The sequence below is a fragment of the Schistocerca cancellata genome, chromosome 5 (genome assembly GCF_023864275.1).
Source record: "Schistocerca cancellata isolate TAMUIC-IGC-003103 chromosome 5, iqSchCanc2.1, whole genome shotgun sequence".
NCBI classification, from domain to species: Eukaryota; Metazoa; Arthropoda; class Insecta; order Orthoptera; family Acrididae; genus Schistocerca; species Schistocerca cancellata.
Window position 1 is genome coordinate 593413998 of NC_064630.1, and position 72089 is coordinate 593486086.

At 41.8% G+C, this 72089-nt stretch overlaps 1 protein-coding gene across 1 annotated transcript; it reads right to left on the minus strand.

The window, feature by feature from the left end:
* Positions 1–10770: 10770 nt before the first annotated feature.
* On the minus strand, positions 10771–19479 carry LOC126188710 (cytochrome P450 6k1-like). The gene is made up of 6 exons (XM_049930318.1): positions 19358–19479; positions 17706–17941; positions 16575–17069; positions 15325–15498; positions 13600–13809; positions 10771–11195 (listed from the first exon to the last, which is right to left on the minus strand). The coding sequence occupies exons 1-6, from the start codon at positions 19477–19479 to the stop codon at positions 11083–11085; spliced, it is 1350 nt and encodes a 449-aa protein (XP_049786275.1). The 3' UTR covers positions 10771–11082.
* Between the last annotated feature and the right edge of the window lie 52610 nt (positions 19480–72089).

The window sequence follows — 72089 nt, forward strand, 5'->3', positions numbered from 1 at the left end:
GCCGAAATCACTTCTATAGCAACCCACCCAACAGCGAACGGAAAATTATGCAAAACTATCTGCCGTACATATTCTGATTTAACGGAAATATTTCTTTAGTTCTCGAGGCCTCACTATAAAAAATCTTGAAAAGGAATTTGAAAAATGTCGCAGTGGAATATTTTGCTTATCGCTTAAAGTAAGTCCGAAACAATAACCCCTGAATTAATATATGTTTCCAAATCTCACAGTTTTTGTTTCTATTTCGTAGCTACTTTGAGAAACCAATCAAGAATTATTGTAATTTCTACCAAATCGAGCTGTATAAAACGGTTTTATTATTGTATTATTTGTGTTCTTAACGAAGTAATGTGTCATGAGAATCTAATAAAATATTTACAGTGAGTTTGCATCGGTGGACTTAGGCAATCGTTGGGCGCCTTGAAACATACAAATATTAGGCAACAAAACGGGGCGTAGAATATCGTCTATGTACCGTTCTGCTGTAAGGGTGCCGCAGATGACATCCAAAAGGATCCTGCCATGAAACGAAATGGCACCACAGACGATTCCTCCTGGTTGTTGGGTAGTATCGCGGGGTGACAGTCAGGTTGGTACCCCACGTCTGTCCAGGGCATCTCCAGACACTTCTTCACTGGTTATCTCGGCTCATTTCGAAGAGGGACATTCCTACTCCAGTCAATGAGATTCCAGGCTCCGATGACTAGCGAAAACGTGTCCGCAGACAGCCCGGACACCAGTGGGATGCCAGCCAGACTGTCCCACGCCGTACGGCCCGACAACGAGGAATTATGGTCTGGGGGTGTCATTTCATTTCATAGCAGGACCCCTTTCTTTATTATCCGCGGCACCCTTACAGCTCAGAGATACGCCGACGATATTCTACATCCCGTTTTTTTGCCTTTCATTGCAAGCCAGCATGGACCTACAATTCATCAAGGCATTGCCCGCACATACAGGGCGAGAATTTCTTCACCTTGTCTTTGTGGTTGCCAAACTCTACCTGAGCCACAAGGTCCCCGCATCTCTCCATCTCTCGGCGGTTGAGAATGTTTGGAAATGGCTCTGATCACTATGGGACTTAACATCTATGGTCATCAGTCCCCTAGAACTTAGAACTACTTAAACCTAACTAACCTAAGGACAGCACACAACACCCAGCCATCACGAGGCAGAGAAAATCCCTGACCCCGCCGGGAATCGAACCCGGGAACCCGGGCGTGGGAAGCGAGAACGCTACCGCACGACCACGAGATGCGGGCGAGAATGTTTGGAGCATTATGGGCAACCTGCTTGGGATTATGACGATCTAACGCAGCAGTTGAACGAAATCGGCACGGTATCCCTCAGGAGACCACCCAAAAGCTCTATCAATAAATGCTAAGTAGAATAACTGCTTACATAACGGCCAGAAATGGACCAACTCTTTATTGACTAGCTCAATTTGTGAAGCTCTTTCTCCTTCATAAAACATCCACTTTTTCTGATATTGTACTTACTTATTTGCCTTTACATTTAAGTCACATCTACCGATTTCTGTCTCATTCGGACAATTCATTCGTGGTGCATCGATTTTTTATATTTTTTTTAAATAAAATGTAGTACTAGCTGACCTGCTGGCGCTTCCATTCAAGGAAATTACGTCGGAGAATCGACTGATTATGCACTTTCTGCAATTAAATCTCTGTGATAGGCAAGTAGTAGCAAGAGATATGTTCCTAAGATCTATTGAAGACAATTTTCTTGCTTATTGTAGGATGAGTTTCTTGCGGGATATGCCACTGGAATTTACTGTGCACCTCTGAAGTGCTCGAGTCTTACCACGAAAGGCATATGAATGATCGCCTAGTCAAGACTAAGAGAGAAGCTTTGGTAACGCTAAGGAAAAAATATCCAAATAATAACATCAAAAGGCCACATATTACAATGTCGTGTCTTATTGCTCCATTTCCTCTCTGCTTAAAATAAATGACACTATCTGAACAACACAGTGTCCTTCTGACCTGAGCTACTCAGTCTTCGAAGTGCAGGTGTGGGATTTCAGTGAAGTGCTCAAAGCAAGATGGAACAAAGCAATGTGCACAACTGACTACAGCCACTTTCTCACATTCAACCCACTTCTGAATTTAAGCAATTCATTATCAAATGCAACGCGAATTACATTTTCTAACGAAGATATTGCTATGTCAGCATCATAACTTGCCACTTGCCAAGCATGTTATATCATCGGCTTGTACGTCGGTGCAGAGAGCTGATTGTATGGAAGAGAGGGAAATTTGATGATGAATTGACGATCGTTTCCTTAGTTTTCATATTCAAAACTCCCTCTCATGCAGAGCTTATATTGCCTAAAGAAGTAAACATCAAGAATTTGGCAATATTTTGTTGTCTTCTGTACGTTTTTGATCTTGTTATATTGATATATTGTTTCTTCGTGTTACCAAAGTTCCTCTTTTAGACCTTGGAAAGGTGACTATTCAAATGCCTCTCTTGCTAAGATGAGTAGTTGTGTGCATCCGAATGGCTCGTTCTGCTGTTTCTGGGAAGAGTAATTATTATTCTAATCTCATTTTCGTGCGGTTCTGAACGTTCGAGATCACTCACTTTCCATGCTAGTAAGTCTCAGCATGAGGCTCTTCGCGAAGTCCATGGTTCGTTGGCATAAGGCAAAATAGGTAACATAAATTCATAGTAAACTTTCATTGTCAGGTGCATGGTCTTGAAAGTGGTATTACAGTTCTTAAGGCCCTTTCTTTTCTCTTCCGCTTCTCGGTTTCGTTGTTTATCGAGGAATTGTCTGCATCTGCTTTAGATAAAAAATCTAATAGATCCAAGTGATGAACTAAGGTAAGCTACATTATTACGACTCTCCAGCTTACGTAAGGAACCGTTAGTGATTAAGTGATATAACCATTTCGCAAAGAACTAATTTAATCTTTAGAATTTTCGACGATATTTAATAAACGGCTATTAGAATGCGGCTCACTGCGCTAGATGTTTAGTATATTACATATATAAGCAGCTCTTTAATGTGTGCTGTTTTCTGCTACAGTAAGCACTGATGTCAGACAGTACGACAGATTACTATGTACTGAGAGACTATCGTAAGCTACTGGCGTTCGACTTTGAAGAGCCGAAGCAAAGGAATTACTGGCCAAGCGAGAGGGGTGCCTAACGGAGAACGAGAGAAATCTCCCAACGTTCACATCCTACTCCGCTCTCTCCCCCCTCCCAAACAATACACTTCTTATTGCACATCGAATGCATTTGAGTGTGTAAATCGAAACATTGTGTTAGAGAAACTGAGGTTTTGTGGAATTAACGATAAAGCTAACAAATGGCTCACATCATACATAAGAAAAATATTGAAAGTTGCTGTGTAATTAACAACTGAAGGCGGGGCTTTTTTATGACTATAGCAAAACACGATAAATGCAGTTCCACAAGGTTCAACATTAGGTAAATGGTCTGCAAAATAACACTCGTACAAATCAAGAAAATTAGCTCGTTAATTTCGATTGAGTTCAGGAAGAGAGAACGCTCAAGCGCAAATTGATGGTGTAAGGTATGTCAATCACAATCGTCATCGTGATCATCATCATCATCATGATGTCATTACTTTCATGGAATGGGCCTTCTGGCCTCTTCTGGACATTTCCATACTGTATCTTCCAGAGTGGATGTATAAGGCAGAGCTAATTTTATTACGAAGCGTGAGTTTCATCCTTTCTCACTAGATACCTGAAAACTTTATTTAAATATTCATTACTTCTGCTCTTACGGAATAGATACCTAGTTCTTTTCGAATATCTTCATTTTTTATCTGGTTTCTTACAGAGCTTACGTCATTAAAAACTGAAAAATACAACATTTATATGAGACACCATTAAATTTTGGTGTTATAAAAGGAAGATTTTTCTGAAAATATTTGTATGGAGCGTAGCCTTGTGCGGAAGTGAACATGGACGATGAACAGAACGGACAAGAAAAGAATAGGAGCTACTGAAATGTGGTGTTAGAGAAGAATGCTGAAGAGTAGACCCCATTTCTGCTGTTTGGATCTTTGATTCATCGCTGAGTTTTAACGCCCTGGTCTCACTTCCACACAACGGAACTTGGACAACAGCTATTGTTTTGTACAACTGTCTTCGTGTTTCTTTCTTTTTTAGTTGGTTGGTTGATTTGCGAGGAGGGTATTAAACGGCAAAGTCATCGGTCTCATTCGATTAGGGAAGGATGGGGATGGAAGTCGGCAGTGTCCTTTCAAAGGGACCATCCCGGCATTCGCCTCAAGCGATTTAGGGAAACCATGGAAAACCAAAATCAGGATGGCTGAACGCGGTTTTGAAGCGTCGTCCTCCCGATGCGAGTCCAGTGTGTTAACCACTGCGCCACCTCTATTTTATAGTCCCTTCTCTCGTACCTGTGTAATGCGTCACACATTTTCGAGTAATGGAAATTTGTCTCACATTTATCGGCCGTTCCTATGTGTGATATTACGACGCAGGTATTTACATTGAAGCGCCAAAGAAACTGGTATACGCATGCGCATTCAAATACAGAGATCTATAAATAGCAGAATAAGCCACTGTGGTCGACAACGCCTATCTAAGACTACAAGTTTTTGGCACAATTGTTAGAACAGTTACTGCTGCTACAATGACAGATTATCAAGATTTAAGTGAGTTTGAACGTAGTGTTATAGTTGGCGAACGAGCAATGGGACATAGCAACTCCAAGGTAGCGATGAAGTAGGGATTTTCCCGTAAGACCATTTCACGAGCGTACCGTTAATATCAGGAATCGGACAAAACATCAAATCTCCGACATCACTGTGTGAAGGAAAATATCCTGCAATTACGGGACCAAGGACGACTGAAGAGAATCGTTCAATGTGACAGAGGTGCAACCCTTCTGTAAATTGCTGCAGATTTCAATGCTGGGCCATGGGAAGTGTCAGTGTGCGACCCAGTCAACTAAACATTATCGATATGAGCTTTCAAAGCCGAAATCCCACTCGTGCACCCTAGATTATTTATTTATCGTATGGCTTTACCAGTGCATGTATTGACATCGTAAATTTACATAACATATAAATACAAATATACATATACACACATACATAATAATATAAACAGAACAAACACCAGTCATTATTAAATCTGAGCAAAGTTGAAATATAATCACAGCTACAATTCGTCAAATTCGTCAATTCGTCACATTTGTCCAAATGTGACAGCCATTTAATGGCCGCAGGGCTGGTCTCCACGAAGCCTCTCCAGTCACCACAGAATCTCCGCAGTGGCCAATCTTGCACTCGACGTTGTAATTTTTGTTCATGAGTTTCACAGTCGCACATTGGGTTATCACTGACGCCCCATTTGTACAGCATGGATTTAGTTCTCGCGTGTCCAGTTCTCACACGGTTAAGCTGGTACCAGATTTTACGAGGAAGATGCATTCCTGGGAGTTGTTGGCTGGGGTTCTCTATATTGTGACGGTTAATGTCACTATTGTTCCACTTGGTTTTCCAGGATTTGTGGCAGTCATAGGTATTTCCTTGGGCAAGAGTTCTGTCTTCTCATATTGGCGCTCTTGATTTAAGGCGATATCGATAGCGGTGATCTAGTACTTGGTGTATCGTTAGTACTCTTGCCTTATCTGCATGATTTATTTTTTGCCATTCCTGAATTGTTGCCTGCTGTCTACGGATTTCAGGCGGAGTGATGTTTGAGAGGACATGAAGCCATTCTAGAGGTGTTGACTTTAGTGTCCCTGTTATTGTCCTCATGGCTTCGTTGATCTGGGCGTCAATCTTCTTTATATAGGCACTCCTACTCCACACAGGGGCACAGTACTCTGCCACGGAATAGACGTGTGATATTGCTGCAACACGTAGTGTATTTGCACCCGCTCCCCATGTGGTACCTGCTAATCTCTCGATGATGTTACTTCGGGTTTTCAATTTCTGGCTAGTTAGTTCCAGGTGTTTCTTGAAGGTAAGTGATCTGTCAAGAGTTATGCCGAAATACTTGAGAAATTTATTATGTTTAATTCGTTTTCCGCAGAAAGTAATATTTAGTTCTCTGTCTGCTAGTCTGTTATTTAAATGGAAGGCGCAAGTCTCTGTTTTATTTGGGTTTGGGCACAGTCTCCATTTTTTGTAGTACTGGTTTAGTACTTCTAGGTCAGCAGTTAGAGTTCTTTCACCATCTTCTAGCCATTTACTTTGAGTAGCTATAGCCAAGTCATCAGCGTAGCAAAACTTACTCAGTGTCTATCATGTCACTGATGTAAACATTAAAAAGCGGTGGAGCCAATACAGATCCTTCGGGGAGTTCGTTTTTTTTATTCTTTTTGACTTGCTGCTTTGTGGCCCCAAGTTTACTTTGAAATATCGGACTTTCACAATTTTTTCCAACAGGTTTGTCAATTTCAAGCACGGAATCATGTTGGCAAATTTCAGGATAAGACCACCTGTCCATACCGTATCATAAGCTGCACTGAGGTCGACAAAGACTACTGATGTTTTCAATCCTTTTTGAAATCCAGATTCTATGTATGATGTGAGGGCTAATACTTGTTCGCAGCAACTTCGATTAGTTCTGAATCCGGCTTGTTCGTGAGGCAGGTGTTTGTCTATCGTTGGGTATATCCTACTGTAGATCAGTCTCTCCAGTAACTTATAGCAAATGCTCAATAATGCTATTGGGCGGTAGTTTGCAGGGTTTTCACCAGATTTCCCTGGTTTAAGGATGGCCAGAGTAAGAGACATTCTAAATTCCTTCGGGTTATCTCCAGTTTTTAGTATGTTATTGAAGTAGTCTTTAAGCCAGGTTCTTGCTACTGGTCCCAGATTTTTTATAAATTCAGGAAATATACTATCAGCTCCAGCTGCTTTCCGTAGTTTGAGGGTTTTTATACCTTCACCTCCCTGATAGTAAAAGGTTTTGAAAACTGTCTGTTTTCTTGTAGGGTACTCTTTACTTCTTTGACTCCTTAACGGATGTTCTATTCTCTTGACTCAACACTACATTTTCAGCTCTCTCTTTTATATGTGAGGCAATCTGGTTTGGTGACATTGGTGGTTTCGGCGATGGTGTATGAGTAGCTGCCCCCAGACGTCTTAACAATGACCAACTTTTCCGGCTAGAATGCGTGAAGTTCATATTTGCAGTGGTTTCTTCCCATCTTTTCTTCCTTTGCTCATTGAGCGACTCTAGAAATTGGCTTCCTAGTTGTGGGTTACTTGTTTCCTGGCATTCTCTGTACAGTTCTTCAGTTTCAGAGTTCCAGCATGGCATGTACTGCTTTCTATATCCCCTTGGTATGTGTCTCTTCGCCGTCGCTGTTATAAGGCCAGCAAATCTTGCATAATTATCTTTGCTGGAATAAACCGTATGTTGGTATCAATTTCCCTTTTATATGTTGTCCAATTTGCTTTCCTAAAGTTCCATCTTGGCTTCTTGACTGATTCCATCAGTGGGAGTTCTATGCCCACATTTACTAAGGTTGGACGATGTTGGGTATTGGGAAAAGCGGGCAGTACGTTTCTCATGTGGACTATAGGAATTCCCTCATTGTTGATGGTCACAATACTTAGTTCAGGATTAGTATCTGTCTGCCAACGTGTTGAGTGGAAGGATTTTTGGTCTTTAGCGTCATAGCTGAGGTATAAATTTTGTTCTTCGATCCACTGCTGTAAAGCTTCACCATTCTGGTCATTAGTATTGTATCCCCAGTTGGTGTGGCGGCTATTGAAGTCCCCAAGGAAGATTGTTGGTTTGTCTTAAACTTGCAGTGGAGGATTTGGCCACTTTATGTATGGTGGTTTATATACTGACACCAAGTCTAGCTTGGGAAGTTCTACTGTTATCGTTTCAATATTGCAGATATTGGACTTCTTTACCACTTCATAGTTATTGATGCCATACATATGTATATAATTGACTCATACATTTCTGAGAGAACTGTTTCCACCAGTGTATGTCCTTGAATTTTGGCCCTGGTTAAGATATGTTTCCTCAGCTACCTGTGTTTCTTGCAGTGTAATTACATCAACTTGGTGTTCCTTAGTCATTCTACCTAGGTGCTCACATTTACTGCGACTGATGCCTTCTGTGTTTAACTGCATAACATGGACTGATGGTCCAATATTAATTGTCTTGGCGCTCAGACGGTTTCTTCGCTGAGAATGCACTTGCTGCTGTTGACCGTGAGGTACTCTCCGTCCAGTTCGGTCAACGTATGTGTAAACTTTCTGCCGTGCTGCTGACGCAGCCCATTGCCCGGAAGACACCATCTTGGAGGTTGTTTACACACGTCTCCCCACCCTAGATGACAGCGCGACGCAAAGCTTTACGCCTCACCTGGTTGGACGGTTGGACGGTTGATGGCTGGAAATATGTTGCCTGGTCGGACGAGTCTCGTTTTAAATTATATCGAGCTAATGGTTGTGTACGGGTTTGAAGAGAACATAATCCATGGACGCTGCATGTCAGCAGGGGACTGTTCAAGGTGGTGGAGGCTCTGTAATGTGTGGGGTGTGTGCAGTTGGAGTGATGTGGGACCCCTGATACGTCTAGATACGACTCTGACAGGTGACATATAAATAAGCATCCTGTCTGATCACCTGCATACATTCATGTCCGTTCTGCATTCCGAAGGACTTGGGCCATTTGAGCAGAACAATGCGATGCCCCACACGTCCAGAATTGCTATAGAGTGGCTCCAGGAACACTCGTGTGAGTATAAACATTTCCGTTGGCCACCAAATTCCCCGGACATGAAAATTATTGAGCATATCTGGGATGCCTTGCAGCATGCTGTTCAGAAGAGATCTCCACCCCCTCGTACCCTTACGGATTTATCGACAGCCTTGCAGGATTCATGGTGTCAACTCCTTCCAGCACTACTTCAGACATTAGTCGAGTCCACGCCACGTTGTGTTGAGAACTTATGCATGCTCGCGGGGTCCCTACACGGTATTAGGCAGGTGTAACAGTTTCCTTGGCTCTTAATTGTAAAATGTGTGTATTACAGTCATCATCGTATGCTAATACCGTATGGCCGATACTGAATTTTGATTGAATTCATTTCCTCAAAGATTTGGTTTTTGTAATTATATTTTTTAAAGAAGAAGAAGTGAAGAAGAATTACATGATCTGCTGGATGGAATGAACAGTCTAATGAGTACAGAGTATGGACTGAGTGTAAATCAAAGAAATACGAAGTAGTAGAAATAAGAACAGTTAGAAACTTAACATCAGAATTGATGGTCACGAGGTAGATTAAATTATGGAATTCTGCTACTTAGGAAGTAAAATAACCAATGACGGATGGAGCAAGGAGGACATCAAAAGCAGACTAGCGATGGCAAAAAGGGCATTCCTGGCCAAGAGAAGTCTACTAGTATGAAAAATTGATAAGGAGAAGGGACAGGGTAATAGGACATCTGTTAAGACATGAGGGAATGACTTCCATAGTACCAGAGAGAAGTGTAGAGGGCAAAAACCATATAGGAAGACAGAGATTAGAATACATCCAGCAAATAAATGAGGATGAAGGTTGCAAGTGCTACTGAGATGAAGAGGTTAGCACAGGAGAGGAATTTGTGGCGGGCCGCATCAGACTAGACAAAAAGGAAAAAAAGAAATCCAGAAGAAAGAAAGAGTTACAGTATCCACTAATTAACCTATCTTTGGCACAGAAAGGGGTAAAATACGCTGTTGTAAAACTTTTCGATAAATTGCCAGATGAAATAAAATGTCTGACAGACAACAGCCATAGTTTCAAAAATAAACTGAAATAATTGTGCCATTTAAGGGAATGAAGTAGGTAGTAAAAAATTTAAGCTTAATAAAAAAACCTTGATTCATGTGTGCATTTCTTATGCACTTGACACGTTCCACATCATAACACTTACTGTGAGATTGATAAATGGGACACGTAACTAACTAAGTAACTCTTTGAGCTATGTGCTGCACAGCTTTAACACCTAATGAAACCCTTATAATGTTCAATCCATTAATAATGCTTCCCAGTGTGTACCAGTCATGTCATGTAAACATTGGATATTGCAGTTATGTAACGCATAGTTGAATTATTTTTTATGTAACGCATTGTTGAATTATTTTTTATGACCCTTGGATGGCCAGAGTCGTGACTGAAAACATGTGTCTTTAATAAAAATGAAGAAGTACATCTGTGTGTTACACGATGCAGTTTTTAGCCTTTGTCAAAGCTATCCCACACCACACACATAATTTTAATTTAGTGTATAGGACAGTCATGAGAAAAATCATTGCAAGAAACTAATTCTCTTTTCACATCTACTCATTAAGCTCTTCTTCAAAGTCAAATGTGTTACTTTAATTGTAACAGACCAGTGAACTTCGTAACGTATATATTTTGCAGTGCGTAACAGAATATGAGAGTGTGGTTTTAATTATTGAACGAATAAAATTAAGAGAAGGTACACCATTAGCTTCACCTATTTGGTAACTATCAAATGATGCTACTCTTCCTGGAAACCTTACTCCTATTTCTCTCAAGGTACAATAAGCGAAAAATAAAATGATTTTTCAGTTATTTGTAACATCGGTAAGATAAGAATGGTGAATACTAGAGATCACTTTTCCGCCAGGAATCAGGAATCGAGGTGTATGCCAAAATATAAAGAATGATAAGGTAATGAATTAATGATGTTTATTGATGATAATTATCAATACTGTCTACTGACTCTGTAGTTCTCATTAACATTTTGTTCTATACTATATGAAATATATATTCACAATAAATAAATCACAGATAAGATGTAGTGTGGATGACACGCCACACTTAGTGTAGCAACTGTATTCACAGTGTCAAAGCTCAAGGTACACTCTATGATTACTACATAGTAGTAAGATTTAGTTGTTACACAGTAACTTTAGTACACAGTAACTTTAGTTATAAATACTTTAGTCTTATCGCAATAAGCAGAGAGATCAGTCTTCTTATATCATTATCTAAAAATAAATAATTTCCTCTTGCGAAGGCAGTCGCAGGTGTCCTGTAATTTGTAGCAGAGGACTACATCTCCTACTCGTCGTCAATCTTCTTGAGACCGATCGCGTTTCCAGCGGGGAACAGCCGGTACTGAGACACCAGCTCCACGATCAGGATTCTGATGGCCAGAAGACCCAGCCTGTAGCCTGAAATGAAAGCCACACTCTCATATTCTGTTACGCACTGCAAAATGTGTAAATTACAGTGTTTACTATTCTGTTTCAATTAAAGTAATAAATTTTAACTTTGAAAAAGTGCTTAACAAGTAGATGTGATGTGGTTTTGCAATTGGGCGCCTCGTTTCTTTGGTGTAGGTTTCCTAGAATGAGTCATTTGATATTTTGTGTTGTGTTATTACAAGATAGTCACGTTCGGTTTAACACTTCTAGGTTTTATTGATTTGTAATGCACTAGCTGACATCATTTCGTTATCGCTTTTGTGTTCTGACCTAGCAATGTTGCAGCTTAGCCAGAGCCGGCACAGATGCGGCAGCTTGTGCTAATTTATCGGAAGCAATCTGGCATTCCATGCGATATGAAAAGAAATGAACCTGACTGACACAGGCAGTCTATAATATATGTGAATCTTTTAGAACTGCGTCATCGTAGTATTGTATTGTTATCTAGTATCTTAGATTTAATATCATATTCATATTTTGCCGTCTTACAAATCTACCCTCGTGAATACCACAATATTGAGGTATTACATTTGACACATTCGTCTCCTTGTGGTATATGACTGGTGTGGTATCGATAGCTACGATGCTTGAGTAAAGGGGATTTAAATTCATACAGCAGTACCGACGTGTTTTACCTTTTCCTGATCCAACCCACGCACCGCCTTCCAGGCGGGATGCAAAAACTGGTAGATGAGACATGTAAACGAAATAATTACGTGAAACTGAGTTGCCGGTTTGCTCTTATCTATTGCAATTACTGGGGTCCTAGAAACTGATCAAGGCCGACTCAAAGACGTTCTGTCATATATTTGTGTGTATGTATTTATGTATGTATGTATGTATGGGCAGGGTGCAGAAGGGAATTTATGAATTTGGGGGCAGTCTTGTGCAGAGTGGCGAGACTGTCATGTGGAACATTTCTGAGAGAGTTTGAGCAGAATACCCTCACAGAAAAGTCGGAAACCGAATGTAACAGAGACCGAACACTGGTGGAACTCTGAATAATCGTCACTGGCTTCGTCTATCAAGTCTGCAATCAACGACTTCTTGCTAAAGTTACCGGTGGTTACACCATTTTCGTCAGAATGTTAAAAACATTTGCTAGAAAAAGGTAAGATCTATCATTTTCGTAATACTGCATGAATAGATTACTTCACTCCTCTGGGATCAACTATACATTTCCTAGAACAGCACAAATAGATTTTGCTCCCATCAAATATGTTTTCAGTGAACCTTGAACCTACATGACGGCTTTCATCAGCACACTTTTATAACAGATGTATAGAAACACTGACTTACATGTATTTTGTAAATCTTAAGGTTTTTTTCACGTACATGTCGATAAAGAAATGATTTTTGACCGCCCTGCAGTACATTAATTTTGTTTCCCTAGAACAGGCCATGTTTGAAATTATTGTAGGATTAATCTCTACGCAGCTGAGCAGATTCGAAACTGTGTGAAAACCTTCATCTCACCCTGTGTAGCGCTAAATATGCTGTATATGTATGTAGCGCTGTATATGTCATAGTCTGATGATTCGTGTTCTACTTTGATACTGGAAAAACATTTATTATAAAACGTACTCCACAGCTCGTACATATTTCAAGAAATTCATGTTAACCATAAGCCGCTTAGAGTGTACAATACTTCATTGACGTTTAATTTCTATAGGAAATACCATTTCCCGTCGACTGGAAATGGTTGCTCCCGAGGTTAAAATAGGCCACATTTTACGTACTGCTAATAATACTATAGACTACGGAGGGGGTTGCCACCGTTGCTCGATGCGGTTGTCATGTGGTTCAAATACTGCTGGTACATAGGACTGCGTGGTAACATCCCGAAGAAAATATTAAAACTGACAGCAGTTTGTCGTGATATTAAGACTGTGATCTGTCCGTGAAAAGAGGACGGCTGACACGAAAACGAGCTCCTCGTCAAATCCTGACGTCCTCTGCCTTGGCGCGTCATGCAGATATTAGCACAGCGATCTCCCAACCGTTTTGCAGGCCTTCCAGACCGTGGCGCTGCTACTATTCGGTCACGTAGCTCCTCAGTCGGCATTACAGGGTAGAGTGCACCGGTCCTCCCACCAAAGAAAAATCCTCAGTTATGTACACTGAACACTCAGTTACACGGACGCGGACAACTGCTGATACTATTCGGGAGACTCTGTCGTGTATTACAGGTACAGTGGCGAGTTATCCTCAGAGCAAATAAGTAACGCTAAAGTAGTGTTTCGACGTGTTCCACGAAACTCTCGAAAATGAATCATAGCTCGTAACATCAGGGTACGAATTAAACTCTCAAGTCAGAAACTTGCAAAAACAAACTGTCTTAGGTACAGCACGAGTGTGATACTGTACTTACCGACGCACTTTCGCGGTCCCCCGCCGAAGACGAGCTGTGGCGCCTCCACGCCTGTGTCTGGCTGGAAGCCGTGGGGCCCGCAGTCCCTGGCGAGCGACCAGACGGGCACCAGGACGCGGTCCCCCGGCTGCAGCCGCTCGCCTCCCAGCGAACACGCCTGCCGGCACTCGCGGCTCAGCACTGGCTCCGAGGGGTGCAGCCGCAGCGTCTCTGCAGCGGAAATAAGCCACGTCAGCCGCTGGCAACCAGGCAAACTACCAGTACATATGAGAAACAAGAGTGAGCACACTACTTGCTCAAGAGTTGTTTTTTAAGTACGTCACTTCCAAAGGGAAATAAGGTGAACACAGACTACGAATGTAAATTGGAGGCATTTTTACCATAGCAGACACCGCTCTCAGTAACTTGCCGCGGAGGTTTTGAGAACAGGTTGTAAATCCCGGTTTTATTAGGATACGTATGACTGGTAGCGAATGTTGCTTTCACAGAGGAAATATGACGCCAACAAATAAATTGAAAACATCCCTGCCTTCGGCAGCCTACAGCTATAGTAAAACATTAGATGATGTATCTAGTCGTGATGTTATTCTGTTCTAGTTTAATTAGGAAATCGAATATGGTAAATAAGTATCCTACTAGAACGAATACACCTAGAGACTGTAAAAATATTTGTTTTCAAACAACAGAGAAGTGCAAAAATGTATAAATAATGTTATGTCCTACTCTTAATCTAGCTTTGAGATTGCGCGAATTTCTGTGACTTTCATCAAATTCGCGCCGTCGTTTATTAGATGGACACACTAAGTTAGCTGATACCCATTAGCTCTGTGAAACTGAAGAGTTCCACCCTGACTGGCATTGAAAGTAAAGACCTCAGAGAACAAGTAAACGCTGCGTAACACTCATACTGTGATATAATTAAATTTTATGTATGACAGTTCACTCTCGGCTTTGTCTGCCATAATGCTAGAAGCTGAAGAAATGAATTGAAATTTGTGTCTCAGGCAGGTCTTGAACCCTTCACTCCATGTTATTAGGCAGGTGTGCTACCCACTACACTACCACAGCAATACAGGTAACACCCCTGTACAAACTACAAACATGAAGTTTGTGTTATGGAGGTCCTTGTACTAGGGTAGCCCGTGCAGGTGTGTATCTACATTGCTGCAGTGGCATAATAGCTGTGCAAGCAAGCAGGCTTGCGTTCAAGTTCCACCTGTGACACAACTTTTATTTCATCTATTCAGCTTCTAACATTTATTGTGATTGATTCCCTATCTGCCAAGCCTAGGTCGTATGTCAGCGATTACACACAACACGAATCGTGATTTCTGTTTCTTCGTAAGTCAGGAAGAGAAACTCTTCTCAAGTATTCGTTCTTAAGAAAACACTTCAATGTACCCCAGACAGTACAGAGAAGCAAGAAATCGTCAGCCTGCTTACAGAAAAACGACTAAACTCGCTCCTAGTGGCGAAATCGACACTTTCCAATTCTAACACTGAGACACTTCATTGGTGCTCTTGATAGTCGACAAGTGCAGAAGAATCCCTTACACGCCCTTAGCTGGTTTTGCAGTAAGGAATAAGTAAGTACATCAATCTGAATCTCTTTGTAAATACTGAAAGACGAAACCCTCCCTGCCCAGGTTAGCGTCTGTTAAAATAGTATATTGTTTCCGAAGAAATTACATGTTATAATGCAGGCTGCAAAGGCGTTGTGCTCACCATTAACAACGGCTTCCAGCAGAGGCAGCGCAGCTGGGTCTTGAGCAGAGGCGATGTCAGAGCGCAGTCGCTGCTGCAGCTGTGGCTGCGCGGCCAGCTCCAGGAGGCAGTGCTGCAGCACGTGGCTGGTCTCTCCAGCGCCGGCTGACAGGATGGCGGCGGTCTGACTCGAAACTGCAACGATGAAAACGATTGACTGTTGACAAATGCCGCTGAATCCGAAGGAAACACTGCATAGTCACTTCATTACGACCACCTAGTCGCACATACATTACCGGAAGTTTGCAGCACTCACAGCAGTTGTGCAGGATTGTAAAAGGTATCTAAAGCTCTTCTGTCAGCTACTGAACGAGCCATGGTGAAGAATTGAACCAGCGAATATTTTGAAAACTTAGTGGTTCTATTTCAGCCATTTCCCTACATTTATAATCGCGTGATATGCAGTTTCTAGTAAGATTACAGCTCTACTAGGGAAAACACTATAAACGTCCAACTGAAAGTATGGATGTCGAAATTATGAAATCAATCAAAAGTAAATTATAAACTTTTAATGATAATAGGAAATGCCACAAATAGTTTTCTAATGCCACAGCAGTGATGCTAACCCCATACTACCACTTCACCCACGAGTTGTACCAGCAAAGTGGAAGAGCCTTTGTTCACTGACATTTCTCATTGGAGCCTCTTGATGTCTAGCCATCCTGTCACGCAGGAGCCGCGATCCATTGCTTATCGCTGTTTGTCGCCAGTCACTGGTACGTTTCCCACAGGCTGCCGTGCAAATTAGTTTATCTCATCAATGTATCATCCTTAAGCCATCTGCCTATTTTGGACGTCTGTTCGCATCTTGGTTCACTGAAGTGTTTTAATAGGTGCAGAATGGTACTGCCCAGTTTATTTGGAAAGTGAACTGTGTTGCTATTGTATGTTGACTTGTCTTTACGCATAGTGGAAAAATCACCTCGACAACAATGGTAGTGTTATTAACCCATTCGCCAGTAACGCAATTTCACGATAGAGCTACACAAAGGATTTACACTTTACCAGAAAAGTAATGGAAGCCCATTTCACAATACGATCAATCCTTTCTTTCACTTGAAAGAAACCCTGCAGAGTCTTATCTGTCTTTTTGAACACTTACATTGCCAGGGCACATTATTTGACATGTGTGACGTGGTGGTGGTCATAATAATGTGATACGGTAGTGTCCATATATCTGATAAAATCACGAAGTGGGTTCCTGTAGTTACCTTCATGTAGGACAGCATTATCGTCTGCGCCCTCCAGCTTCATCTTCTTCGTAAGCAGGTGTACAAAGTCGTGAGAAGACACAGGGTTGCTGTTACGGTGGTCGACACTGACGGCAGCCACCGATCTGAAGAAGTTGGCAATCTTTTCGGGGAGCTGTCCCAGCCCCAGAGCGTCGAATGCGGCTCGACCCAGGTATTCGAACACGAAGCGGCGGCCGAACGACGACTTAGCGTCGTGCGCGCGCTGCACGGCCTCCAGGAAGGGCGAGCAGCCCTCCGCGTCCTCGAGGGTCCGCGTCTGCAGCCCGAGCAGCGCCGAGGCGACGCAGTCGGTGCAGTAGGCCAGCAGCTGCCGCGGCGACACAGCGGCTGCAGACCCGCCAGCCAGAGAGGCCAGGCGGCGGGCGTGCGCGCGCAGCTGCGGCTCGGCGGCGCGCAGGGCCGACGGCGTAAACGACGGCGTCAGGCAGCCGCGGGCCCGCTTCCACTGCTCTCCTGCAACACCGGCAAGGACCCGCCTCAGCATCGCCACAGCACTCATTGACAACCAGGGCAGTGATTTGTATGTGAAGCGGTGGACAGTTGCACTCCTTTTCATGTAAGGATACAAATAATGGGTTGATGACCCATCGGGGACGTTGCAGATAAGGGCAGAAGCTACAATAAGGGAAGGGTGGGGAAGGTATTCGGCTGTCTGCTTGAATCAACACATGTGAGTGGTGTAGGGAAAACTTGGAGAAACTAAACGAGTCTTGTGAGATTAGAATTCGAACCTCAGTGCACCTGACTGCAAGTTCATTTTCTGAAGAACAATGTTCCTCACTCACTGAGAAAAGTGAAAGAGGCGCATTGTTAATGTACGGCAACTTATTATCATATTTTGCACTTTGAGTATATGTCATCAGATAGCGACATTTGGGTGCTCTCCTCATGGATATGCACTACACTCAGAAGTTTGACAACATGATCCACAGGACAAGGAATGTGTAAATGGGAAATATGTTAACCACAAGTTACGAAAAAATATGGTAACATGACGTTGCAGTTTAGTTTTAGTTATTCTCGCATCTGGAAGGAGTTGTGCAGCTGTGTATTAGAAAGACTGGCTAAGTAGCGTCATGTGGGGCTTACCTTCCTGAGCAAACAGCCCAATGTCATGGGCCTGGGTGCGCGCCCTAGCGGGGAAGCTGGGGAAGTGCGCGGACAGCAGCTGCCAGGCGAGCTGTGGGTCCCTCAGCAGCAGCAGCCGCTGCCGGCCCAGCCGCACCCACGAGGCGGACTCCTGCGGCCGCGACACGTAGTGGCCGTGCAGCACCTCGTGTAGGGGGCGCGTCTCCACCACCAGGGACAGCAGCCACTGCAGCACTCTGCAACACAACGGAGAACACGCCTGTTGAACCAAGCCTTCCACTGCTGCTTGTCTTTGGTGCTGGTGAAACTTCCAGGCTGTTATCGACCATGATACCGTTTTTTTCATGACGTTTCGTCCAAGGCTGCGTTGGGTATCGTGAGAGATACGCCTGTCTTCGCTGGGTATTGTCTAGCGAGAAGCTCCTCTGAAGATGTCTATGGCAGCTCTGGATGAAATGTCAGGAACAAAAAGTTTCATGGATCCCAGCGATACAACTGGCAAGATTCACAAGCAGCAATTGCTTTTCATTCCCAAACAAAAGAATGTCGCTTTATTGCGCTGATTTCATGTAAATCTATAATTTGCAATTTATTGAACGGCTTACATTAAGTAAACCTAGTTTCTGTATGTATGGTACACAATGTTTGTTAATCCAAAATACACAGAACAACAAATACTGATAAAAAGTTAATTACATCAAGTGTAACTTTTTTTTAAAATTGTCAAACAAACTGGTTCAAAAGAATTTGGACTATTGTGCCAGAGTGTACTAGTTATTCAGAAAAATATTTTGTAAAAAGAGACTTTAATTTAATTCATCTTTAGAAAGTCTCAATGAAGTGTGTTCATTGATCATTTCCTGAGAGCACACCTTAAGTCTACTTGCAATGCCTGCACCTAAATTTATCTGCTTAAGTATGGAAATGTAGGTTTTCACAGGAGTCAGTGCCATAAAATCATCTAGGATTTGTCGTCAATTTGTTGTGTTCTCACATCGTTCCGAAAGGCACATTCTCTACTTAGGTAAGATGTTTGGATCATGTAGTCCTCCTCAAGCCTCACTAATTGACTGGAAATTGACGTGTCAAGAAAAGAAAGACTACTTTACTACACGTGCTTAATACAATCATCAGATCATTTTATAATGGGAACCAATACCTAGTGTAAACTAAAGGAAATTAAACTCATGTTTAGATTATAATAGCAAATACCTTACCAGAACGGTTGCCCAGAACAAAGATGTAAACAGTAAATATGTAGCATCGACATGGAAACACAACAGCTGACAAACAAAATAAACTGTAACCTAGCGGACATATTTCCTACAGAAAATAGCTTCAGCAGAGTAGCTGTGTCCTTGCTGCATACCGTCTGCAGTTATTGTTATTATGTGTAACAGACAGTCAAATGCGTACCCCAAAACGCATTGACACAGTACTGTTATTACAGTACTATGTTGCCATTACCTCATACGTGATGATGTTTATATTTCATAGTTTACTAATCATTTCAGTTACGGTATGCGCTGTAAGATTGATCACTGGCCATTTCACGCTACCTTGATTAAGACACTGGTTCGTTTTCAACAGTCCAGGTAGAGTGATACTTAAGGAAGAAAATTCAATCCTTAGCTATCTGCATTGTATCGTACCTGTACCGCAGAGAAATGCAGGCGGCGATGACAGCGACGAAGGCAGCAGCCGGCAGTGCCCAGACGGAGAGGCTGGGAACGCAGCCGGCGCTCAGCAGTAGCAGTCTGCTCGAAACACTCATGACTTCCAGATAGCACAGCACGGCGAGTGGGAGTGTTGTGGTGCCGGCACGGACCGGCCTCTGCCTTAAGTATGAGCGCGCTTCCCCCACCACCAGCCTCTCGCCTAGCGCCGTCTCACTCGCCGCGACGCTCTCTGTCTGAGGCGGGCGTGACGAAGCTGAAACGCTCCGTCATCCCGCAGCTGGCTCTCTTATCACGATGCAGCACATTCTTTCTGGTGTTAGCGCCGTCTTCCTCACTGTCACTCTGCTGTCGAGACACCGTTCTGAACCTGCGATAACACTGCGACCGTAATGTCTGAACGATTCGTAAGTGATAACTGCTCCCTCAATGGAATACGACATTGTCACGCTTTCTATTTCCGAAAAATACTTGTTGGTTTACAACTCCTTCGATCGCATTTAGTGGATATGACAGTTTCGTCTGAGGAAAGTCATTATCAGTAACTGTATCTCACTATGAAATCTGTCGAATTTGGTAAACTGAAATATCTACATATATACCTACATACGTACTACGGAAATAAGCACACAGAGCAAGGCAGAGAGTACTACGAAACATTCCCTTCCTGTTTCACACACAGAGGAAGCGAAAGGAAGACGATTGTCTATTTGCTTTGGTATGAATCCTGGTTTCTCTCATCTTCGTGGTCCTCATACGATATACGCGTTGGCTGCAGTAGAATCGTTCTGCAGTCTGCCGAAAATGCTGGTTCTCTGATCTCTTTCAATAGTTATGAAATGCATTCTGAAACTGTGAATACGATTGTACAACGGCTATACCATTTACTAGTAACCTATGGAATATGTAAAGTTTTTATTTTTTTTAAATTACCGCTACCAGTCACAAACTTTGTCAACTATCGTATTACTTGTTTATTTAGCGACATGTTTCGACGGTTAAACCTCATCTTCAGGCTAAATGGCATTTCAAAAACAACTTCACAGTAAGGTCATACTGATATTACATAGTCTTTTCGTAAATGCTGTGAGCATCCTGTGGAAGAAGAGAAAACTTAGTAAGAGGCGATGTCACTTTGGAAGTTGGACTGATGTTTGCACGAAAATGTTGTGTAACGCTCACTCACTTTGTTCTTCTGGCGTTGCAGTCTCATTGTGATGCGTTGCGGTGTTCTCATTTCCGTGGCTCTCTTGGTCACTGTTCACAAATTATCATTAATATAGCAGTAACTTGGAAACACGATCACAAACAGTTCTGTAGTGCAGTGGAAAAGATGGCGGTCGAAATACAGCTGGTTTCGATTTTACTGTTGATTTGTCGATCTATGTGGGGTCAGATGTTTGCACGTCGTCTGCACGTCTTGTTATCGTGTTACAGATGTAGGTTGACGAAATACATTACAAGTTGGGCACCTTTTACACTATTATTGAAGGTATCATGATATAAACTATGTAATTTTACGTGTTTCTAAGCTATTGCTGAGGCTAGAGTCAAAGGACTGTCATGTTAAGTATCTTTTATTCTAGGAGTCCTGTAGTGAAATGGAAATGAACAACAAAGTGAAGAACAAAGTGAGAGACCGTTACACAACACCTCGTGATGACTGGGTGTTGTGTGATGTCCTTAGATTAGTTAGGTTTAAGTAGTTCTAAGTTCTAGGGGACTGATGACAAATGGTTCAAAATGGCTCTGAGCACTATGGGACTCAACATCTTAGGTCATAAGTCCCCTAGAACTTAGAACTACTTAAACCTAACTAACCTAAGGACATCACACACACCCATGCCCGAGGCAGGATTCGAACCTGCGACCGTAGCAGTCCCGCGGTTCCGGACTGCAGCGCCAGAACCGCTAGACCACCGCGGCCGGCAGGGGACTGATGACCATAGGTGTTAAGTCCCATAGTGCTCAGAGCCATTTGAACAATTTGTTACACAACATTTTCGTGTAAACATCAGTCCAAAGTGACATCGCCTCTTACTAAGTTTTCTCTTCTTCCACAGGATGACCACAGCATTTACGAAAAGACCATGTAATATTAGTATAACCTTATTGTAAAGTTGTTTTTGTAATGCCATTTAGCCTGACGATGAGGTTTAACCCTCGAAACATGTCGCTAAATAAATAAGTAAACACTAGTTGACAAAGTTTGTGACTGGTTGCGGTGATTTAAAAAATACCTTTACATATTTCTTGAGACAGTCACGGTCGAAAAATAGTCAAAATGGCTTCAAAAACCTATGTAAGTTTGTGCCAGACTGGGACTCACACCTGGATTTCCCTCTTTACGCGGGAGGTCGCCTTAACCACTTCGGCTGTCCGTGCTCGACTGGCGGCCGGACCCAAACTTGCATCTGTCTCAGTGTCTACGTCCTATAATGCCCTCATATAAATCCTATGATAACTGCACAGGGAGAGAGAGTTTTGCTCGTCAGACTGTTTTATCTTGGGATTAAATACAGTAGAACGTGTTTTGTGTTTTACCGTGTGTTTTTAGTTCGATGCAGTGTTCCTTTGGACTTGCATGCATCGTTCTTCTTATCAACATAAGCTCTGCGGTATCGTTTTCATCCGCCTACACCTGGCAGCAAATTTGATTTAAAATGTACTCTCGTGTACGGGAATTACATAATGTGGGTATGAGCGCAGGTTGCGACGCAGGAACGGCGACATGTAGGAGTTTGGGACTGGCCGTGAGTCGTGCACAGACGGGGTTAAGACGAATGCTCACGTAATGTGGGAAATCAAGTTTCGAGTCCAGATCCGGCACAATTTTTCACACGTTACTAGTAAATCGTATATTCGTAGTACAGTAGTATTCGCAACATGTGAATGCATTTCATAATTTAACACGGCTGTCAATCATCAGCAGTGTCTATTCCTTCGAACGTGCGTGCGTGCCCGAAGGGACACTGCATCGAACTGTACAGACACTGTAAAATACAAACACTGCCCTAATGTCTCTCAATAGTATTTCGCGAAAAGAACTTATTCATTCCAGAGATACCGTTTTGAATTCACGGAGCATCTCCGTAATACTCGCGTGTTGTTCGAACACACCTAGAGACCTGGCTTTGAATTTCTTCGATATCTTTCTCTGATTTACCTGCTGAGGATTCCAAAAACTTGAGCAGTACTCAAGAATGAGTCGTACTCGCTTTATGTACGTGTTCACCTCTGTAGATGAGCGACACTCTTCTAAAATTCTCCCAATAAATCGAAGTCGACGATTCTTATTCCCTATAACCGACGTTACGCGTTCTCTCCATGTCACTTTGATTTACGACGTTTTGCCTAGGTATTTAATCGATGTGAGTATGACAAACCGCATTTAATTTTTTTAAGTTTCCGTTACTGCATATTTTGAAAGGCCTGTAACCTAATATTTTAAAACAGGTGTACATTTTACAGTTTTCATCATGTAATACCATAAATTTTTCCATTACGAAAGCAAACATGGTTTTCAACAAAGAAAAATCAAAGTAATAATAATGATTTAAAGAGAAAGTTAATCAAAATAGAAACTGCGAATTAGTTAAAGCGAACAGAGGGTGTTAACTAAAAATGTTAGTCATTTAGAAGAGAATAAAGTAAGGATAGTAAAACACAGCGAAGATATCTGTCGATCAGGTCAATGATCTGTAACGTAAGCCTCGGAATTACATCGAGCCTTTTTCTTTTGATATGACATTACAAGTTTGGTGAATAATTTGATGCTATATTAAAAGCTAGTTTTCTAAGTTAATTACATTTATTAAGCTGCAATAGCTGGTCACTGTTGACAGAATGTTATAAAATACACTTCAAAGACATTTATTACAGTAGAAATTACTGTCAGTACTTTATGTGGTTTGACTCTCAAGTAATAAGTATGTCGACATTGGTCATGTGCTTTTTCAGACACGGTTCTGGGATAAGATCTTTTACTGGGCAATCTGGCATTCTGCTTTTACTGTATGTTGTTATTTATGTCTATTAACTCATGGCTCATTTATCGTAAGGCTGAATGAATTCCAAAGGCCTGATTTGTTGATACTGTTTTCTATTGTATAAGGTATTAATTAAGTGCGGCAAGTTGTTTAAAAGTGTATTATGTTGTATTATGTCTTAAGTGATATTTTGGTAATCAGAGCGCCAAGTTCTTTGGTTGTTTCTTATTCTGTATACACTCTGGGTTGCTTACATTTATTAAATATTGATTTACATTTTGTTAAGCGTTAATGCCCATGAAACACCCTTGTGAGCTTCCACTTCCACCATTCCTGCACCACAAATTTGAATGAAACAGTGTGTGGGAGAACATATATTTTGTGGAATACACACGAATATCATTATTTTCGAGCTGCTAGTCGCTCAGAGAGTAATCAAGCAAGTGTCTAACGGAAATTGAGATTATTAAGTTCTCTATGTACGACTCCATGCCTCAATGTGTCGGCTAAATATTACAAATACTTTAACCTCCGCAAGCTGTCAGTATTATTCCTTTAAAGCAATATGCATGTAAATTATGTTTTCAGCCCGAGGCCATTTTCAAATATCTGCGACCTGATACCAAAAGTACGACAAATAGGTATAGACACATTAGTGGGCAACATTACACTTGCGTGTTACAATTGTTGCTTAAATTGCCAGAATTTGCAGTGCATCAGAAAGAAGTCCCTCGACTTTGAGCAGTCACGGAGAACATGGATGATGTTTAAGAGAATGGGCACCAATTACTGCAGAAGCATGGACTCTCTTCGTAGATGGCAGGCCGGGGTGGCCGAGCGGCTCTAGGCGCTACGGTCTGAAACCGCGCGACCGTTACGGTCGCAGGTTCGAATCCTGCCTCGGACATGGATGTGTGTGATGTCCTTAGGTTAGTTAGATTTAAGTACTTCTAAGTTCTGGGGGACTGATGACCTTAGAAGTTAAGTCCTATAGTACTCAGAGCCATTTTTTTCTCTTCGTAGATGGGCTGCAACTCCATCTGCAGATTGCGATTGTGGTGCAGCCAGGCAAACCATTCATCACATATTTACAGGAAATCCCAACAGAGCCTCATAACGACCGGGAGAGCGGTGTGCTGACCCCACGCCCTTCCTATCCGCGTCCTCCACTGAGGATGACACGGCGGTCGGATGGTCCCTGTAGGCCACTCGCGGTCTGAAGACGGAGTGCCAACAGAGCCACTCGTGGTACTTTCGACGATTTTCTGATGGAACTGATTATATTAAAAATCTAGATGTCTGTTTATAAATTACTTGTATTATCGTTTGTATTATATTTGATATTTTGTTTAAAAATCGTACGATAAATAAGTAAACAACATGAAGCGATTAATCATTCATTCCTTTACGTGGCAGCTTACCGCAGCCTCACATCTGACGCCTTGTAAACGTACTACAAACGGCAGCATGCTACACACCTGTGCGTTAGCAGATCTCTAGAGACTGAGGGGGAGGGGGGGGGGGGGGAAGGTCGGGCAGCGATGAGGCTGCGAGCCAGTGGGGACCACAACAAACCATTCATTCATCGACGCGGACGCGGGAGGAGTCGCCACACACAACGTGCTGGCGCCCCACCACAGCAACGCGGGCAGGGACGGGGAGCCCCGCCAGTGACTCTGCAGCGGAGTGGCCTGCCGACAGAGACGGAGCCAACTGGCGCTCTCTGTCTGCCTCACTCTCTGCTGTGTCACCGCGCGCGCTGCCTCCGAGGTCGCTCGCCATCTCATGCGCGTCGGTTTACGGTTTCTCGCGTGGCAGCACTTACGCTCGTTCTCAGATAACAGATAAGGCGTGTAACTGCTGACGCCACATGTACTGCTTCTCCCACTTCGACAATCAGATTCTTATTTGATTCCATCTGTGCACTGCTGTCCACTTTATTACATTTTTGTTCAAATGATTTTAAATTTTTGCTTTCCAGCGTGTTTTCAATTTTTTTTTACTTTGTTTGGGAATATACACTGGGAGAAAAAAAATTACAATTCCAAAAAATAATCAATGCAGAGTAATGAAATTTTTAAAAATACATTTGTCTAGGTAACGTATGTAACTCACTAACATTGCAAATCCACAGGTGCAAGATAAGTGACTGCAAATGTTATGTGCTAGTATAATAATAACGGTTGTAGCCACGTGTTTTGCAGGTGACAGATGTCAGGTTGTGGGATGGAGTTGCCGGCCTTGTGGCCGAGCGGTTCTAGGCGCTTCAGTCTGGAACCGCGCTGCTGCTACGGTCGCAGGCTCAAATCCTGCCTCGGGCATGGATGTGTGTGAATGTCCTTACGTTAGCTAGGTTTAAGTAGTTCTAAGTTATAGGGGACTGATGACCTCAGATGTTAAGTCCCATAGTGCTCAGAGCCATTTGAACCCTTTTTTAGCAACAGCTAAGCAAAGTTATCAGCCCTCCTCAATTGACAAAAACCATCATCAATGATGAATATCATATCTAGAAAATGAAAGAATTAAAAAATAGGTAAAGCAGTAACTAAAACAAAAGTGAGCTGGGGACAATCCTCATGCAACGTGGACCAACTGCCAAAAACTGGAATGAACATTGTTAAAATCACTAACTGTCATCACTTAACCCATTAAAATATGTTCCTGCCGATCTAAGTCAAGCAACACACAATGATCTTCATAAATGCGATCCTGGAAAGTATTGGGTACTGGAGTGACTGAACAATAAAATATAGTGACGGACAGTAATAAATTTTATGTATTGAAATGCACTGAAAAACTACTTTAACATGTTCTGTGGGCCAATGATGACCGAAAGGAGAAGCTTATGACGCCGGTCAAACTTACCGAAGGCCGACGCGCTCATGTGTATTTGTCACCAACATAAAAGTTCGTAGCAGCTGACAACACAAGCTACGAGCGTCCACTGTGTTGTCGAAGAGTGTGCGATGGCTGTCGTCCTGGTACTGAGACGGTTAAGGAAACTGAACTAACGAGGGCAACACGGAAGACAAAAGAAGCGCATGTTAGGAACTGCGGTCACCATTCGAGCTATTAGACTCAGCTGTCTGTATTACATAAGCATTTGTAAGTAACCTCCTTTTGGTTTGAAATTACGAATATTATTTATGAAAAACGTATATGACCCGTTCTTTGTGGGGCGTATTTGATCAACACCTAGTTTCATAACTAGTTTCGTATCATTTTCTTCCATGCTTAAGTTTTATTCATTCAGTACATTGAGATTACTCAGATAACTTCAATTCCCCAATATCAAAGCATTAATTTTAAACAATTCTGCACAGATATATCAGAAGATTTAACTTAAAAGTTGCGAAACTGGTTGTATGGGTCTCTCATCGACTTAAACGCCGCTACAACGGACTTATCGGACTTTTCATTTAGTATTATATTTTAATAGTTTTAAACTTGTTTTTAAACACCTGTTGCACTGTATGAACTGTCAATAAATCATCTACAAATTAACCACTTGAGAGCACAGATTAGTGGGAAGTAAAGTGTTTAATAGGGATGAAAACGCAGTAAACGAGTGTAGTGTTACTAACCATAAGAAACTTTGTAACCTGTCACTATTCCTGACCAATAATAACGTTTTCGAGTCAAGCCAGTAGGTTACAATTTACGACAAGTATGTAAATTTAGCAGATACGTGACTTGATAAGTAAGAGGATCATTTATTGTAGAACGGGCTTCAGCATAACTGAAGGAGCCATTTGACAAGAAAAAAGTTAAGTGAATGATTCCTGAAGTAGAGCTAGCTTGTAAATCTGCCAAGTTAACCAGATATGAGGAAGCAGTTGCTTTCAGGGTAAGCAGAGCCCTGCGCGAGTCTTTGAGTATGAATGCTAGTAGTACACGCGAGCCAATATCGCTAAAAAGTTAAATAAAAAATTGTCTGAGGTGAAAGCTTTAGTCACAAAAGCAGAAAGGGTAAAACAGCAGTGCTTGTATATGGGAAAGATTACATTAACTGAATGGTCTGATATTCCGATCAGAATTACATCAATGAGGTAAGTAAGTGAAACTTCCTGGCGGATTAAAACTGTGTGCCGGACCGAGACTCGAACTCGGGACCTTTGCCTTTCGCGGGCAAGTGCTCTACCAACTTTTTTTTTATATTAAGCACCGCACAAGGTTTGAACTCATAACCCTTTTTTTATTTTTTAAATCTCATTTTATTAGTTTTTGTTCGTTGCATCTGCTCGGGGCGGACGTCGTAAGACATCCGTTTAAGTTCGTTGTTGATCCATTAACTCAGTTTTTTTATTACAGAGGGTAGCTAACCCTCTGACCGAACACGCTGAGCTACCGTGCCGGCTTCCAACTGAGCTACCCAAGCACGACTCACGCCCCGTCTTCACAGCTGCAGCAGCAGCTCACAGCTGCAAGGTTCGCAGGAGAGCTTCTGTAAAGTTTGGAAGGTAGGAGGCGAGGTACTGGCAGAAGTAAAGCTGTGAGGACGGGGCGTAAATCGTGCTTGGGTAGCTCAGTTGGGCGCCGGCACGGTAGCTCAGCGTGTTCGGTCAGAGGGTTAGCTACCCTCTGTAATAAAAAAACTGAGTTAATGGATCAACAACGAACTTAAACGGATGTCTTACGACGTCCGCCCCGAGCAGATGCAACGAACAAAAACTAATAAAATGAGATTTAAAAAAAAAAAAAGAAAAAAGGTTGGTAGAGCACTTGCCCGCGAAAGGCAAAGGTCCCGGGTTCGAGTCTCGGTCCGGCACATAGTTTTAATCTGCCAGGAAGTTTCATATCAGCGCACACTCCGCTGCAGAGTGAAAATCTCATTCAGGAAAGTAAGTATTTTCACAAAAAGTTCCAAAACGAGTTAATGAGAAAAACTGATCGTTCTCAGGTTTTGTTTGAAAAACATTAAGTTAATGTATCTGAGACATCCCACCGCAAGGTGAACTTTCAGAATTTTTGCAATTTAACCTCGACATCTAATTCTTTACCTTTAACGTGAAAACTGCTAAAATGAAAATTTTCAATAATGAGTATGTTACAAGTAGCGAACTGAATTACATGCTTGATAAGAAACTAAAATAGTTAAGAAATGTGATAAAAGTTTTAGCATTGAAAATTGCATCCAGTACACAAACAGGTTGATGGATATGGATCCAAGATTTGCACAGAGGGGTGTGACAAATTTGTTTTCAAATGTACAACTCATTCAGACTTTAGAGATAATGGAAGACAACTTACTAATACATAAAAGAATGACATTAGTCGAAATCAAAAATTGTTCCATTTTAGCCTAAGCATCCAATTCTTTACAATTAAGGTGAAAATTTACAGACTGGTGGTGGGTAATTGTTTATCAACCTTCCTGTCACAAATATTTTTAATGAAATGGAAATAAGGTTTTTTTGAGAATTACCCTGACACAAAAGAAAGAATATTCTCTTATTGACGTTATGTACACCGATAGTATAGTTAGGGACAGGAAACAATAGCTGAGGTGAGTGACAAACTTAATCAAATGCATCCAAAAATTACGTTCGCGCTTGAACACGAATATTAAAATAGCATTAATTTTATCCGGTGTTGTTTGCGAGCTGCAGGGGCTAGCAGTGTATCTAACACTAAATTCTCCTGGAATCTTCATATGGAAATGATGCTCTAAGGCCCCCCCGCCCCCATTTCCAACTCCGACTTTTGCTGTTGCACATGGGTTAAGAAGAAACGCGAACTGGCTGTAATCGACCCTGCAAGTGGAGTAGAAAAGAGTTTGGCACCTGAAATAATTTAATTTGATAGAAATTAATTTGATAAAGGAAAGTTTCATTAACGTAGTGAGAAATGAAAGGGTTGCTTTACTGATCCACAGAATGAAAGTTCTGTCCAAAATAACAATTTGATTTATTATGACTAAACTCAAAATAATAAACAAAACACATGAAACATTTACAATACGTCAAATTGGATACTCAAATAGATGCTGTGAAGGTGAAGTTGTCCATAAACTAGATTGTGACTATTATGACCAGGTGGTATGTGGAGCCAATTCCTTGCAACTCAGATCTTAAGAGAAACACCCAGCCAACCCAACATTAATTGCTGCGTACCTGTGGTCTACAGTCTGGCTTTAGCTGCCGCAGCGGTCGCACGCTCCTCAAGTTTGCTCCGTGAACGTTCAGTGTTAACGCCAGTGTTTTCGTGTTTTGTGCTCGTTTATTGACGTTTTGCACGTGAATTAAGCGTTATCAATTGAGCATTTGGTCTTCTTTCGTGCCATCTTTCTACGAAGTGCCGTTGGGATTTCGGCGTTGTCCGAGATTTCTTCGCTGCAGAACACCATGGCAAACTCCGTGAGAAAAAACACCGTGATTTTCACCTTCGACAAGTACACCCGTCGAGTGCAGCCCTCTGCACTTGATATACACGACTGGATTACCGAGGTAATTGGCCTTCATTCTGAATCTGTTCATACCATGCAGCTGGACTCTGATGAATACTGCATTTTTGTAAAGTTTAACGATTCCGCGAGTGTAGATCGCTTTCTGGCAAAATTTGGTTATGAAACGGAATTTATACACCGTGATGGTACTAAAAGTACTGTCAAACTTCGGAATTCCGAGTCTGTAATTAGGAATGTTAGGGTTTTGAATATTCCCGTAGACAATTCGAAAATTAAAGATGTCCTTTCAAAGTATGGGGTTGTCAGGCAAATAGTCAACGAAAGGTGGGCTTCGCATTTCAAGCTGCAGTGCTTTAACGGCATTCGCTCCGTGGAGATGGAAGTGAAAGCAAACATTCCCTCCCATATCTTTGTTGACGGGCACAAGGCGCATGTTATGTACTCAGGGCAAACCCCTACATGTCATGTATGTAACGAGTCTGATCACCTCCGTCAGGACTGCCCTCGCCGTGTATTTGTGCTAACAAATAACCTTACGCAACGCCGGAAATTAACACTCAACGATTTGCTGCCAGCCAGTAATACAACAGAGCCGGCGGCGGTCGTGGATCCTGCTACTACCTCTGAAAATGTTGCACTTAATGTTAATGACTTTCCGTCTTTAAAACCTGCATTAACTGCTGAAATTCCGTCCCGTGACAGCGAGATTCCCACAAAAAAGCGTCCTCTAGAGGACACTGAAAGAAATGTTGATGAGGACTCTTCCTGTGAAACACCCGTTGCCAGGAGGCCGAAGCCCAGTCCTGAAGATCTGTTGGAAGTGGAAAAAGGAGATGGAATGAAGGTCGATGTGGCTCCCACTTCCGCACAAGGACTTACACCGCCACGAACAGATAGTGACGCAGCGGGTAGTGACTTTTCACGGAAATGTGACCCTGAGCCTGAGGTCACGACTGAAATAACCGCATCAAGTGCACAACCCATACAGTGCGAACCATACGAGGAAGTACCAAGTAAACAACCTGCTGACTCCGAAGCGCAACGCCGCGCCTAAGGAGGAAATAAACAAGCATCACCGCCTCGCCAGCAAGACAACACAACAGACACCACGCCGGAACCAAACATTGACGACTCGCAAGCCACGGCCGTTGCCCCATTCAGCCACCGCCGGCGGCTGCGACCGACACCGGGTCTTGCTGTCACGCGTCATCAAGCGAAAGCCACACCAGAGAAGAAAGACGTCAAGAAAAAGAATATTAAATATGAAGTCATCAGGGCCAACACTGACGAGGAGAAAGAGAATGGCCACAGTGACTTATAGCAATGCATTGTCAGGATTTCAGGATACTTTTCTTCTCAAGCTCTTTGTTTAAAAGCAGTGCAAATTTTTCTAGGAAGTTAGTACATGTAATGGGCACACAGCTTGTAAAGATCGTGCCTTGTAGGGAAGCACATTTGCTGCTATAATCATACCGAACCTCATCCCAAATAGCTTCTTCCGGTATGTCTGTGCTGCAAGCTTATAGCATTACTACTACTAACATTAATAAAATACAGTCACCCTTGAAATTGGCAGCACTAAAAGAATTCTTGTACCAGTCCGGAACAGATATCGCGTTGCTACAAGAAGTTGCTATAACGGAATTTCGGATCCCAGGCTTTTTTGAAATTGTTAATGTTTCTACGGAAGCCAATATCGGTACAGCCATTCTTATAAGGGAAGGCATTCCGGTGACTGAAATCGAACGACTAGAATCAGGAAGAGCAATAGGCATAAAAATGTTCGATGTGACAGTGATTAACCTTTACGCCCCATCAGGAACTTCCCACAAATTGGATCGTGCGAAGTTTTTTCAAGATGAACTGATTTATTTATTGAGGAAAAATCCGTGTTCTCTTATACTAGGTGGAGATTTTAACTGTGTTTTAAACCAGAAAGATCAACAACCCAACTTCAACTACTCGCCACAGTTAAAAAAGTTAGTAAGTGATCTACACCTTAAGGATGTGTGGGAACTTCAGCACCCGACGTCAGTCGGGTTCACGTATATAACCAGCCACTCCCGCAGCAGACTAGATAGAATTTGCGTGTCACCAAATTTGCAAAATTATTTATTAAACGTTGAGACTATTCCCGTGTATTTTAGCGATCACAGTACACTTTTAACTTGCTTTAATCTAAGTGTACAGCCAACCCGTCGATTCAGAGGCCAATGGAACTTAAATATCTCTGTTTTAACTGACGAAGAACTGGAACAGGAAATAAGGTTTGCGTGGACTATGTGCCCCCGCACAGTAGACAAGCGCCCAACAGTCATTGACTGGTGGACAAGGAGGGCTAAACCAAGGCTGCGGAAAGTTGTCATGCAGTATAGTGCAGCGAGGCACAGGGAGTTGAGGAATACAATGGAGTTTTATTATAAAGTTTTAAGAGACTTATATCAACAGGCCCATGATGACGTAATTCGTCTGAATGATATCAAAAAAATAAAAGCCAAGTTATTAAGCATTAAACGGCAACAGATGGAGGGACTCAAAACTAAATCGAAAGCCACATCAGTCGTAGCAGATGAAACAGCTTCTCTGTATCACTTGGTGCGGCATGCTAAAAACAGACGTCTAACTTTAATTGATGAAGTCCAGACGCATACTGGTACGAGGCTCACATGTCAGAAACAAATACTGGACGAAGTCCACAGGTACTATGAAACCTTATATGCCCCTACCACAGTGGAAGATGCAGCTCTCGAGGACTTTCTCACTATTTTAGGTCCACAATTGTCGGGAACAGACAACGCTGACATCCTGTCACCTATTACTAAAGATGAAGTGCATGAGGCAGTGCGTAACTCACCTCTCAACAAATCTCCGGGACTTGATGGCCTCCCTGTGGAGTTTTATGCCCGCTACTGGTCTATAATTGGGGACAAGATCACTTCCATGGCAAATGAGGTCCTGAACGGAAAACCGGTCCCTGCAGAGTTTAAGGAAAGTAAAATAGTACTGATTCCTAAGAGTAAAGGCAAAACCAACTTAAACAATTTTCGGCCTCTTTCGCTACTAAATTCTGATTACAAAATAATTTCGCGTATTATCAACAAAAGACTCTCTACCTTTTCCAACAAAATATTGAGTCATCACCAATCTTGTTCTCCGACTAGAACGATATTCGAAAGTCTATCTGCATACAGAGACGTCATTTCAATTACCTCAGTGACAAGTATAAAATGTGCTTTAATCTTTATAGATTTCAACAAAGCTTTTGACCGCGTTAGTCATAGATACCTCTTTGCGACGCTGTCAAGAATGGCTTTCCACCCCCAGATTGTGAACATGCTAAGGAATATTGCAACAGGTATAAATGCGAAAATAGCAATCAATGGCCAAACATCTAAACCCATACAGATAAGGCGAGGGGTTCCACAGGGCAGTCCCTTATCAATGTTTTTATTTTCAGTGTCTTTAGAGCCCTTCCTCCGCACTGTCCACGCAAGATTAACAGGCATAACATTGAGGGTGAGAAAACTATCATACGAGCTTATGCTGATGACGTGGGCGTTGTAATAAGGAATAAGGAGGAGACAGGTACACTGGAAAGAGAAATCGAAAGGTATTGTCTAGAGTCGGGAGCGACAGCAAATGAAAACAAAAGTCAAATATTGAATCTACGGGGCCTAGATCACCTTCGACTGGCATGGGCAAAACAAGACAACAAACATAAAACTTTGGGAATAACCTTAATGGCATGTCCGATGCGGATGGCTGCTTTTAACTGGACGGAAACTAGGAGGAAAGTTCATGGTGCTGTAATGGAGAACATCCATCGAACTATGGACCTGGTGCAAAAAGTCAGATTCATCAACTCCTGCGTTTTGTCTAAAGCGTATTTCACTGCGCAGGTATTTCCAATCCCTAAACTAGTAGCGAAAGGGATCATGTCCACTGTTACCAATTATTTATGGCGAGGAGACATATTCAGGGTTGGTGCGACTACGATTATACTGGATGTCAGAAACGGGGGGGTTGGTTTGGTGGATATTCGCAATAAAGCGTCTGCTCTGTTCCTCAAACGGACTTTCCATATACTCAGAGAACTTCCACAATGTATAACCGCAAAGCTCTTTGAGGCTGTGACACCCCATAGCCTGCAAGCACCGATTGATGTGCGAAGGATTAATGCCCGTCTGCAGTATGTGAGGAACTTTTTCCTCGAAGCAAGTTATCTTAGTGACGAAATCAGAAGCAACACACGTATCACAGCGCGCGACACCATACTTGAAAGGAAGTTAAATGAGGGTAGAAACAAAATTGAAACGAAATTCCCAAATTGTGACTGGAAAGCTGTATGGCGGAACATCAACTATGCCGGGCTATCTACAGACGCTATTTCCGCATGGTACAAAACAGTTAATAATGTCATCAGCACCAACGAGAGACTATATGGGATCGGTTTAAACCAGACACACCTTTGTGGAAAATGCAATCTGGTGGATACACTCAGCCACAGATTCACCTATGGTGGCAATGTGCATAATTGGAATTGGATCAGGCAACAAATCGCCTTTCTCACCAGATCCTCTACGCAATATATAACGACGTCGCTCCTCCTGAGACCAGAAATGACATACTTTCCGAAATTAAAAACCAAAGCCATTAGCTGGTTACTGGGAAAATATGTTAGTTATGTCATCCACACACTTGGGTCGGACAACGAGATAGAATTCCGCGTTTACATGAAGAGTGAATATGCAAAAATCAGCACGTATCGCAACCACAAGAAGCACTATGGCAACATGCTGAAGATCATTTTTGAAAGAATGGGTGTTGGTTAAATATGTGAAACCACTACAACACCTTGAACGAGAACGAACAAAAGAAAAATAAAAGTCACTTGGTTACTTAAAAAAAAAAAAGAAAAAAAGGGGTAGCGTCTTTGATTCATAATCAAAACGTCTTCGGTCTCGGGTTCGATCCCCGCGACTGCATAAATTTTGATAAATAATCGGCATTGGCGTCCGAAGACTTCCGGCATAAGAAGTCAGCCTCATTCTGCCAACGGCCTTGTCAAAGAGGGCGGAGGAGCGGATAGAGGTTCAGGGCACTCTCTTGTCCTAGGGGTGGGAAATTGCCCCTAAAGGCGGAAGAATCAGCAATGATCAACGACATGAGGATGCAGAAGGCAATGGAAACCACTGCATTAAAGAGACGTAACGTGTATCCACAGGACATGTGGCCTGTAATTGAAGAAGTGTCATGATGATCTCTCCATTGGCAAAAGATTCCGGAATAGTCCCCCATTCAGATCTCCGGGAGGGGACTGCCAAGGGGTAGGTTACCATGAGAAAAAGATTGAATAATATACAAAAAAGGATAACGTTCTACGAGTCGGGGCGTGGAATGTCAGAAGCTCGAACGTGGTAGGGAAACTAGAAAATCTGAAAAGGGAAATGCAAAGGCTCAATATAGATATAGTAGGGGTCAGTGAAGTGAAGTGGAAGGAAGACAAGGATTTCTGGTCAGATGAGTATCGGGTAATATCAACAGAAGCAGAAAATGGTATAACAGGCGTAGGATTCGTTATGAATAGGAAGGTAGGGCAGAGGGTGTGTTACTGTGAACAGTTCAGTGACCGGGTTGTTCTAATCAGAATCGACAGCAGACCAACACCGACAACGATAGTTCAGGTATACATGCCGACGTCGCAAGCTGAAGATGAACAGATAGAGAAAGTGTATGAGGATATTGAAAGGGTAATGCAGTATGTAAAGGGGGACGAAAATCTAATAGTCATGGGCGACTGGAATGCAGTTGTAGGGGAAGGAGTAGAAGAAAAGGTTACAGGAGAATATGGGCTTGGGACAAGGAATGAAAGAGGAGAAAGACTAATTGAGTTCTGTAACAAGTTTCAGCTAGTAATAGCGAATACCCTCTTCAAGAATCACAAGAGGAGGAGGTATACTTGGAAAAGGCCGGGAGATACGGGAAGATTTCAATTAGATTACATCATGGTCAGACAGAGATTCCGAAATGAGATACTGGATTGTAAGGTGTACCCAGGAGCAGATATAGACTCAGATCACAATATAGTAGTGATGAAGAGTAGGCTGAAGTTCAAGACATTAGTCAGGAAGAATCAATACGCAAAGAAGTGGGATACTGAAGTACTAAGGAATGACGAGATACGTTTGAAGTTCTCTAACGCTATAGATACAGCAATAAGGAATAGCGCAGTAGGCAGTACTGTTGAAGAGGAATGGACATCTCTAAAAAGGGCCATCACAAAAGTTGGTGTAACCTCCCCACAAAATATTAAAAATGAAAATGAGCCAAGTGTAACCTCCCCATACAATTATTAAATTAAATGAATTTTTAAATATTGTAACCTCTGAATAAAATTGGCTCCCATTTATAGTCTGTGCGCAGAAATGCATTCACATTTAATGTTCCCACAAAATTCTTTTCTCATATAATATCAAGTTCGAAACAGAAAAATTCCTAAACAGCAAAATAATAAAAAAGTTTAGTAACCTGATAAATTTTATGAGGACAGCAACGCAGACCTTCGGCCCTGTATTCTGAATAAAAAATGCAAAAATTCTTACCTCAATAAAAACCGCAATTATATCTGCTCTTAAGTTGGAATTTTTCGACACAGCTTCGTGCAATGCTGGCGTATATTTTTTTTTTTTGATTATTGGAAGGATTGATCACGCATTTGAAATATTCTTTAAATTGAAATGATTGCTTTTCTTTAAAAAGTTGCTTTATATTATAAAAATTATTATTGGGGCATTTTTTTTGGAACAAATTAAATTACAATTAACATACATTATTAAATACGCGCAAGGCTGCTTCTTTACCTTCTACAACAATACTCATCCTCCAGAGTCCTGAGCAGAGTCGCGAGCAGAGCACACAGCCGACACATGCCGACTCCACCAGACTCACACAGACTACTACCGACTACTGTCACTCGCGCAGACAAGCGCAGACTAGCAACAACTAACGATAAACTACTCTCTGGTCAGAGATTCTGTCATGCCTCGCCCATCGCCGGCAATGTATACGTCTTTCATAACCCTCCACCGGGGGGGGGGGGGGGGGGCAAAAATTTGGCAGCGATGGTGAGTCAATTGGACTTGCCATGAGCAACAAATTTTTCTTAATTAACTAACTTTACAATCACAGAATATATACGTATATATAGGTGCAGAACATGAAATAAATTATAGGACACATGCACTGAGTACAGAACATATCAGGCAATGACAAAATGTATACACAATGAGTACAAAACATATTAACAAATGACATAAAGTGCACATGCGCTGTAGTTCTGAACATATCAGGAAATCACAAAATGTAAAGGCAATGAATACAAATCATATTAACAAATGACATAAAGTGCACACGCACTGTAGTTCAGAACATATCAGCAAATCACAAATGTATAGGCAATGAATACAAATCATGTTAACAAAATGACAAAAGTGCACATGCACTGTAGTTCAGAACATATCAGCAAATCACAAAATGTATATGCAATGAATAGAAATCATGTTAACAAAATGACAAAAAGTGCACACGCACTGTAGTACAGAACATATCTGGGAATCACAAAATGTATACGTAATGAGTACAAATGGCATAAATGCACACTCACTGTAAAACTCTTTAGCATTTTTACTATTTTACAAGAACTAGGATAGGAAAGGTTGTAGCACTTTAGGTTGCACGCAGCTGCACTGATAGTCCGTATCTTTCTACAGAAGCACAACACCAAGGGAGACAATCTGAAGTTCTTTTCCTTGAAGTATTAATCAGTGTAGCCAAGACACTGAAATGTCGTAGTAATATTCCATGTTATCATTTTGGTAGTACATTAGGTACACGAAACAGTGGGACCATAATAACATCTCCATCGCTCAAGGTGGTGGACAGCATGTCGTGTCAACACCACGTTATGGTAAGGTACACCAACGTAGAATTAGTGCAAAAACCAAATATAGTGCTCCATGATCATGAGGATACACAGGACAAAAGGATATTGCAGTAATTTCTGGTAATTAGGTCAGAAGGTGAAGGACATTAAGTCACATACTAGTCTTCATTGAGAATTACACTAGTCTAACAACTGATTTAAGTAATTGGTGGCACTCATCGCCCAGTTACTGAACATTTCTGTACCATGTATGAAGTATTACAGAATAATGTTCATAAATCATCTGATTACAGTGATCATTGGCACTCATTGGCCAGTTACAAACCATATAGCAAGTATTGAATAGTACAAAACATTTTTCATCATTCAAGTGACATACAACATATTTAAAATAATTATTGGCACTCATTGGTCAGTTACAAAACATCAGAAGTCATCATTGAAAACAGGAGCTAATGAATGGCATACTATTAACATAATTCACTTAGTTATAGTAATCATTGGCACTCATTGGTCAGTGACATACAACATATTTAAAATAATTATTGTCACTCATTGGTCAGCAAGTACTGAATAGTATAAAAACATTTTTCATCATTCAAGTGACATACAACATATTTAAAAATAATTATTGGCACTCATTGGTCAGCAAATATTGAATAGTACAAAACATTTTTCATCATTCAAGTGACATACAACATATTTAAAAATAATTATTGGCACTCATTGGTCAGTTACAAAACATATAGCAAGTATTGAATAGTACAAAACATTTTCCATCATTCAAGTGACATATGACATAGTGAAAATGTAACATACTGTAACTATTACTCAAGGTCTGTGGTTAGAAAACATTACTCAGTATTACTCAGAACTGATCATTCAAGTGACATATTACTCAGAACTGATCATTCCAGTGACATAGGACATATTGAAAATGTAACACTCTGTAACTATTACTCAAGGTCTGTGGTTAGAAAAAATTACTCAGAACTCTCTTAAACCGGTAGCATTATTTGGGACAGGTAATACATTTTTTTTGTGCTAGCAATGCATTACGTTGGGATCGATAATCAATAACAGGGGCATAACAATATTTGCTTTTGAGTTATTGCTGCAAATGAAGATGTGTAACGTCATTCGTCATGAGTCAGCTGTAGCAAGGTTATGAAACAAGCCGAGTATATGTGATCACATTCATGAATGACACACGTTTAATCATTAACTGCTTATAGCGTATTAATTTCGTGAATAGCTTCTCCTAGAAAAATACAAAATGGATTATTAAGCTGAAAGAAGAAACGCATATTATGCTGAAAAGTAGTGAACTTCGAATTAACAGGTAGTGAAATGTGTATAAAATATATAAGTTCTCTAGCTGTCCTTTCCAAAACTTTCAGTCATCATACCATGCGACATAAGACATACTATCAAAACGAACTGCAACAAATACTTAAATAACTTCATAGCATAAATACATAAACTTCAACATTATCCTCATCTGCAAAGAAAAACTTCATTATCCATATCATCATAACTCCATTATTATCATCACCTGTAAAGAAAAACTTCATTATCCATATTAACATATTCTTCATCATTATTCATCACCATTCATTATATTCTGCAAAAAAGTCACTTCATTATTCATTATACAACTATTCCTTATTTCTAGCATATTTCATCACTAAAACTAAGATGTGTAGTTCAGTCTGACAGCCTGCATCAATCGCCTCGTATTCTGAAAGAAAAAATTAGTTAAGACTGCTATCATACGATGTGTATAGTATATTCTCGTTAATGCTTGTTAATTCTGATCCATTTACTCTTCGTGACGAAGTATTGCATCTTCTTTCGTTCATTCCGAAGGTGAAATTCCATTTCTGTTTAATTTATTTCTTTACACGTTATTTCTTTCTGAAAATGATGAACAAAGATTAATGTCTTGCATTTAAATCATATACCCATTAAATAGAAACTGGTTTCTAGTGATATAATTGAGCATACAGCATAGCATGACGGAAAACGTAATATGTCAAAAACACAGACAGTGTGCAGGTGCAAAAATGTACACAGAGTATAACAATGTAGCAGCAAAAAAAAAAAAAAAAAAAAAAAAGTAAAACAGTCACGATGTTGACATATCATAAGGCAAATTGTTAAAGTCAACTGGTGTTTGTTATATCTTAAATATTTCATAGTGCATACAAACAAAACAGGAAAACAATCATACATACATAAAAAAATGGAAAATGTGTACAGTCTGATCTATAACGACAAGAAGAGCGACCTGCTAACCTTACCTTGCCGGGCACTTGCCAAGAAAAAATACGATAATCATCAGTAAGTGTTCATGTGAATATAATTGCATAAGTGGTCATAAAAAAATTAGGAAATGGCATTACAGTGTGATAAATCATAAAGTATGTTCATTCAATAAAAGGTTTGATGTTCGAGACGTGGTGGTTCCCTTTGGTTTTTCTGGTTCTCAAAGTTTCGACGTGTACTACATTGGGGTGAGGAATGCTGCGAATTCGATATGGACCTGCGTATAGAAGCTCAAATTTACTGCATCTACTCCTTCCTCTGTTGGATAAATAGTGTGTACGTACTAATATCTTCTGTCCAATATGAAAGTCACGGCGTGTCCAAACCTGTTTTTGCTGTCTTCTCCGGCGCTCTGCGGCATGTTTGATGTTGTTCAGCGCAATGTCAATTATTTCATGGTGTCGTAGTCGACGAGATGTAGCAAAGGTTACTAATTCTTTAATTTTGTTAGGTGGTTCAACATTTTTCAGTAAAACAGACGGAGATAGCATAGTAGATTCATTTGGTATGGAATTGATTACATCCTGGAATGAGAGTATGTGTGTGTCCCAATCAATATGTCTTTTATGGCAGTATATTCTACACAGTTTACCAATTTCTTTCATTAATCGTTCACAAGGGTTCGAAGAAGCATGGTACCTGGATATATAGATCGGAGAAATGTTTCTAGCTCGTAACATACGTGTCCATATAGCAGATCGAAACTGTGGTCCATTGTCGGAAATTACTTTCAACACATGACCTACTTGAAATAGAAAATGTTTTACAAATGCTTTGGAAACAGTTTTAGCAGTAGCTTTGCGTAACGGAGTGTAGGTAACAAATTTTGAAGTGAGTTCAACAGCGACAAGGATGAAGCAAAAACCTCTATTAGTTCTGGGAATCGGACCAAAAATGTCTACAGCGGCCATGTGTCTCAATTTAACAGGTACAATGGGATGTAATGGAGGAATATGTGAAGTCGTATCTGACGTAGCTTTCTGGCAGATTTTACATGACGCTAAAACACGTCGAATACGTTTCTCCATGTTGGTAAAATAGCAGTTCTGTCTCAGTATAAGAAAACATTTTCTGGCTCCGTAATGTGCGTAACTTGAATGAGTATACCAAATTAATGTGTTGACAAGTTCGTCAGGAATGCATAATAACCAATTGTTGCTGTCAGGGTGAGAGCGGCGAAACAGAATGTCATTGCGTACAGTGTAATGGTTTCTAATGGTAACATTATTCCTATCTTGCCAAAGGTGTTTAATTTCTTTCCACACGTTGTCTTTACTCTGCTCTTGTGCTATGTCTTCTGATGACGACGAAATGAAATTTTCAAATGCAACTTGTTGAATGTACATGACGCAGAAATTTGTTTTGCAGAAGTTGGTTGCGATGTCTTGCTGATTGTTGCTGAGAGAACGGGATAGTGCGTCTGCTACAATATTTTGTGTGCCGGGAATGTGAACAATTGTAAAATTAATTTCCTGCAAATAAAGTTTCCATCTACTTAATCTGTCGTGTGTAAATTTAGCGGAAAGTAAAAACTGTATAGCTCTATGGTCTGTGTAAACGGTGGTATGCTTTCCATAAAGAAAATGCCGAAATCTCGTAAAAGCCCATACAACACATAATGTTTCAAGTTCTGTAACAGAATAATTTCGTTCAGCAGGTGACAGAATGCGACTTGCAAAAGCAATGTTTTTAATTACTGTACAACCATCTTCTTCAATTTCCTGAAAAATATGAACGCCTAAAGCGGTGTTAGAACTGTCGGTGGCAATGGAAAAATTTCTGGTAAGATCTGGGTGCGATAAAAGTGGTGCAGTCAACAAGACATGTTTCAAATAGCATTCTCGTGAACAAGATTCTGCGTGTCAAAATTATTGCTTGCGTTACTGGAATATGCAACCTGTACTGTATCTAGTCAAATTCTATCTGACGTGTTATTATTTTCAGGAGGATGCTGTGGCATTTCCACTATTTTTACTGTTCTGTTATTTCTTCCTGACGTATTACGTTCGGGATGATACCTACTGTCTGGTTCATTCATGATAATATGTTGTTGCGGATGATTTTGCTGTTGGTAAGACCGACTGTTATTAGATGTACGCTGAAAATTGTGCTCATTACTTTTACGTCTGTCATGATAGTCATTTCTATACGGTGCATTGCGATAGGAATTGAAATAGTGTGTTTTCTGTACGTACTGATTTCCTTGTTGCTGTGCGTTACTATTTGTTGGAGCTGACGCTATACGTGTAGGCGGCGAAACATTAAAGCTTGGTTGACCTTGTACATTGCATTGTTGGCTGTCATGCTGTTTTGGTGAAAAATGTCTATTGTTACCAAAATGCGTTTGCGACTGCTGAAAATTTTGTACATACTGATGATTAAAATTTTGTTTGTTATTAAAGTTCCCGTGGTTGTCATTTCGCGAGTGTCTAATGGAAACTGTCACTTTCGGTAAAACTTGTCAAATCAGGTTTTCTTTAGTCATTCTTAATCCTAGATAGAGCGATAGTTAAAGAGCTATTTTGATAGATATAAAGGATAGTAGAAGAGAAGGCAGCAGTGCAGAAAACTAAAGATGAAATAGCACTACTACGGCTCGGGGCCCTGTGCACGCTATGGCACATATTCATTAAAGCGTAATGAATCCCCTGAGGTCAATTACGCGCTGCAAATAAACTTTAGCTTTTGCGTTACTGGCAATGGCGGTGAAAATTCAAAAGCAAGTTGCTGTATCCATCCTAATTCTAGTTTCTGCATTACACGAAATGCTGGTAAAAATTCAAGAGCGAATTGTCGTATCCAGTTCAAAGCGTGTACCTGTGCTCTGTCATTTTTAAATACCTCAAATTTTTCCACGGATAAAAATTGCTTATAATAAACTTTGTCGTCTCTGACTTCGTGAACAGGTTCAGGATTGCATGAGAATCTATTTGTCTGTGTCTGTTCGGATTCTAAGTGACGTGGTCTCCGTAAATTACTTAAGTTATACTGGCTGTGTGAGTCTAACAAATGTTCGGAACGTGCCGTATGCTGTGACGTGTTAGTGACTGTAACAATTTTCATTTCTGTCACTTTAAAACATTCGTCAATTTGGGTGATCTGTTGGTCAAATTTCTTATCGACTTCCGTATCCAGAGTGTGTGAAAGTTCTGCTGACATTGATTTAAACTCGTCGCGTATCTGTGTTGCGTTTTCTGAACATTGTTCGGAAATACGGAAGCGTCCGATCTAACCCGTCGGCTTTGACCCATGACGTCACAAATATAGCGGAAACGACAATTCCAATATGGCGGATATAGAAACGTTGCATACGTATCACAAAGACGAAAACACATAGAAAAAGAACACACACAAAGGTTTCACAAGAACAATCTGCTAACATTGATTGCAAACAAAGATAATAATAAACAAGTGGTACTCAAGGCCAAAAAAAAAACTCCCAACCTAACCTCGTATTCAGGGCTACGCTAGAGATCAATGTGTAGGTCAATCAAAAGATAAAAAAAAGAAACAAATAAAAAAAAAAGAAAAAAAACAATATTGATTCATTAGACATAACGAGTAGCGACAAAACATATAGACCATAAAGATTGAAATGACGTCACACACCACAACACCCTTACATCACGGGTCAAAGCCGACGCGTGAGATCGGATGTTTCTGTTGACCCCATTGTTCAGTGACTGCATTAATTTCGTCTCTAAGTACTTTAGTTGTGGCTGCATGTGTATTCCTTAACTCTTGAGCCACAGATCTAATTTCTTCACTATTGTTCCTAGCACAAGCCTTAATTTCATCACGTAATTGTTGTTTAGTATCATTGCGCGGCAACGGCTGCAATCTGTTCACTAAGTTGTTTGGAATTGTTGTCTAGTTTTTCATTAACTTGTTTGAGATTTTCATTATTTTCATTAAGTTGTTTGATCTGATGGTCGTATTTTTTATCGAGTTGTAGTAATACTGCCATAATTTGATCCAAAGTAACATTACCTACTCTATTCTCTGTACTGTGTGATGGTGTATTTGCATGTGTCACGTTGTATGTAACCACTTGGTCATTCTGTAATTCTTGAAAAGGTTTGCTCATCGGATGTGCACTGTTGGTCACTACACCGGAATTAAATAAATCTTTCGTACTCTGATTACACTGTCCATTTTCGTTAGAAATAATTATCTGTTCATTACGTAAATTTTGCAAACGGGGTGTGTCAAGCTGGGCAGCGTTCATTGTAACAGAACGTCCCACGTCTTCAATTGTCGTTAAATTAACATAGGACACAATTGAATTTATTTGTTCATCATTAGGATCAAAATCATTACTAGTGGTCAGTACGCACTGACTGTCTGTAAATGGAGGATTGTCATCATTACACTAAGTGTCGCAAGTACTATCGGTCAAATTATTTGAGTCGGCTGTCTCACTCATTACACATCGCGATGTACTGTTAACAGTTTTTCGCGGCATTTTTACACAAATCAAAATTAAGCACAAATGAAACAAAGACAATACAAAAATGCAACAAACACAATTACAACAAAGAGCAACAAATTGCCGATGATCTGTGAAAGAAAGAGTGACAAATTAGTAAATGCGTTGCGCCAGATGCAAACTACGTTTAAGTAAATAAGAGCAGATATATGACTACTTCTCAGAAGATTCACAAAGAAATACGATCCTGGCCGGATGTCGCCAAGTGTAACCTCCCCACAAAATATTAAAAATGAAAATGAGCCAAGTGAAACCTCCCCATACAATTATTAAATTAAATGAATTTTTAAATATTGTAACCTCTGAACAAAATTGGCTCCCATTTATAGTCTGTGCGCAGAAATGCATTCACATTTAATGTTCCCACAAAATTCTTTTCTCATATAATATCAAGTTCGAAACAGAAAAATTCCTAAACAGCAAAATAATAGAAAAGTTTAGTAACCTGATAAATTTTATGAGGACAGCAGCGCAGACCTTCGGCCCTGTATTCTGAATAAAAAATGCAAAAATTCTTACCTCAATAAAAACAACAATTATATCTGCTCTTAAGTTGGAATTTTTCGACACAGCTTCGTGCAATGCTGGCGTATATTGTTTTTTGATTATTGGAAGGAATGATCATGCATTTGAAATATTCTTTAAATTGAAATGATTGCTTTTCTTTAAAAAGTTGCTTTATATTATAAAAATTATTATTGGGGCATTTTTTTTGGAACAAATTAAATTACAATTAACATACATTATTAAATATGCGCAAGGCTGCTTCTTTACCTTCTACAACAATACTCATCCTCCAGAGTCCTGAGCAGAGTTGCGAGCAGAGCACACAGCCGACACATGCCGACTCCACCAGACTCACGCAGACTACTACCGACTACTGTCGACTCGCGCAGACAAGTGCAGACTAGCAACAACTAACGATAAACTACTCTCTGGTCAGAGATTCTGTCATGCCTCGCCCATCGCCGGCAATGTATACGTCTTTCATTGGGAAGGAAAACGTAGGTACAAAGAAGGTAGTTGCGAAGAAACCATGGGTAACAGAAGAAATACTTCAGTTGAGTGATGAAAGGAGGAAGTACAAACATGTTCCTGGAAAATCAGGAATACAGAAATACAAGTCGCTGATGAATGAAACAAATAGGACGGGTAGGGAAGCTAAGACGAAATGACTGCAGGAAAAATGTGAAGACATCGAAAAAGATACGATTGTCGGAAGGACAGACTCAGCATACAGGAAAGTCAAAACAACCTTTGGTGACATTAAAAGCAACGGTGATAACATTAAGAGTGCAACGGGAATTCCACTGTTAAATGCAGAGGAGAGAGCAAATAGGTGGAAAGAATACATTGAAAGCCTCTATGAGGGTGAAGATTTGTCTGATGTGATAGAAGAAGAAACAGGAGGCGATTTAGAAGAGATAGGGGATCCAGTATTAGAATCGGAATTTAAAAGAGCTTTGGAGGACTTACGGTCAAATAAGGCAGAAGGGATACATAACATTCCATCAGAATTTCTAAAATAATTGGGGTAAGTGGCAACAAAACGACTATTCACGTTGGTGCGTAGAATATATGAGTCTGGCGATATACCATCTGACTTTCGGAAAAGCATCATCCACACAATTCCGAAGACGGCAAGAGCTGACAAGTGCGAGAATTATCGCATAATCAGCTTAACAGCTCATGCATCGAAGCTGCTTACAAGAATAATATACAGAAGAATGGAAAAGAAAATTGAGAATGCGCTAGGAGACGATCAGTTTGGCTTTAGGAAAAGTAAAGGGACGAGAGAGGCAATTCTGACATTACGGCTAATAATGGAAGCAAGTCTAAAGAAAAATCAAGACACTTTCATAGGATTTGTCGACCTGGAAAGAGCGTTCGACAATATAAAATGGTGCAAGCTGTTCGAGATTCTGAAAAAAGTAAGGGTAAGCTATAGGGAGAGACGGGTGATATACAATATGTACAACAACCAAGAGGGAATAATAAGAGTGGATGATCAAGAACGAAGTGCTCGTGTTAAGAAGGGTGTAAGACAAGGCTGTAGCCTTTTGCTCCTACTCTTCAATCTGTACATCGAGGAAGCAATGATGGAAATAAAAGAAAGGTTCAGGAGTGGAATTAAAATACAAGGTGAAAGGATATCAATGATACGATTCGCTGATGACATTGCTATCCTGAGTGAAAGTGAAGAAGAATTAAATGATCGGGTGAAGGGAATGAACAGTCTAATGAGTACACAGTATGGTTTGAGAGTAAATCAGGAAAAGACGAAGGTAATGAGAAGTAGTAGAAATGAGAACAGCGAGATACTTAACATCAGGATTGATGGTCACGAAGTCAATGAAGTTAAGGAATTTTGCTACCTAGGCAGTAAAATAACCAATGACGGATGGAGCAAGGAGGACATCAAATGCAGACTCGCTATGGCAAAAAACGCATTTCTGGCCAAGATAAGTCTACTAATATCAAATACCGGCCTTAATTTGAGGAAGAAATCTCTGAGGATGTACGTCTGGAGTACAGCATTGTATGGTAGTGAAACATGGACTGTGGGAAAACCAGAACAGAAGAGAATCGAAGCATTTGAGATGTGGTGCTATAGACGAATGTTGAAAATCAGGTGGACTGATAAGGTAAGGAATGAGGAGGTTCTACGCAGAATCGGAGAGGAAAGGAATATGTGGAAAACACTGATAAGGAGGAGGGACAGGATGGTAGGACATCTGCTAAGACATGAGGGAATGACTTCTGTGGTACTAGAGGGAGCTGTAGAGGGCAAAAACTGTAGAGGAAGAGAGAGATTGGAATACGTCAAGCAAATAATTGAGGACATAGGTTGCAAGTGCTACTCTGAGATGAAGAGGTTAGACGGGAAAGGAATTCGTGGTGGGCCGCATTAAACCAGTCAGTAGACTGATGACAAAAAAAAAAGTAGTGAGAACTCAGACAATGAACATCCAAGACAGAACCACGTAAGAAAAGACGGGAACAGGTGCACTCTGCTGAGCTCTGATTATCACAGGGCAAAATTCCCTAATCTACCGGTGCTGCGGACATACCTTACCAAGCTGTCTTCTTAATTGCAAGGACACGATCTGGTGTACCGGAGGCGAAGGGTGATTGCTTCAATGTCCCGTCGTGGTGATGATAATGTCGCGAGTATAGCCTGAAACAAATTATCCTAGTCTGGTTGTTCCAGACTAACGACTTCGTATCAATACAGATGCGCCTCTGAGGGAGACAAGGAAGGCTGATGGTGCAGTGATTGATTTTAACAAGCGAAGTCACACCGTAACTCTGATACAGTCAACTTTAGCCAAAACTGCTCAAGATGGACAACATAGGCTGCTTGCACGCAGAACGCTCAATTGCCAACTGTACTCGGAAAGTTACATTGAAATCGAAACTTTAGCAACTTCGTCAAACAGTTACAATTAAATGAAGGTATATTAGACAGCCAACGGAAGGCAGGCTGTCGAGAGCAGCGAGAGCTCCGTCTTGTAACCTACCCTGACCGAAAGGCGAGAGCCGACTCTCTCAAGAGCATCCGTACAAACCGTACACAGAACATTCCCGCCCCCACGACAGTGGCCGTAATTAAATGTTCCAATCAGCAACTCGAAAACTGGCAGAAAATTCCATTCTATTGCCGACGCACTACTATTCCACCAATGGAGATACTTGGCGCCAATTTCTGCGCCGATTTTGCTTCGTCACGGAGCTATCCCCTGAGCAAGCTAATAACAGTTATGATGTTGCAGAAAACGCGGGAATTTGCCCGCCAAGACTGCCTGGAAACACAAGTCATTCCCACGCCTCACTGGTAGCCCGCCAGAAAGTGTTTTCACTAAGTTTCTGCGAAGTAACGGAATCTGTAGCCCAGCCGCTCTGTCAGACCCCTGTGGGCATGTCGCCCCCACTCTTATGACAATGTCAGCGTCTGGAAAGCATCCACTCGACTCCCTCACACCCGACGGCTTAACCCTTTCAAGGTCAGCAGAACCTGCCTGTCACCGGACCACCCGGGTGACGAGAGACGCTGTGTGGGAAGTCTGCGTGTGAAGGAATAGCAACTTTTCACCGCATGCAATTAGAGAGGAAAATCGAATTACTCAGAGTAAGATAGAAATATGAGAGGGGGCTCCTGCCACCTCTCATGTTAACCACTATCACATAGTAATCATAGTGAAACACATCCGATAATATGTTTCACAGCAACCCTGTTACTAGGTGCACTAGTAAATTTTCGAAGCTATCATAAGAGCATGCGAAGAGTGCCAGTACTGTAAAAGCAGGGCCCTTGAGTGGTGCCTGGGAGGCTTCACGTTTACAGACACCCTGGCTGTATGCTGTGTGTGCTGAGGGGTCCTTGGGCTTTCGCCTTCACGACAGCCGCCATCCACAAGATTCTGTGGGTACAGGGCTAAGCGCGCGTCCGTCGTCGAGCGCACTGAGGCCCATCGCATCCACAGAGACGTGTCCGCGGGCCGCTTCGTTAGTCCCCAGTACTGCGCCACCTTGCTGTCAGGCAGAGTGCCTGACAAGCCACAAGATACGCGAGCTGCGAAGTCCTGTGACTAGCATTCCTCACCACTGCACGAGCGAGCAGCCCAGCCTGTTTCCAGTGCACCAGAGAAGACAGTATTCATTACAGCAATCACGGTAATAAAATGTTTTACACACACTGTTGTTTCACTGACACTTCAGGCTTAATTGTGGCAGCAACTAGTTAGCTTTAGCGTGGCGAAATAGCTCTGAATGCGAGTGCGCTGAGCCGCTGCCGCCGGCCATCCTCTACTGTGGCAGCAGAGGGCGCTAGAAGGACAGAGCTGATGGAGGTGTGGCTCGTGGGTGCACATGATTGGGTCTGGCAGACCCCTAGTGACTGCCACTGGCATCAGATGGAAGCTTGTAATTCCGTTGCTATGAAGCCCATGGGGTGGTACTGACATGTCATACTGCATCCCTTCCAAAACTTCTCATCGTCATCACGCATCGAGATGAGAGAATGATGATGGGGAGAGGGGAACGGGAGGATGAGTACATTATTGCTATTGTTTGTATCTGTTTCAGCATCTATTTCTGTGTTTGTGTCTGTGCCGTAGGATTTGTGGTACGTTGTCATACTCAGTTCGGGGTCGTATGTTTGTGTCTGTCTCAGTGTAAAGTGACGTGTTCAGGAGTTCCTAGTTCTCCGCAAGCGCACATTGGCGTTCGGGTGAGAAAACTGATGGAATTGTTCTAGGTATGGACCATGGGGAACTGGATCGTGCCACATGCATGATCTATATGTTTTAGCCTCAGTCGCTCATTGATGATTTGGAAAAAGGTGTAGACGCTACGCCCCTTTTCTGTCGAATTCCATCCACTCTGCCAGGCACCATTTCACCAGCAGTTTAGTTGGCACCCCTCTGTGATGTCCTGTGCTGTTAATCGAAGACTGATTGTCCGCTAGATTGCAAAAGAATGTAACATTCCGGTCGGATCATGTCATGAAATCCTGTGAGAAGGAAACGGCCTGAAACGCGGCGAGGCAATTCATGGCTCTTGTATCACGATAACGTACCCGCACATCGATCTCTGTTGGTGTGTGACTACTGCACAAAAGCGAAATGACTGTGCGGCCTCACCCTCCATACTCTCCAGGCCTGGTCTCCGCGGACTTTCTTTTTATTTTCAAAGTTGTACACCCTGTTGAAAGGAAGAGGCTTTGTAACGATAGGCAAAATAAAAGAAAATTCGCAGGCAACAGCAAGAGGCGTACCAAGTCTGCTTCTGGAAGTGTAAACGGAGTTGGGAGCGAGCTATCAATTGTGAAGGAGAATATTTCGAAGGAGACTTGCACAATAAGTGAAAGGTAAGCGTAGAAAAATGTGAAGAAAGTTCCGCAAGTTTTTGAAGAGACCTCGTACATTCTTGCATAAGAATCGAGAATTCAATAGCTGAAGAGCCACAACAGGACTGTGCCGTAGTGAGTACACGTGTATGTGTGTGTGTGTGTGTGTGTGTGTGTGTGTGAGAGAGAGAGAGAGAGAGAGACAGAGAGAGACAGAGAGAGATAAAGAGAGAGGGAGGAGGGGGGTGGGGCGAGAGACAACGCCATTGGTAGCGCATCTCTCCGCTCCGCATCACCATTTTTCTTACCTAACTCCGCCAGCTGCTGCAGTGCCTGTCGGTGACGTCTTCCAGACTTCGTCACCCCTTCCCCACTCTTCCCCCCCCCCCCTATCCTGTTCTCCGTAAGACATTCGCCGTCTCGCAAACTTACGAGCACTCCCGGCGACGCTCAGTCGCGAACTGCGCTTCTTTCTGGGAACAGTGTTTTACGACAACGGCTCCAGAGGGAAGGCAAGACTGCAAGTGCATCTGCTATCAGAGCAGCTGCTTACCAAAACTTCGGACCGCCGAACTGTACGTCGGAGAATCGAGGTCGTAGTCTCTCTGCGACAACACCGTGATACACGAGCGCCATCGCTCTGTATAGCTATTCGGATGTTAAAGTACTGCCTATGCATAGTGAAGCACAATTGCTTAAACTTTCTACAAAGTTTTGCAGCGTTTTAGGAAGAATTGTTGTATACATAAATAATAATGTACACTACTGGCCATTAAAATTGCTACACCACGAAGATGACGTGCTACAGACGCCAAATTTAAACGGCGTGAAGAAGGTGCTGTGATATGCAAATGATTAGCTTTTCAGAACATTCACACAAGGTTGGCGCCGGTGGCGACACCTACAACATGCTGACATGAGGAAAGTTTCCAACCGATTCCTCATGCACTAACAGCAGTTGACCGGCGTTGCCTGGAGAAACGTTGTTGTGATGCCTTGTGTAAGGAGGAGAAATGCGTACCTTCCCGTTTCCGACTTTGATAAAGGTCGGATTTTAGCCTATCGCGATTGCTTTTTATCATATCGCGACATTGGTGCTCGCGTTGGTCGACATCCAATGATTGTTAGCAGAATATGGAATTGGTGGATTCAGGAGGGCAATACGGAATGCCGTGCTGGATCCCAACGGCCTCGTATCACCAGCAGTCGAGATAACAGGCATCTTATCCGCATGGCTGTAACGGATCGTGCAACCATGTTTCGATCCCTGAGTCAACAGATGGGGACGTTTGCAAGACAACAACCATCTGCACGAACAGTTAGACGACGTTTGCAGCAGCATGCACTATCAGCTCGAAGACCATGGCTGCGGTTCCTCTTGACGCTGCATCACAGACAGGAGCGCCTGTGATGGTGTACTCAACGACCAACCTGGGTGCACGAATGGCAAAACATCATTTTTTCGGATGAATCCAGGTTCTGTTTACAGCATCATGATGGTCGCATCCGTGTTTGGAGACATCGCGGTGAACGCACATTGGAAGCGTGTATTCGTCATCGCCATACTGGCGTGTCACCCGGCGTGATGGTATGGGGTGCCATTGGTTACACGTCTCGGTCACCTCTTGTTCGCATTGACGGCACTTTGAACAGTGGACGTTACATTTAAGATGTGTTACGACCCGTGGCTCTACCCTTCATTCGATCCCTGCGAAACCCTACATTTCAGCAGGATAATGCACGATCGCATGTTGCAGGTCCTGTACGGGCCTTTTTTGGATATAGAATATGTTCGACTGCTGCCCTGGACAGCACATTCTCCAGATCTCTCACCAACTGAAAACGTCTGGTCAATGGTGGCCGAGCAACTTGCTCGTCACAATACGCCAGTCACTACTCTTGATGAACTGTGGTATCGTGCTGAAGCTGCATGGGCAACTGTACCTGTACACGCCATCTAAGCTCTGTTTGACTCAATGCCCAGGCGTATCAAGATCGTTAATACGACCAGAGGTGGTTGTTCTGTGTACTGATTTCTATGCACCCAAATTGCATGAAAATGTAATCACATGTCAGTTCTAGTATAATATATTTGTCCAATGAAAACTCGTTTATCATCTGCATTTCTTCTTGGTGTAGGAATTTTAATGGCCAGTAGTGTAGTTTTATATTTCAGCAAGGGGTGCTAACAAAATATTATCCCAAAAGAATTATGGTTGCGGTGTCTTCAGATTTCGGATTTACCTTATGAGTCCGGCATGCGAAATATCTTTCGTTTTTTGGTCGTAGTCTATTCATTGGGCATACAGGAAAAGGCACTGTACTAAGATTGGCGTACAATAAATAATGCAATGCACTGTTTTTTTCGGCCAGTTTCTGTGGAAAAAATGTGAAATTTGTCGTGAGCCATCGTGGAATACTTCGGTCTCAATCCGTATAGTTTCTTGAAGTTTCGATAGGTGGCAATGCTACACCTAGCCTTCGAAGTGGCGTCTATAATTTAGGTGCGTTCCGAGCAAAGACCTGTTTTTGAATTTCTTTTGACCAGAGCATCGCAGATTTTCGTAGGCCGTTGTAGAATGTCTAACGAAACCTGGCAGTGAACGAAAGCTCGGTGAGTCGTTCGGCTAGGTATCTGTCATAATCACAACGTGTCCGATCCTGTAGCACACTGCTGTGACTCCTGCGCGTTCCGACTTCCATGTGATTGGCCCAATAAAGGATGCACTCCACGGGGAGCAGCACGTGGAGATGGAGCTGTTATCGATGTTGGCTGCGATGTTGACCGGTAGAGTGGTGCGATACGGGATTACGTGTCCTCACTGTAAGGTGGCAACGACCGTCGATTTGAACGGAAGCTATGTTTAAAAATAGAGTTTTGTAGCTGGAAGGGTCGGGGTAATATGGTGTATTGTAATCCAGAATAGAACAAACACACTTTCAGAAAAAAAATGTTTTGCATTACTTGTCGAACGATCCTCGTATTTTATCACTTCAGCTCTCGACATTCTAGAAGTTAAGCCTTCGCTGAAGCAGCGTACGTGTTTCGGGTTTTGAGTACATTTGCAAAACAGTGATATCGTTTAGCATCTCATTTAAAGTATTTTTACAAACCGTATGCTTACAGTGTTTATGCAGATTACATAAACAAACTCGTTCAACGCTTTCGCCATGCTGTGTAGCAACAGCATTTAGCGTTTCCTTATGCTTAACTACTCTGCCTCACAAAAAAGTGAAGCGCTCGTAAGAGAAGGTCGGATGGCAATGTAGCTCCGTGCACGTACGCACCGTCGGCGGTGTGTAAGTGATTATGTAGTGGACTGACAAGACAGCCAGTCCACAGTGACGGGTAACCGAACGGCACGCGTTTAACTTACGCAGGCTGGCGTGAGGTCTGGAACATTACAATGTAATTAATATAGCAAATAAAGTACGTAGTTGATGTAATACTTAACTTTATTCCACAATTGGTGAACATCTCTCTTGTGGCTACATAAGTACAATCTCAATATATATCGATTGGTAATGGCGCCTTGCTAGGTCGTAGCAATTGACGTAGCTGAAGGCTATGCTAACTATCGTCTCGGCAAATGAGAGCGTAATTGTCAGTGAACCGTTCCTTGCAAAGTCGGCTGTACAACTGGGGCGAGTGCTAGTACGTCTCTCTAGACCTGCCATGTGGCGGCGCTCGGTCTGCCATCACTGACAGTGGCGACACGCGGGTCCGTCGTATACTAACGGACCGCGGCCGATTTAAAAGCTACCACCTAGCAAGTGTGGTGTCTGGCGGTGACACCACAGATTAAAGTTGCAGTTCTCTGTGACGGGTAGAACGGTAACCAGAACGCATTATTGGTGTTAGTGTTTAGTGTCGTAACCAGAGCTGGAAGGATACACAAGGATCGTGAACAGCGTTCAGTATTCAGTGATCACTGCGAAGAACACGGAGGTGCTGCGTACTCGTATGACACAGCGTTGTCAGCGACTGACGGAGTTTCAAAGGGTGGGCTCTCTCGCCTCAGAGTCGGTACAACACCCTACCAGCTAGAGAGGTGTGTCACACTGATCAATGGACTCAAAATGCCAAGTGCTTTGTAAATTCGACTCGATTTTGTAATCAATGAAATATTATCACATACCTCCTCAACCCGTCAAATTATATATTGTTTCCTTTTCCCCTTCAGGGCAGTTACATTTTTTTGTCAGGCAGTGAATATGAGTGTCGTGTTGGTAAACTGCTCGTATAGCTTACTCAGTCACGAACAATCAAAACGCAAAGAAGTGGGATACGGAAGTACTAAGGAATGAAGAGATACACTTGTAGTTCTCTAAGGCTATATAGATACTGCAATAAGGAATAGCTGAGTAGGCATACAGTTGAAGAGGAATGGAAATATCTAAATAGGGCAATCACAGAAGTTGGAAAGAAAATCATAGGTTCTGGAAGATAAATGCGAAGAAACATTGGGAAACGGAAGAAATACTTCAGTTGAACCATGGAACAAGGATGTACAGAACTGTATCAAGAAAATACAGGAATACAAGTCGCTGAAGATTGAGACAAATAGGAAATGCAGGGAAGCTAAAAAGAAAAGGCTGCATGAAAAATGTGAGGAAATCGAAAAAAAAAATAACAGCCGGTAGGACTGACTCAGCACACGAAAGGTCAAAACAACCTTCGGTGAAACTGAAAGCAAGGGTGGTAACATTAAGAGAGCAACGGCAATTCCACTGTTAAATGCAGAGGAGAGAGCAGATAGGTGGAAACAGTACACTGAAGGCATGCGTGAGGGAAAGACTTTTCTTATGTGATAGAACAAGAGACAGGTGTATATTTAGAGGAGACAGGCTATCCAGTATTAGAATCAGAGTTTAATAGAACTTTGGAAGACTTAAGAGAAAAAAAAAAAAAAGGCAGAAGGGATAGATAACATTCTATCAGAATTTCTAAAGCCATTAGGGGAAGTGGCACCAAAACGACTATTCGTGCTGGTGTGTAGAATGCATGAGTCTGGAGAAATACCATCTGAATTTCGAAAAAAAAACGTGATCCACACATTTCTGAAGCCTGCAAGAGCCTGCAACTAGCAGAATTATCGCACAGTCAGCTTAACAGCTCATGCACCCAAGCTGCTGACAAGAATAATGTGCAGAAGACTGGAAAAGAAAATTTAGGATCTGTTAGATGACTATCAGTTTGGCTTTAGAAAAGGTAAAGGGACCAGAGAGGCAATTCTGACGTTGCGGTTGATAACGGAAGTATGACTAAAGAGATCTCAAGACACGTTCATGCCGCTTGTGGACCTGGAGAAAACAGTTGACAATCTCAAATGGTGGAAATTGTTTGAAATTATGAGGAAAATATGGGTAAGCTATAGGGAGAGACGGATAATAAATAATATGTACAAGAGCCAGAGGGAATAATAAGAATGGAATGCCAACAACCGCGAGGTCTTGGGCGCCTTGCCACGGTCCGTGCGGCTTCCCCCGTCGGAGGTTGGAGTCCTCCGTCGGGCATGGGTGTGTGTGTTGTCGATAGCGGTTACTTAGTTTAAGTTAGATAAAGAAGCTGTGTAGGCTCAGGGACCGATGACCTCAGCACTTTGGTCCCATAAGACCTTACCACAAATTTCCAAATTTCGGATTAAAAAGGAAATGAAATCCACGACTGTACAGCTACATTATTGATGACGAACAGCTGGACACAGCGTCTGTCGTAACTATCCAGGGCACCCTTTAGTGTAATGACCATATAAAACGGATAGTGGGAAAAGCAGACACCATACTCAGATTCATCGGAAGAATCTTAACGAAATGTAACTCATCCACGAAAGAAGTGGCGTATAAGGCGCTTGTTCGCCCAGTTCTTGAGTATTGTTCATCTATCTGGGATCCCTATCAGGTGGGACTGATAGAGGAGATAGAGAAGATCCAACGGAGAGCGGCACGTTTCGTCACAGGATCGTTTATCTCGCGAGAGGGCGTTACGGAGATGCTGAACAAACTCCACTGGCAGACGTTACAACAGAGGCGTTGTGCACCACGGAGAGATTTACTATTGAAATTTCTGGATAGTACTTTTTAGGAGTCGGACAACATATCACTCCCCCCATATACATCTCGCATATTGACCAGAAGGAGAAAATTCGAGAAATTAGAGCCGATACAGAGGATTACCGACAATAATTCTTCCCATGCACTATTCGCAAGTGGAAAAGGGTTAGAGGGATCACATAGTGGTACCGAAAGTACCCTCCACCACACACTATTAGGTGGTCTGCGGAGTATGATGTAGATGTACATGAAAAAGGTTGTAAGACAGGGATGTAGTATTTCGCCCCTTCTGTTCAGTCTGTACAAAGAAGAAGCATGCTGTAAATAAAAGAAAGGTTCACGAGTGGTATTAATAATCAAGATGAAAGAATGTCAATGATGCGATTCGCTGACGACATTGCTATCCTCTGTCTAAGTGAAACTGAATTATATGATCTGCTGAATGAGATGAATTATCTAATGAATGGACTGAGATTAAACTGAAGAAAGACGAAATTAAAGAGAAGAAGCAGAAATGAAGCTAGATTTAACATCGGGATTGATGGTCACATAGTAGATAAAGTTAAGGAATTCTTCTACTTAAGTAGCAAAACAACCAATGACGGATGGAGCAACGAGGACGTCAAAAGCAGACTAGCACTGTCAAAAAGGGCATTCCTGGCCAAGAGAAGTCTACTGGTATCAAACACAGGCCTTGATTTGAGGAAGAAATTTCTGAGAACGCTCGTTTGGAGCACTGCATTGTATGATAGTGGGACATGGACTGTAGGAAAACCAGAACAGAAAATCGAAGAATCTAATATGTGTTACAGAGGACTGTTAAAAACTGGATGAACTGATAAGGTAATGAATGAGGAGTTTCTGCGCAGAATCTGAAAGGAAAGCAATATATGGGAAATACTGATAAGAAGAAAGAACAGGGCAGTAGGAAATCCCTTAAGACATCATTCAATAATTTCCATGATACTAATGGGAGCTGTAGAGAGAGTACAAACTGCAGAGGAGGACACAGATTGGGACATATCCAGCAAATAATTGAGGAGCTAGGTTGCAATTGATACTCTGAGATGAAGAGAGGAAGAAATTTTTAGAATGTACGATTGGAGCACAGAACTGTGCGGTAGTGTCACATGGACTGTGGGTAAAGTGGGACAGAAGATAATCAAAGCATTTGAGATGTGGTGCTACAGCCGAATGTTGAAAATTAGGTGGACTGATAAGCTAAAGAATGAGAAAGTTCTGCGCAGAATTGGAGAGGAAAGGAATATGTGGAAAACACTAACAAGAAGAAGAGACAGGATGGTAGAACATCTTTTAAGACAGCCGGCCGGGGTGGCCGAGCGGTTCTAGGCGCTACAGTCTGGAACCGCGCGACCGCTACGGTCGCAGGTTCGAATCCTGCCTCGGGCATGGATGCGTGTGATGTCCTTAGGTTAGTTAGGTTTAAGTAGTTCTCAGTTGTAGGGGACTGATGACCTCAGATGTTAAGTCCCATAGTGCTCAGAGCCATTTTTTCTATGACATCAGGGTATAACTTCCAAGGTACTAGAGTGTAAAAACTGTAGAGGAAAACTGGAATATATCCAACCAATAATGACGAAATAGGTTGCAAGTGCTACTATGAGATGAATAGGTTGACAACGGAGAGGAATTCGTGGCGGGCCGCATCAAACAAGTTACATGTTGGTCGATATGAGTGTCGAATCGTACAGAACGTTCTCCAAACCAGTCGCGACCGATTGTGGAGCGGTGACATGGCGCATTGTCATCTATAAAAATCCCATTCCTAGCCAAAGGCTCTCACGTCAGTAGTCTGCTGCCATAGCCAATTAACGTCAAATTTCGCCTCCCTTTTCTAACGGATATGTTTGTCTTACGTCCCACATTGATTTATGTGGGTATTTCACACATTGTTACTTGTCCGTTAGTACTGACAACTATCTCTTCGCAAACGCAGCTCCTCTCGGTCGATAAGCGTTGTCCGTGGTGAGAGGTAATGCCTGAAATTTCTTGACCTCGGAATACCGAATTCCCTAACGATTTCCGAAATGGAATGTCCCATGCGTCTAGATCCAACAATAATTCCGCTTCCAGAGTCTGTTAATTTCCATCGGAAACCTTTTACATGAATCACCTGAGTACAAATGACAGCTGCGCCGATGCAGTGTCCTTCTATACGTTGTGTACGCGATACTACTGCTATATGTAGATATGAATATCGCTATTCCACAACTTTAGTCACCTCAGAATATGTCTCTCTTATGTGTCGTCGGACGCATTTTCTCTGGTGTTTTGGCAGATATTTGCAATTTCGTTTTTCAACTGTGTAGCTAGAGTTAACCCAAACAAATTAGTGGTCATACGTCTTTCATATGACTCGCAAAGTGGACGGAAAGCGTCGGTTTGTTTCCCATTATAAACAACATATGTTTTTATAGTGGTATTTTACGTTTCCATTCGACATAGCGTTCCCAGATTAATGTGATATGACACTCGTGTTATAGACATGCATTAACAGGGGTAGTAAAATTCGAAGAATATCCGGTAGTCCAGCAGCAAGAGAGCCGTCCTGGCCTGTTCTGACTGCTACCAGTAAGCATGCAGAGCTACTGAGTCGCTGTTGGAGTACTGGTTGTTCTTCATGTTTACTGTCCCTGTTAATACATGTGGATAAAACGAATATCACACCAGACTAATCTGGAACTGCTCTATCGGGTGGACACGTAAAATTACGATTTACATATGGTCTCATTAGTAATGGGAAACAAACCGATTCTTTCTGTCGACACTGGACGTCGCAAAACGACACGTCAGGTTGTTTGGGCTGATTCCAGCTACACAACGCAAAAACGAAATTGCAAATATCTACAAAAACACCAAAATGCACCTGACAACCGTAGGAGAGACACTCCCTATATATAACTATATAATACTTTGTATGTTAAATTAAAGTTCGACTTCACGTTTTTTCCTGCCTGTATGTGAAGGCTAATGTCAGAAACTTTATTACGGTTTTCATTAATAGATAGACTGAATCACGTGGAAGGATAGTGTATAAAATTTATGACCGCCACGCTAGTCATGTCGTCCGGTCGTGCTTTAGATGAGATGTGTTTCACAATAACGAAGATAAACAAGTCCTTAAGGTACTCATTTTAGAGCCCATATTCACTGGGCTCGTGACCATATCGGCTGGAGCCTAGACGACTGGAAAACTGTGTTCTGGTCAGATGAGTGCCGATTTCAATTGATAGGAGCTGTGGTAGTGCCCGAGTGTGACGCATACCCTACGAAGTCATGCACCCAAGTTGTCAACAAGGCACTGTTCAAGCTGATGGTCGCTCCATAGCGCTATGGGCAGTGTTTGCATGGAATGGACTGGATCCTCTGGTCCAGCTGAACCGATCATTGACTGGAAATTCTCCTGTTTGGCTACTTAGAAACCATTTGCAGCTGTTCGTGGACTTCATGTGCCTAGACAGCGATGGAATTTTTATCGATGACGATGTGCCCCATACGTGCGGCTGCCCCCGTCGGAGGTTCGAGTCCTCACTCGGGCATCGGTGTGGGTGTTGTCCATACCGTAAGTTAGTTTAAGTTAGATTAAGTAATGTGTAGGTTTTGGGATCGATGACCTCTGCAGTTTGGTCGCATAAGACCTTCGAAATAACAAAAGGACTTAAGCAAGGAAGTATTCCATCTCCTGCACTTTTTAATGTTGTGATGGAGGAAATGAATACGGCAGATATAATAAAAGAAAAAGACAAGAAGATGATTTTTTGCAGATGATATGGGGAGATAAAGAGGTAGATGTACAGTTACAACTTGATGCGTGGAAGGAATTAATGAAAAGGTATGGACTAAAAATAAATAAAGATAAGAGTGAAGTAATGTTATTTGGAAGAAAGAAAGGTATCAACGGAAATATTACCCCCTCAAAGTGGTAGAAAGTTTCACTTATTTAGGGAGTGAAATATCTAGGGATGGAAGAATAACCAACGAAATTAATTGGAGGTTACAGACGGGATGCAAATTGTACCAAACAATAAAACACCTGATTTGGAATAAGGAAGTTTCAGAAAAAGTAAAACTCCTTATGTATAAGAATTTTTACTTGCTTCCCTATTGTCACCAATAGTGGAGAAACATGAAAAATGACAGAAAGGGACTGGAGCAGACTGCAAACAGGAGAAATGAAATTTCTCAGAGCAGTTAAGGGAAAAACAAGAATGGACAGAGTAAGGAATGTAGAGATTAGAAAGGACTATAAACAAGAAAGTATGAGAGAATAAATTAAAAAAAAAAGAGATTAAGATGGTATTGGCATGTTAAGAGGATGCATGGGCAGAGACTCCCCAAAATTATGGAAGAACTAAAGATGGATGGGAAAAGACCTAGACGGCGCCCAAGAACACTGTAGAAAACGGGAGTGAGAATATCTGTGGAAAGGAGAGGTGTGACCTGGCAGCAAGTGAAGAAAGAAAAGTAGTGGGAGGTCCGAGCAAAATGAAGAGGACTCGTCAGCACCCAGACCCGACTGCAGCTGGAGCGGGATCCGGATATAGATAGATAGAAGACCTTACCACAAATTAATAATGCGCCATATCAACGGGCCACAATTGTTCGCTGTTGCTTAGAAGAAAATTCTAGACAATTCGAGCGAATGATTTGACCTCGCAAATCCCCCGATACGAATCCCATCGAACATTTATGGGTCATAATCGAGTCGTTGCACAACGTCCTTTACTGACAACACTTTGGCATTTATGGAAGGCTATAAAGGCAGGGTGGCTCAGTATTTCTGCAGGAGACTTCCAATGAGTTCACGCCACTTCGAGTTGCTGCATTACGTAGGGCAAAAGGAGATCCGACACGATATTAGGAGAGGTATCTTATGACTTTTGTCACCTCAGTTTATATCCAAAGCATTTGCTACTGCTAAATAATTACTGTGTCAAAGATTAATTATTTGTTTTTAATTGCGTAGCATGCATCGTGCTTTCTGCTGTGTTCTGTACTGTGGCTCTAGTTTTTCTCCATTAAGTACGTGTTTGATAGCTGTTTTGGTGACTTTAATAACGATAAGAAAATTACATATTACGTCCTCCGAGAGAAATAGGCAATGTGTCTTGTGCCATGTTAGAACACTGTAATTATTGAATGCATCGTCTGCGATCTGAAAGTCACATGCTACCGTTTTCGTTGAGATTCTTTTGAAATCAGTTCGCAGTAGGCGACATGGTGCTGAGTTATTAAAATTTGAATACGCTGATTTCCTTAAGAGAAACAAGAACTGCACGCCAATAATGCAGAAATTACCAATAACAAGCTGTAACTAATCTGCAGTATGAGGAATTTAACATATAAAATTCTGTCGCAACAAACGATTTGTATCAGTATTTGAATGTTACACATTTGTTGGCAGTATTATTTTTATCACATAATGCGATGGACAGTCTGCAAGATCTGCACTACTGATGTTAACATCGTACGACGTTCTAAAAAAGGCACTCTAGGAAACTGAAAGTTATGTCATCAAAAGAGAAAACTATTTAAAGCATGTCTTGTCAAACCAGTTATTTTATACCTAAACTCCTTACTTTAACTAATTAGCCGCGGAGGCGAATGTCACGTGTTTAGCGTACATCAGGTGTAATAAATGAAAAGCACCAGTTTACTTGTGTTAACCGGTCTTCGGCTTACAAGGCCATCTTCAGGCATTTACTGAGTACTGTCACCAAAGAAGTTACAATGTTTGTAAACAACATTGGAAGAGAAGTTACACGTCTACATTGAAGCAGAAACATACAGTAAGTAACATCTTTGACAATGTGGTGGTAATGCATTGAAAAAGTAAAAAATTAAACAGTAAATAAATAAAAATGGAGTTGACAGGTAAAAATTTAGCACAAAATAGGAACAGCATGCCTACATAATAGCTTCTATTAATAAACAAAAATAATAAAATAAATTAAAATTATTGCTTGAGAAGGCTACTTCAGGAGGTATAAAACATGGAGAATGATACACAAACCAATTAAAAGAAGAAACAATTATCAATGTAACTACAGAATATATAAGGCACTTAAACAATATCAATAAGATAAACAGAAATAAATAAGCAAGTGCAGGAAAATGGAGGAGTGTGAGGGAACATTTAAAAGGTAAAACGGCTGAACAATACACAAATACAAAAGGAGGAAAGAGGAAAAGCATTAACATTACATTCAAAACCGTGGCTATGTAAATGAACGAAGTAAAATATAAAAAAAATTGATGAGACAACTACAAGAGGTATTAAAAATGGACAGTAATACAAGTACCAGTTAAAATAAAGCCTTAACAATTGAAACTACGGTCCATATGGAATGCATAGACAACTTCAGTAAAATAAAAGAACTCAATGAATACAGGAAAATGGGAATACGCAGGAAGTTTCATTCAACATACATCAGGAGTACTGATGGAAACTTTTTTTTTGGTGGTGGTGGGGTGGGGGGGGGGGGGGGAGGCATCAAGTAATCGTATTTGAAGTAGAGGAAAAAATAAATGATAATAACATAAAGAAGCAAATGAGTTGTTTAGCGCGCGAAATCGGAACTACTTTCAAGCAAGAGACGTCTAATGAAAAATTAATGAATCTTAAATTCTAGACTTCATTGTGTGAATAATGTAGAAACAGACGACATTCACTTTAGTAACTGACATATGTAGAGTGCTATAAACAGAATTCACATCTGCGTTCACGTGGAATTTGTAACGAAAACGGATGATTGCCTCATGAAGGAAGGAACAAGGTAACTGGATAACCTAAGACAAAATAAAGGTCGAAAGTTCTCTTTGGCGTCAACATCTGTTAAGAAAAATGTAATAAGGAAGGGGGAAGAAGTTTGCCCTCTTCAGATTAATGTTATACCTACTTGGTTGTAATATTAGTTATGACTAGACTTATGAAATTAAATAGCTTTCCTTACAAAGACTCCCACATTAAACAAAAGAATTTGCCCTCGCCTACGTGTCCGCATTTTTAAATTGGAAACAACGTTAGCCATCCGAACTAATTTGTCTTCTGAACTTGCTACAGGAATTTTAATTTGTCTTAGTTCACTCCAGTAAGCAGGACACTGCATCTGGCGTGCAAATATTTTCAAGAGCTAATTATCTGCTGTGACTTTTTCCATTACTGTACCTCCAGGGAACACTGTTATTTTGGGGATTTTTGTTAGAGTATTTTGCCAAGCACACACAAAAACATCACCTTGGAACTCTCTTGCTCTATGGATGATAACAACTGAGTGCCTCTGGGAGATTGTTTCAAATGTACACGTGGAAATAATAAATAAGACTCTTAGGTGAAGCAAAAGAAATTCACGATTCCCCAGGTACGCTTTGGCAGTGTAAATCATCAATATAAAAATAAAATTAACCAAAGAATTCATCACGGTTCACATAAGTTTACCTTTTCGTTTTAAGCCAGTGAGTGAAGAAGAGCATCTTCTGCCTTATTGCTACCAACAACAGCTTTCGGTCCACGATTTGAGAAACATGTGCCGCCTAAGTCAAGAGTGAGACATATTAAATGAAAGAATACTACGCAGGCCATCGCTTACAGGAAACTCTTACGAACTGTTATGCGCAGCTACTCTGTGTGGGTCACTACCAAGTGAATCTGACAGTCGTTCAAAGATTTGTTTTGGAAAGAATGACATTTCGGTTTGAATGGAGACGTCGGTGATCGTTAAAATTATTTTAAAATGGTTTATAGTTCGGGACAATCACATTCTACAAAAAACGAACGGTTTCTGCCGTCTTCAGCCATCTTTAGATCTACAACATAGACAACAATGACAATGCGTTCAAAACTTGACACTGAAGCCGTACAGATTAGATAAAAATTAAATAATATGCAAAAATTACAGTTGCATCTTATCGTATGACAGACTGTATTTTCAACGTTCCAATTTTGACGTAATTTTTATAGCTCCACCTTAAACAGTTGAACGTGTTTTCATTATTTCCTATCTAGTATATGGTCAGCAGCGTCAGAAACTTGTAGATTTCTTGCAGAAATTTTAGGCGATTGTGCAGGAATCCAAGCAATTTAAAAAATATTTGTATATGTTGCTACATAAATTCTAGTTGGAGATGCTACATATGACTGATTTGGGGTGTTCCACCACGAATTCCTCTTTTGTGCCAAGATCTTCATCTCCGGATAACAACTTCTGTCTTCTTCTACAGTTTTAATCTTCCAAAACTCCCTCTACTGCGATTGATGTAGTTTCTTGATGAGTTAAGACATGTCCTACCATCCTTTCCTTTCTTCTAGCCAATGTTGTTCATATCTTCCGTTCTCTGCCGATTCTGCGGAATACCAACACGTTCCGTATCAGTACATTTAATTTTCAACATTCTCCTGTAGCGCCAAATCTCAAAAGCTTCGATTCTCTTCTGTTCCGGTTTTCCCACTGCCATACAATTCTGTGCTCTAAATCCACCACCTCAGAAATTTCTTCCTTAAATTTACGCCTATGTTTAATATTACTTGACTCCTTTTGATTAGAAATTCCCTCATTACCTGTGCTAGTCTGCTTTTTAAGTCCTTCTTGCTATTTTGCTCCCAAATTATAAGGTTTCCTTAACTTCGTGTACTTCGAGGTCACTAATTTTGATGTTAAGTTTATAATTATTCTTATTTATGTTATTCCTTATTACCTTTGTATGTTTCTGTTTGCTCTCAATCCATATTATTTACTCATTAAATTATTCATTTGATTCAACAGGACACGTAATTCTTCTTCCCTTTGACTGAGGATAGCAGTGGCGTTAGCGAATCTTATCGTTGATGTCTTTACGGGAGAATTTTAGTTTCACTCTTGAACCTTTTTCTATCATTGCTTTTTCTTGCATTGATTGAAAAGTAGTGGTTCGTACTTTTTGATTCGACTACTTCGTTTTTGGTCTTCCATTCTTATTGTCCCTCTTGGTTCTTGTACATATTGTACAGTACCCATTTTTACCTATGGCTTACCCCTACTTTTCTCAGAATTTCGAACATCTTGCATCATTTTACGTTGTCGGACTCTTTTTCCAGGTCTACAAATCGTATGAACTTGTCTTGATTTTTCTTCCATTATCAAGCGCATCAGAACTACCCCTCTGCTTCCTTTTGTTTTGCGAAAGTCAAACTGATCATTATCTAACAGATCCTGAACTTCTGTATATTATCCTTGTCAGTAATTTGGATGCATGAGCTGTTAAGCTGATTGTGCGATCCTACTCACACTTTTCTGTCTTTGCTATACCTAAAAAATCGAATTGGTGCCAACAAAGCAAAATAGTAAAAATCTTAACTAAAAGGAGACGAATAATATTTATAGAGTAAAACTGAAAATTCGCTTTATGGTTACACCATTAGAGCAGATTTTTGTACTATGACTGGATATTTCTGCAGGAAGTGCTACGAAATCCTGATAAGTGAACTTTATTTGAACAGCTATGATACTTGTGCAGTCCTAAAGCAACGACTGCAGACCGACCAGCACAGCGTCGTGAAACGCCATCAAGATGGCACTGACCCGCACGCCAATGGAAAGAGCTGACAGCGCCACACCTCCAGGAAGGCGGAGTCCAGCGTCCCCTGTCAACACCGACTTAACCAGCCTCCCACCACTAGTCGGGCCCACTTCGGTCGTAGAGTTCGAGAACATCAGTGCATCAGTGCTGTGTAATAGGAAGAGTAATAGCGGTATTCCTGCCACCGGCCATCCCAATTTCGCTCCTTCCTTGTTTGTGTAGGGTCCGAATCCCACAGTAGTACACAAAACATCTGGCTCCGCAGATAAGAGAGCCAACGCTACCTTCTCTCTTCGCCACTACGTCACATCACGTCACTAATATTTCTCTTTTACTTCAGAGGAACACCACTAATAAATGTGTTCTTTCTTGCAGACTAGCTGCAACGCTTCCACAAGTTGTGTACTCGTATTTGCATAGCTTAAAATTTGTTGTGGCCTTCCTCTCAGTACTATGGCCTCTAACTCGCCTCCTACACCACCTGCGCCTATGCTTCTGGCTTTGATCCAATGCAGTTCATTCAGTTTCAGAACCACTAGAAATCGCAGTTGATCACAGCTGTGCAGCAGCTCATTAATGCTCAAGCTGCTTGTCCATCACCTCCGCCACAACAGCCAGCCGCATCTACGACACCACCTTCTTGCAATCAACCATTCCGAACTATCAGTGGTCAGCAAGAGGAATAGAAAGAGTGGTACACTCAGTTCGGTGCTCATTTTGCTACACATCAAGACGGTGAAACTTTATTTTTACGGCTGGCACAGGAGTTTACCGCCTCGCTCAGAAGTTATTCCCAACTAGTAGGCCGGAGTTGCTAGGTTTTGACGATTTAGTTTCCGCCCGCGTTAAGTATTACGAGAATCAGGTACAGGCTGATGCAGCTCATTAAAAGTTCTTTCGATCGTGAAAAAAGCCAGAACAGATATTCCGTCGTTGGGTCACAGAACTTCAGGGTTTGACACGCGTATCGTTTCCAAAGTCACTGTGGCCAGTACTATAGTGAGGTAATGATTCGTTATGCAATTACGTACAATGTGCCAGACAGTAGAATTCGTGAACAAATTCTCAAATATTCTTATCCTACTTTGAAACAAGTGTTACAAATTATTGAACATCAGTACTCGTGTGACAGTGTCCTGGAAAACTTTGACGCCGGCCGGGATGGCCGAGCGGTTCTAGGCGCTACAGTCTGGAACCGCGCTACCGCAACGGTCGCAGGTTCGAATCCTGCTTAGGGCATGGATGTGTGTGATGTCCTTAGGTTAGTTAGGTTTAAGTAATTCCAAGTTCTAGGGGACTGATGACCTCAGAAGTTAAGTCCCATAGTGCTCAGAGCCATTTGAACCATTTTTTGAAAACTTTGGGGTTGCTCCTGTCTGCAGTGTAACGCAAAGTGACAAACAGGTAAGGCCTCATGACCGACCACCGCGCGCAAACAGGCCACTGCACCGTGGACGGAGTAAACAAGTGTCACCGCGTGTGTCTGCTGTGAAATCATGTCCCCGCTACTTTTCCACACATAAAAGACAAAATTGTCCTTCGCGGAACGCTACTTGCTTTGCTCGTGGAAAGCCAGGTCAAGTACGGTCTGTGTGTTTTCAAAAGCAAAATAACTCTACCCACGTTCGCTCTCGGAAGCGCGGATCACTTTCTCATTCACTGAATGTATTTTTTTTCTAAACCAGCTACCGGTACTACGAAATTCAGGTTGTGCCTTCGGCCCGCTGAACAGTCGGCAGCTAGTGTCTAGGTCGGCGAGTTCGGTCAAAGGGTTAGATGCCCTCTGTAATAAAAATGCTGAGTTAATCGATCAACGATGCACTTGAACAAGCGTCGTGGGACGTTCGCCCAGAACAAATATAACGAACGAAAACTAACAAGATCAACAAAAAAAAAAAAAGTGGCTTGCGTTGCTGCCTCGGGATCGCTGAGTCCTGGTTTCGATTCCCAGCCGGGTTGCGGATTTTCCCTGCCCAGGGACTGGTTTTTTAATTTTTCCTCATCATTTCATCATCATCATCATTCTTGACAGTGGCTAGATTCGACTGTGTAAAAATTGGGACTTCGTACGGGCACTGATGACCGCGCAGTTGAGCGCCCCACAAACCAAACATCATCATCATCACCCCGCTCAACTGCTGTGCAACGACAGTCAAAAAAACTGTTTGTCAACTTTTTCACTGCCGGACACTGTGTGCGACCCGGCGCTTCCGTTACATTGCTTAATCGTGCCACCTGTGAACATTTGGGTTCGCCACAGTTGATACAATCTTGCACGCAACTTACTGTATATAACGGTCAGGAAATTCCGGTGCTTAGTAGATGTAGTTTGCCTGGCACATTCCCACCTCACACCAGAACAGTGACATTTACAATTTTGCGTTCGCGAGAATGTGACAATAATTTTGGGTTAGATTGCTTTGATTTTTTTGATCTTCATATTCTGAACAACATACTTTCTTTTCCTGTTTTCAACCAAAACGTCAGTGTTACTCAGTTGATTGAGGAGTTTGCTGATTTATTTTCTGAAGAGCAAATAATTTTGTGGCATACGTTACAATAAAGGACAATGCGCAACCTAAGTTTTTTCTGGCGCGTCCCGCACATTAGAGACAATGTTGCAAGTGAACATAAAGAATGGCAAGACAATGGTGTTGTTGCTCCCATCCAGGCTAGTCAATGATCTTCTCCCTCAGTAATCTTAACAAAGACCTGTGAAAGACTTCGCCTTTGTGTTGATTTTAAATCCATTTTGAATCCACAAATAATAATTGGTTCTTATCCGTTGCCTCGCCCTGAGGAATTAATGGACGGACTTGATGCAGGCCACTAATTTTCAACAACTGACTTACGAGATGCGTATTTGCAAATTCCGCAAGATGAGGAGTCTAAGAAAGTGTATGTGGTCAACACACATTTATGATTGCTGAAATTTTAACTCTTGACCTTTGGCAGCGCTTCCGCACCTGCCACATCCCAACTCTTAGAATCTCTTACTGCAAAAGTTACATTCTGTTCAAATTACTTGGACGATATTCTGGTGTCAGGACGTACACCGGAGAAACATATCAGTAATCTTCGTACGCTTTTTCGAGTACTTTCAGCTGCAGTTTTGGTCGCCTGGACAAATGTGCCATTTTCAGACTGAAATTCAGTATTTAGGCCGTGTTCTTAACAGGGAAAGTGTTCATGCACTTCAGTCACATTTGCTGACCATCCGGGACCTCCTTGCCCCTCGGAACGTGACGGAACTGCCGTGTAGTCATCGGGAATTTGACCTATTATATCCGGTTTATAACGAACGTAGCCCAGATTGCGGCTCCGTTGCATCATTCACACCGGTAGAATGTGCCTTTTATTTGGACCAAAAAGTGTCAGGATGCGTTCCAGAAACTTAAAAATGCCTTGTTGAATGACAGATGCCTTCTTCATTTCGATCCCGTTAAGCCTCTGGTTTTAGCAGTGGACGCTTCTTCATATGGGATCGGAGCTACGCTCTCGTACAGATTTGATTCACAGGACAGGCCGATTGCTTTCGCTTCCAAGTTACTGCCCATAACTCAGTGTTAACTATTCACAAATCGAGGAGGCGCTCGCTATTATGTATGGCGTGCGAAAGTTTCACCATTATCTGTTTGATCGGAAGATGTACGTAGTGACAGACCATAAACAAAGCCAGTCTTTGTTTCATTCGTCCAAGCTTGTTCTGCCGCTTAGAAGCTGCAACATTGTGCTTTGTTAATGTCACAGTATCAGTACGAAACATTCTACCGGCCCACGTCGAAGTAAGCAAATGCTGACGTCCTTTCTCGCCTTCTTGTTGCTGCTGATTCTGAATTCCATGCTACTGCGCATCTTGTTGTCAAACCTATGCGCAGAATACTTTTACAGACTTTTCCACTGTGTAATAGGAAAATTGCACTGGCCACAGAAGCAGACCCTGACTTTTTGTTGCACTACATTCGTACTGCTTGGCCTCCTTTACTGAAAAACATTCAAGGAATTCAAAATTGTTAAGGCTTTCGTGGCCACTTGTTGACAAACTGCCTATTGGATTCTGTCTCAGGTTCTTCGGCCGACATTCATCTAATGAATTTACTGACGTTTCGCCAACACGAGTGGCTGGCATTGTCAAAGCTTCACCCTCCACCGGCAATGGAGGGTGAAGCTTTGACGATGCCAGCCACTCGTGCTGGCAAAACGTCAGTAAAATCATTAGATGAACGTCGGCCGAAGAGCCCGAGACAGAAGCCAATAGGCAGTTTGTCATTCAAGGAATTGTTTTGTGCGCCATATTTTGCTCGTTAGCATAGCCTCTTCCTCCAACACGGTGTGATTTTATTGCGAAATGATTCTGGGCAACCCCTTGTGCTTATTCCTAAAGCGTTACAAAAATATATGTTGCGATTGCACCACCAAGTACATTGGGGAATACGTTTAGCGCGCTGAAACTGTATTTGGGCGGGCATGGACGCCCTTATTGAACAGATGACGTCACAGTGTCGCGATTGTGCTGAAACTCCATCGGCCCCGCCTATAACGTTTTCAGCTTGGCCACAGTCGCAATCGCTGTGGCAACGAGTGCATATTGACTTTTCTGGTTCTTTTGGAACACTCGTTGGCTTATTGTTGTGCACTCTTTTAACAAATATCTATTCGCAGTGCCCATGAACTCGACTACGTCGCGTAGCACTATTCAGGTTTCATCATCTATTTTCTGCTAGGAATGTTTGCCTGATGTGTTGGTTACAGGCACCGGACCACAGTTTACGGCTCATGACTTTGAACATATTGTGCAGCCATTGGTGTCACTCACCTTTTCTCTGAGCGTGGGGTTGACCTGAGATTCTGTTATTCTGCGTAACGGATTAATCAGATGTACGCTTTACCCTGTGGCTCCATCAAGATGCAATTTCCACCCCCACACTACTACAGAAGTCAGACAGACGCTCCTAACGTTTTAAAGAGAAGTGCCTGAAAAACGTTCAGCAATAAATATCTTCTGGAGTCGTCCGCTGTAAGGAAATGACACAAAGATTCACAAAATTTCTTACGTAACTAGTGGGACACTTGGGTACTGGAGTAGTGCTAGTTAGTGTAAGAAAAACATGAAACTAACGAAAGTTATTATTTATTTTGCAAAAATGAGAAATCGCAATGGCACTTTTAGTTATGAATTGAACAAGTTATATCCTGGTTCTTTTCAGAATGTGAAGTTACCTCTCAAGGATAGGATTCGCTAATGAAATTTCTATACAAAGTTTAATATTGTTATGACTTGGCAGAATGGCTGAGAGCCGCGCCTAATTATCATTTAGAACGTTGCTAGGTACGGTCGAGGCTGTCGCATGTGAAATGTAGTGAAGTGTACTGTTGTGGAGGAAATATGGGGCTCGCAATAGCTGTAGCGCACGTAAGCTGCGATGACTGCTGTCTGCGCCGGTCGCTGCTGACAAATAAGCTAACTCTCTTTCTATCTGGATTGACCTTTGCCAATCAAACTCTCCCTACACCTTGGTGATGTCAAGGATTCCCTTAGTCTAACTATTGGCGTGGTACACCGGTCAGATAACCAGTCCACTGTGATGCCACTCAAAAATTCGCTCGCAGGCGTTTAACTATAACTCTGTCCGTTCACACCGCACAATAAGTGTGTCGGCCAACACAGTGAACAACGCTTAATCGCAAGGACTCAATATAGAGAGTCGCACTTCGATCTGCTCTCGACAGAGGTGCTCTCCCAGTGAAGTACTGAGGAGAGACTTGTTCCTCGCTCCAAGAGCGACAACGGAACGGCCCCTCTCCAGGCCAGACTTGAAGGGGTATATCTTTCGGTCTCTTCCATTACTCCTTCTGTTCAAGGCGTCAGAAATATCGTCTGCCAATCAGCATTGCTCTTCTAAAACGGGTGTATGACGTTTCGTTTAAGGCGACCAATCCGAAAAACTGTAGTATCGGCGTTTGGCGTTTGCTGTCTCCCTATGAAAATCTCTGAAATTGCGTGCTATGTGTATAGAATGCGTAGGCTGGCCGCTCCCACACAATGTAGCGGAATTTGCTTTTAAGCCGATCACAG

Excerpts from the sequence above, each read along its gene's own strand:
- LOC126188710 (XM_049930318.1), bottom strand. The coding sequence starts at position 19,479 with ATGAGTGTTTCGAGCAGACTGCTACTGCTGAGCGCCGGCTGCGTTCCC. Across the intron at positions 17,942-19,357 it reads TGCATTTCTCTGCGGTACAG|AGTGCTGCAGTGGCTGCTGT; the intron begins GTACGATACAAT and ends GTTGTGTTGCAG. Across the intron at positions 11,196-13,599 it reads GGGACCGCGAAAGTGCGTCG|GCTACAGGCTGGGTCTTCTG; the intron begins GTAAGTACAGTA and ends CTTTCATTTCAG.